Consider the following 57,342-nt stretch of genomic DNA (forward strand, 5'->3'; position numbering starts at 1 on the left):
TTACAAAGGGACTAAAACCACTCTCAGAGAGACACACTTAAAGTTACACAAAAAGCACAGCTGAAACTGTGAATCCCTTCTCTTCCCTGGAGCGGGTGAAGAGACACACTACTTGGGAGGTACTAACAACTACAAAAACCACTTGTCTCTTCGCGATCCCAAGTAGTCAAATACAATAATTATACAACAACTATAACCTCTGAGTTACGATTATGTGTGAGGGGGAAAAACCACTTCAGGAAGGTAAACACTTGTCACCCAGACTTCTGCTGGGGACAACCCCCTGTCATCCCTGGGTGGCTGAGGAGACCAAACCGCTTGGGAGATTCTCTTTAGTTACACAATGGGTGTCTCCTCGACTACACCAAGCAGCAAACAATGTGTGAGGGGGAAAAAACACTTCAGGAAGCTAAACACTTGTCACCCGGACTTCTGCTGAGGACAATCCCCTGTCATCCCTGGAGTGGCTGAGGAGACCAAACCGCTTGGGAGGTTTTCTTTAGTTACACAATGGGTGTCTCCTCAACTACACCAAGCAACAAACAACAAAAAACACAAGTCCCATCTTTTGCTCAGCTGAGATCCTTTCAAAAAAAATTCTCCGATAACTGAAATGGAGTTGATTATCCACTGGGTCTGTGTGCAGATTGCAGGAAGAACCCAATACCACCTCCCTTGCTTTCCAACTCTGTTCAGTCCTTACGGCACTGACAGGCTAGGTGCGGCTGAAATGGCACAGGTCTTCCCTGGTACAAAGTGCACAGAAACCCCAACTCCCCCAGTATCGGGAATTCAATTGCCGACTACGCCAAAAAATGTCACGGTCCGCCCAATTCAAGAGCGAGTCGTGACTGGTTCTTTTATGGATCTTAGAGTGCAAAAGACACAGCAGGGGACAAAACCAATTTACTTGTACAGAAATGCACTTTATTTAGTGCCAACCAAAATGTGATAGTGGGACAGAGAGAGAGAGAGAGAGAGAGAGAGGGGGGTCGGGATTATAGCTACCAAGATGAGCAGACGAATCCTCGTGGAGTCAGCCAGTAGATGTCCGTTGCCGTCTGGGGAGATCTCAGGGGTCTCCTTTGCGAAAGTCACTTTTATAGTCCTTTCCCAAAGCGAGTGGCTTCTGGCCAAAAGGTGGGAAGATTTATGGACTACTGTATGTGGAGCTTGTTACGCGGGGGAACAGGTGGAAACAGGACGCTTCAAGGCACATCAGACCATCTTTGTCGTCATGAACACATGCAGGGCAGCCCATACTGACCAGTCCATTGTTCTTTCATCTGTGGGAGCTTGTTGAGTAAACTCTCCATGACTAGTTGTCATGAGAAACCAGTCCTGGTAGGCATCACCTGCGGAACAGTCCCTTGGCGTTCCTCCCATCCCTGGGCAGTGCAGGCCTCAGGCGAGGGTCGTTGGGCAGAAACAGATGAGAGGCTCGGACGAACTCTCACAGTAACGAAGCAGGGAAGAGCCTATTTTAACTAACTAGATATAATGACCTTGGAAGCTTCTTTCTCACTATAAACTAAAAATTTATATAAACGTTATACAACGAGATTTCATCCTGCATGTAGAAAAGAATGTTTAAAAAAACTCATCACAGTCACTGATTTGCTCAGTGCTCTTTTTCTCCCAAGGAACTTGATGATACAGAGCAACAGTGCAGGCTGGGGGCTGACCTATGGGAGAGCATCTCTGTAGAAAAGACCCTGGGTGCCTCTGTGGATGACAAGCTGACTATGAGCCAGCAGTGCTCTTGGAGTCAAGAGGGCCAGTGTGTCCTGTGGTGCACTGGGAAGAGTGTGGCCAGCAGGTTGAGGAAGGTGATCCTCCCCCTCTATTCAGTCACATCTGAAGGGCTGTGTCCAGTTCTGGGCTCCCCAGCACAAGAAAGACAAGGAGCTACTGGAGAGGGCCCAGCAGAAGGGCCACAAAGGTGATTTGGGTCTGGAACATCTCTTATGAGGAGAGACTGCAGGAGCTGGGTCTGTTTAGTCCAGAGAAGAGAGAGGATGTCATTAGCAGCTCTGGTGTGTGGCAAGAGGTGGGTGTCAGACACTTTTCAGTGAAGCTCAGTGACAGGATGAACAATTACCACAATGTAAAGCACAAAAAGTTTCAGCTCAACTTGAGAAGAATTTCTTTACATTGAGGGTGCCAGAACACTGGCACAGGCTGCCCAGGGAGGTTAAGGAGTCTCCCTCCCCACAGACAATCCAGAACCACCTGGATGTGTTCCTGTGTCACCTGCTCTAGGTGGAGGCACTGCTGATACCAGCATCACTCCCTTATTATCTCAAAAACTCCTCATGTCTTCTCTCCATGGACTTCTCACAGGCATCTCCACACAGCATTGACTCCTTCCCTCTCTTCCTTCTGTATGAACAGCTACCTCCATCCTATTCCTTACACAACTGCCTAAACCTGCCTGTCCCTCTCACCACATCTTACCTTGTCTGTCCTTTGCACAACCACATGATCCTTCCTCTTCACAGCATGGCCAACAGATTCCAACTGCAGCAGACTCCTGTTGGGTGTTGAGTGTTTTTTCTATTACTGTGTCAATTGAAAGGATTTTTCCCATTATCATGCCAATGGAGCTGGCCGGGTTACACCCAGGGTGTCTGATAAGTCCAGACAAAAGGGGTGGGTGGGAACAGCTCCCAGAGGGGCCTCTGAGGCTTCCGGGAGGGCACTTGGGTTTTCAGTGAGCTAGGAAGAGGACGCCCGAGATCTTCAGCCACGCGGCCGAGCACAGGAGAGCCAGACCCTCTGCGATCACCTGCCCTGCATCTGCCCCATTCCAGCCTCCTGCCTCTGCAAACACAGCTGATCCTCCGGACACACACGGTGAGCGAGAAGCCCCCGCTCCAGCCCGTTCCCACCGAGACCGGTGTGGCCGCTGCTGCCCCACCCCCTCCCTCCTGCCTCCGTTCCCGCTTGCCCTTCGGCAGATCCGGGCTGTAGACTAAGCACAGAAACAGCGTGCTTGCATCTAAAAAGACTGACACCGAGTTATCTATTTCGTTCTGTTAGCAATTTTAGCTGTTATTGTTCTCTGCTTGTACAGTTAGATATATTAGTAAAAGAGCTGTTATTCCCACCCCCTTATCTCTGCCTCAGAGTCCTTAATTCAAACAATTATAGTACTTTGGGGGGGAAGTGGAACCAAAGTCTCTATTCCAAAGGAAAACTTCTGCCCTTACTGGCAGACACCTATCCTTTGAAACCAGGACAGATTTTGGCGCCCAACGTGGGGCAGAGGGCACTAAGTTGAAAGTTAAGACAGGAATAACAGCTCTCTTAACTGGCAATATGTTGTCTAGTTTAATCTAGTTTGTGTTCCATGTGGTCACAGCCATCTCCCTCCCATTCGCAAGCCCTTATTTAAATTTGGGCCCCCTCACTAAAGTTACTGTAGCTATTATCCGATTAGTTCGGTGGATTGATTATGTCAGGAATTCATGGGTTTTTAATTTTTTCTGGGAAGCGGTTGCATAGATCCAGAGCTATCGTACTCTAACTGCGTGTTTCTGGGGTTATTTCAGTAATGGTACTTAATGTGAGTTAACGAGTGCAAGGAAAATTTTCTCCCAACCCATCACCAGTTTTTTAAGGCTACCGCACCAGTTCTCAAGGATTTCAGATCTGTTTTAATTGCCACTGTTGTTATACAGTGGCTGGTGTTGCTGATAGGCCTGTTTTACTTAGCATTCAGAAACAAGGGAATATTGGCTTGGACGACAACTGATACCTTCCCCAGGAGCTAGGGATGCTGCCCCAGAACCTGCCTGTGCCCCAGGGACTAGGGATGTTTCCCCAGAACCTGCCTCTGTCCCAGGGACTAGGGATGCTGCCCCAAAGCCTGCCCCTGGGACTAGGGATGCTGCCCCAGAGCCTAACCCTGCCCCACAGCCCACTGCAGAAATAAGCCACCCAAAGTGGGTGGGGGCTCTAGTGAAGGATATAGGTCAAATGTTGAAGGAGCACAGCCAGATGTTTAAGGAGCACAGCCAGATGATGAAAGAGCACAGCCAGATGATAAAGGAGCACTTTTCTCCAGATGGTGAGAAACCCTCCCCCTGCCCTAAAGAGGGAAAGTCAGATGGTGCTGCAGTGGAACCTGTAGATGTTGTATCTGTCCAGGTTCCAGCTGGATCACAGGAGCAGCCACAGCCAGCAGCAGTTGCTCCTGTGGAAACTAGGAAATCTAAGAGTAAAACATAATGGGGATCAACAAGGAGGGTCCTCACAACCAGCAAGAGAGCCAAAAGTTAAGATTGTCACCGAGTCCCTCTCATACGATAGTCTCCGTAACCTGCGTAAAGACATTGCTCGGCGGGGCCGTGAGCCTTTTACAACTTAGTTACTCTGGCTCTGGTACCTTACGAAAACAGGTGTACAACTGGATAGAACTGAGGCCAGGAATTTGAAATCCTTGGCCCAGAATTCAGGTGTAGACCAAATATTCGTAAAGGAGCAAGGCCTCCTTTCCCTCTGGGACCGGCTTTTAATGAGTGTGAGAAAGAAGTTTGTACACAGAAAGAGAATGCAAGAGCACCACCATAAGCTGCGCTGGAAGACCCTTGAGGAAGGGATCCAGCAGCTGAAAGAGACAGCAGTATTAATGGTACTCTTTGGGAGGGATGGACAGCATGACAATGACCCTGACAAGGTCAAGTGCACAAAGCAGATGTTATGGAATCTGGCAACCTTGGGTCCATCTCAATATACCACCTACATAGCAATGATTAATGCCAATAACAGTCCAGAGACAGTGTGTTCTGTTGCCAAAAAACTCAGAAATTTCGAGAGCATGATGAATGGCCCAATGCAGGCTAATGTCTCTGCCGTGGTCAGGGACCTCCAACAGGTCGAAGATAGGATGAGAGATATGAGGGAGGAGATGATAGAAAGAATTAAGGAGGTGAGAAAGATCAGCGTAGCACCAGTACAAGTCACAGGCCCCCAAGTCAAAGCTTCATGTCCCCCAGCTAGGGAAAGAGGGTACACCTCACGAGCTGACCTGTGGTTTTTCCTGCAAGACCATGGGGAAGACATGGGAAAATGGGATGGGAAACCCACTTCTGTCCTGGCAGCACAGGTGCGTCAGCTCAGGGAGGGAAATGCTAACCGAGGGAGCCGCACTAAAATGAAGGTAGCCTCAACCTCCCACAAGCAAGGTGCAGAGTATTACAGCAAAGAGGATGTTCTGTCAAATCCCCTGGAAAGAACCTCCACTATGTATGCCCAGGAAAAAAATAATAACCAGGGCTAGAGGAGCCCTGCCTCTAGCCAAGGAGAGGCATGAGATGACAGAATTTATTGAATAGTGTGGGTGCAATGGCCTGGCACGTCAAAGCCATAGAAACATAAAGTGTTAGTTAATACTGGTTCACAATGCATCCTGATACCATCAGAACATGTGGAAAAGGTACCCGTTTCCATTGTTAGGGTGACAGGGGGATCACAGGAATTCACTTTGCTGGAAGCTGAGATTAGCCTGACAGGGAAGGGGTGGCAGAAACATCCAATTGTAACTGGCCCAGGGGCACCGTGCATTCTAGGCATAGACTTCCTCAGGAACGGCTACTACAAAGACCCAAAGGGGTTCAGGTAGGCTTTTGGAATAGCTACTGTAGAGACAGAGAGCATTAAGCAGTTAAACACCTTGACTGGACTGTCAGAAAACCCCTTTGCAGTAGAACTCCTGAAAGTGACAAAGCAACAGTTGCCAATTGCCACCATAACAGTGCACCGCCGGCAGTACCGGACAAATCGAGATGCTGTGATCCCCATCCACAAAATGATCCGTAATCTAGAAAGCCAAGAGGTAGTCAGCAAAAGCCACTCACCCTTCAACAGTCCTATCTGGCCTGTGCAAAAATCTAATGGAGAATGGAGACTGACTGGAAACTATTGGGCATTAAATGAAGTGACTCCACCTCTGAGCGCTGAAGTGCCAGACATGCTAGAACTCCAGTACGAGCTGGAGTCCAAGGCAGCAAGGTGGTATGCCACCATTGACATTGCAAATGCATTCTTTTCCATTCCTTTGGCAGCAAAGTGCAGGCCTCAGTTTGCTTTCACCTGGAGGGGCGTGCAGTACACCTGAAACCGACTGCCCCAGGGGTGGAAGCACAGCCCCACCATCTACCACGGACTGATCCAGGCTGCACTGAAGAAAGGTGAAGCTCCAGAACATTTGCAGTACATCAATGACATCATTGTGTGGGGAAACACAGCAATGGAAGTATTTAAAAAAGGAAAGAAGATCATCCAAATTTTGCTGGGAGCCAATTTCGCCATTAAAAAAAGCAAAGTCAAAAGACCTGCCTGAAAGATCCAGTTCCTGGGAGTGAAGTGGCAGGATGGACGGCGCCAAATCCCCACCAAGGTCATCAATAAAATCACTGCAATGTCTCCACCAACAAGCAAGAAGGAGACACAAGCTTTTCTAAGTGCTATCAGCTTTTGGAGAATGCACATACAGGAGTACAGCCAGATTGTGAGCCCTCTCTACCTGGTCACTCGCAAGAAAAATGATTTCCATTGGGGCCCTGAACAACAGCAAGCCTTCGCCCAGATCAAACAGGAAATCGCTCATGCAGTGGCCCTTGGCCCAGTCAAAACAGAACCAGAGGTAAAGAATGTGCTCTACTCTGCAGCTGGGAACCATGGTCTGTCCATGGTAAAAGCCACCACCAAATATTTGGAGACCTACGCTGTGCCCCACGCCACTGCTCAGAACACCATCCTGGGCCTGGAAAAGCAAGTCCTCTGAAAGCATAGTACCCCTGAAAAAATTAAGTCAAACAATAAGACTCATTTCAAAAATAGCCTTATAAACACCTGGGCTAAAAAACACGGCATTGAGTGGGTGTACCATATTCCCTAACATGCACCAGCGGCTGGAAAAGTCAAACGGTGTAATAGTCTGCTTAAAACCACCTCAAAGGCACTTGGCGGGGGACTTTCAAGAACTGGAAAATCAATCTACCAAAGGCCACATGGTTAGTAAATACCTGAAGTTCCACTAACCGAGCAGGCCCTGCCCAGTCAGAGCCCTTGGGAGCAGCAGATGGAGATAAGGTTCCAGTGGTACACCTGAGAGGCATGTTAGGGAAAACTGTCTGGGTGAACTCTGCTTCCAGCAAAGACAATCCTGTTCGTGGGGTAGTTTTCGCTCAAAGACCAGGTTGCACTTAGTAGGTAATGCAAAAGGATGGAGAGACCCGATGCATACCCCAAAAAGACCTTGTTCTAGGGTAAATTATCTATAATACTGTGCCTATAATTACATGTATGTATATAATTTTAAAGTTTCAATATGATGTAGCATGTTAGCATAAAAAAAAATTCGGAGTAAATAATGTAAGGGGTTAAGTGTTTTTTTCTATTACTGTGTCAATTAAAAAAATTTTTCCCATTATCATGCCAATGGAGCTGGCCGGGCTACACCCAGGGTGTCTGATAAGTCCAGACAAAAGGAGTGGGTGAGAACGGCTCCCGGAGGGGCCTCTGAGGCTTCCAGGAGGGCACTCGAGTTTCTAGTAAGCTAGGAAGGGGACGCCCGAGATCTTCAGCCACGCGGCCGAGCACAGGAGAGCCAGACCCTCTGTGATCACCTGCCCTGCATCTGCCCCGTTCCAGCCTCCTGCCTCTGCAAACACAGCTGATCCCCCGGACACACACGGTGAGCGAGAAGCCCCCGCTCCAGCCCGTTCCCACCGAGACCGGCGTGGCCGCTGCCGCCCCACCCCCCTCTATCCTGCCTCCGTTCCCGCCTGCCCTTCAGCAGATCCAAGCAGTAAACTAAGCACAGAAACAGCGTGCTTGCATCTAAAAAAACTGACACCGAGTTATCTATTTCGTTCTGTTAGCAATTTTAACTGTTATTGTTCTCTGCTTGTACAGTTAAATATATTAGTAAAAAAAGCTGTTATTCCCACCCCCTTATCTCTGCCTCAGAGTCCTTAATTGAAACAATTATAATACTTTGGGGGGGAAGTGAAACCAAAGTCTCTATTTCAAAGAAAAACTTCTGCCCTTACTGGCAGACACCTGTCCTTTCAAACCAAAACAACTCCAACTCCAGCAAAAACATCTCAATCAGCTAAGCCACTCTTTTTTAACACCCATCCTCATTGGATGGCAAGGCTCTTTCCACTCTTTGGTAATTAGTATGGCTGTTAATTCATCAGGGGAAATTGCCTTCTGCACTATCCTTACAAACCGTCCTCCCACATGACCCTGCTTTGTCAGAAGGGGTTGGACTAGATGACCTTCAGAGGTCCCTTCCAACCCTAGTAGTTCCGTAATTCTATAAGAAATCAAGGACAGTATAGGTTATTCACTTTCAAGGGTATTCAATTTCAGAAGAGAATATTTAGTTTGTGTTGCTGGAAATAGTAAAAATGGCCATTGCCAATAAACAACTGGACAGACACATGTCCATCTCAACCAGCTGGCCATAACTTGGAAAAACCCCACTGAGGGCTCTTGCACAGGGAGTGGAATTGGAAAAATTCCACAACACCTTCCAGTCCTAATAAAAAAGAAAATACTACTACTACTACTACTATTAATAATAATAATACTAAATTTTTTTAAAGGGCAGACAAACTTGTTACTAGTTATAACATATTGTTACATGTACATGTTGCCACTTCTTACTTGTAGTAGGTAACAGCAGTTGGGCTGAGACCAAGGCTGGATAAAAAAGAGTTCCATTTTTGTTGCCCACAAAACTGCTCACTTAAAGCTCCATTATGATATGTCACCACCGTACCTCACTCTTAAGACAAACAAAGGACAGAGTTTATCATGAGGACTGTACAGGTCTGGTGAGAGTGAACCCAAGGTAAAGAGATGCCCCCAGTTAGCAGGATGAAATGTAATCAGACTGAGGAAAAATAGGAGAGGAAGGTACAGAACACAGTGATAAAATCAGAGTTAACTTGGGGCTACACTGAACTTAGTCACTGTATTTCAGTTTAAAATGAGCATTTTGGTGAGAAGAACCTAAGCTGGCTTTGTAGGGTGCAATGCTGTGCTAGGACCTGGGGTTTCATCCAACCCTTACCCAGACATCTTGCATTACACCAAACAACTTTAAACATTTCCTATAACCTGGGTTTTCTGAGGCTGCTCCTTCTCTGCTTCCCAGTCATGTTGTGGTAACAAGTCCACTGCCAAGAGGAAGATGTTCAACAGCTGATGAAGACCAGGTAAGAACAGAAAACACGATCACCAAACCAGCTGTGTGGCAATCTCAGAATTTTTATTCGAGTTTCCTTAGGCAGCTACAGATCCACAATTGCTACACATTAAATACATCATGCTTTGCTCAGTTTGGTCACAAGTTTGGCCCATAGCTTGGAGAGACACAAGCATCTCTGCAGTTGTCAAAGTGCTACAGCCTGGTGTGTGCACAGGACTGAACAGGAGTGCCAACAATACTGCATGTGGGGCCTGAAGAGCTGGAAAGAACACCAGCTCCTGCTGTCAGTGAAGACACATCCCTCTCTGATTTCAAAGACAGCAGGATGTCCAGTGTGGGAGGCAATGAATGGCAAGCATTACACATCAAAACATACACCTGTGAGTGAGACACTGCGTACAGCAATCACAGCAGATGAATCCTTTATGGATAGCCACACACAGCCAGGGAAATAAAGCACCTCTAGCAGCCATGCTTTAAAATATTACTTACTAACAAAATAGGAGAAGGTCATCACCTTTACCTGAAAACAGCTGGTACACAGATGAATATTATACACACCAAACATTGAGATAAAACTTCCATTAAGTTCAAGAGCCTGGATATGTGAGAAGGAAGGGCAGAGAATTTCAATCTTTTTGACTGATATCTGTGTCATGACAATTAACATTGCTCTCCTCTGCCCTCCCCTCCTCTTTGCTACCCAGCTCTCTTCACTGTTCAACCAGGTGACTGGTGCATCTGACACAGCAGAGCCATTTTTACCCCGTCTTCTTCTGAAACAAAAGGCACAAAACATCCCTCAGCACGGGTTTCTCCCAGTATTTCCTTCATTTGTTCCTTCTGTGCTTTCTGTCTTCCGGCTTCCTTAGAAATGTAATTCCTATTTCTGTCACAGCATCGCCCTTCAGCCTGTCCTGGAGGAAGGAAACTTCTGCTGCTAAGTGAACCTAGAAAGAATCAGGTCCGGTCAGCTCAGTAAAGAAATACCCACTTTTCCACCCTCTTCTGGTATAATGAACATCTTTTTTCTCTCTCTTACCACAAGAGGACCCCCTTTCTCAAGATTCATAGGAAACGGATACCTAGATTGTTTCCCAACTAAGCTAACACAAAGGATGTTTATAAACATTGGCATTTGTATAGCACATTACCCTTCTTCCCAGTGCTCTGCTTTCTTCTGAGACCCTAAATTGCATACTTGATTATTTTGTGACCACAGAATTTCTTAGTCATATACTAAGACTTATGATATAGTAATTTGTTAATTAGTCTTGTATCAGATACTGAGATTCTGAGACTGATGTATATACATAACACTGTAGGGTTAAGTTTTTTGTCTCTAGAAATATTTGGATACTGACAGAAACAGAAAACAGTCCAAAAGTAATCTCCCTGAAGAAGTTCTACAGGTCAGAAATGTTCAAATTATTCCTTTTATTTATTTCTCTGCAAAAACCTTAAATTTTAAAACAAAATTTGGATTGACATCTGATACACTTCTGGTGCTTAAGTTTTAACATTTTAACACTCATTTTAACACACATTTTGTTCTCTCTTTCAGATACCATGGTAACCTGAGAATATTATTTATCTTGAAAGAATCAGGGATGACTATTACTGGCTACAGGTGTGTAGGGAAGTGTGATAGGCTCCAGGAGCACTGGAGGGACCCAACATGCCCTTCTGTCCCTCCACTTTAAGAGTTACCTGGCTTCCTGATCCCGCCTGGCTTTTGCATTCAAGTCAGCCACAGAACAGCCTGAACAGCCAGGCAGAAAAGCGTGGGGGTGAATTAATCCATGTGCTTCTCTACCTCAGGATCCTATTTTTATCTGAACAAGTGATTTTGTTTTCCTGTGCTTCTGTGAATTAACAAAGAACTGAGAAAACAGATGTGCACTTCCTTACCATTTCCAAGGCACCTCGAATCACCCCACAGAGGAGGTTACAATAGCAAAGTGATGCTCGTTCTGCTGGCAGCTCCTCCACAAAGTCCACGAGTGGGTTTTTATCCAGGATTAAGGAGAATTCATTCCCTGTGGCACTACTGCAGCTCACACTAGGAGTGACCCCAAGGTACATCTTGAAAGCAACCTGCAAAAGAATGAAACTGCTGCTTAAAAGTGTTGCATGCAAGCCAGAAGTGAAACTATGGAAAGCAGCATCCTGCAGACCAATTTTGCCCCAAGAAAAAAAGGGAGTAAGGCCAGACAAACTAAAAATCAGGGTACATTTATCTCTTCTGCGATCAGCTTGAGCCAGCAATGCAAATCTAGAGCTATGTGATGCTCCAGAAAAACACAAAAGAGAGCTGCTCTTCTTTGATGTTCCTACATTTACAACCTCACACAAAACGGTTTTCCTGTTATACTCGTCTGCTTTCGGTCTGCTTTCAGTCCTGTCATGCTCCCTTGGGACCATTAGCATCTATATTAGGTCATTCACTGCCTCACCAGCAACTTTTATAACCGCAGCTCAAGATCTCCTGCAACTGGCCGAGGGTTGCGGGCGTTTTTTACTCTGATCTCCATCTGCAGCCACTGGCAAAACAACCAAGAGCAGGACTCAAGCCTGCGGACGTGTTTGGCCAGACAGAGCGCTGCTCGCTTTGCCGAGCGCTGCTGTGAACGCGCCCCATCCCCGTGCGAGCGCCGCTCGCATCCAGCGCCGGCACCGCCGCCTTATCTCGGCAGGGCGGGGGCGGCCGCGCTGCTCCTCCTCGGCGCAGCTCTGCCACCGGAGAAACCGGCTCGGTGCGCACCTCCTTCGTGAGTATCAGACATGGATGCTTTCCAAACGATCCTCAAGTTCTTTATGAACCGGAAAACCGCCATAGGTTACAGTTTCATGGCGCTGCTGACAATGGGAGGTGAACGTGTGTTTTCTCTTGTTGCTTTCAGATGCCCCTGCAGCACTGAAAACTTCAGGTACGGTTTGGTGTTCCTCTTCTCACCAGCTCTGGTTTTGCTAGTTATTGGATACTTTTTGAACAGCAAAACCTGGAAACTCTTTACAGGCTGCTGGGTGAATCCCAGGAAAATATTCCCCAGAGGGAACGTCTGCCATTTCTTTTACGTCTTTGGACAAATCACTTTAAACGCTCTGGTAGCCCCAGTGATGTGGCTTTCCGTGGCTTTGCTCAACGGGACTTTTTACGAATGTGCCATGAGTGGCTTGGAAAATCCTGCCTACTTACACGCAGTTTGTCACAGAAAAGCGGAGAAGTGTTTTGAAGAGCTACACAAGGTACCCTGTGACAAAAGCTCCCTGCCCTTTTCAGAGAGTGATGAACTGAAAAGAACACTTCAAGCACAGTCCCAGGTAAGAAAAATTATAAACAAAGAGCCTTATCCAGGTTTTACTGCTGCTGTGATTTATCTGTGGAAGATCCTGATGGCAGATGTGCTGTTAAAACTGTTGGCTTCATGTGAACAATGTTTTGGCAGCCTTGCAAAACACAATCTATATTTGGTCCAGTTTGAGCTGTTCCATATTTCTTAGGGGTCCTCACTGGTGGCAGGGTCTATAAGATCAGAAAACCTAAAGCTTTCTTCATGAATGGAGATTGCTCTAAAAGGGGGAAAAAACCCCCAAACCCCAGCTAGATTGTATAGGAGGCTGAATTAACAGATGTCACCCCATTAAAGGGGTCTGTCCTATTAAAAATTTCATGCCACACTCTCCTATTTTAAATCGTTGTGATAACTGGAAGGAATTTTAGGTCACTAACAGCAGAAAAATACTGTAAAATAAGATTTGTGAAATATCTTTTGATAGCTTACATAATGTGTTTCTATTTGTGTTCCTCATTTTCATGATGCCAAATGTTAGCATGTTTTTGTGCTGCTTGGAGGAAGTGAAAAACAATAAACAAAGCAGATGATGAAAAGCTGAGGTGTTACTACATTTTACAATTTTTGTGCAGTACAGTTTTGCTCTCTGCATTGTAATGCAAATAAATCCAGATGCAAAAAATCAAAATGGTGGAGAGAATAACAAAAAAATGTTACAGAAAAGGGAAAACACTCTGTTGAGCCAGCAAGTTTTTGTCAGGAATTCTATTTAATTTCAAGTCCTCATGCAAACAGGAAAAAGACTGCGCTGCAGACAAAGCAATTTATTTGATAGTTTTAGAAGGCAACAACCGATAGTGCTTAAGACTTCAGGTTGTATGTATAGGATATAGTGAAAGACGAGGGATTCAGTTTTAGCATGAGAATATACAAGCACATTTTCCAAGCTGCAAGAATGTGAAAGATTGCTAAAGAAAGTGATTTTTCTTATACCCATAAAAATCATTAGTCAGTACAAAGTGATTGGGAAAAATAAAGGAAAGCACTATCTGCTCATCCATACCAGTTCCTAAGAGCAGTTGTTTGTCAAGCTGCTCTGTTTCACAGGCTTCCCTGATGAAACTTTCTATATTCCATCAGCTAAATATGGAATTTTACTGGTGGCTATTTTTTTAACATCAGTGCAAGAGTTCACATGAGAAAGGATAAAGTTCTCCTTCTCCAAAATAAAGTAGTATATTTGTCCCACATTGGATCTTTTTCCACTGTTTGAATATATGTATTACCATTTTTTTTTTTTCCCCACACATTGCAGTGGAGTATAGGAGTAAAACTATTGGCTAGGCCAGTGGCACAAGGCAGGAAAAAACTGTGTTCACACCACTGCTTTCCTCTTGCTGAGGAAGTGATTCTGGAAGTAGGTCTTTTTAAAAAATGTTCTTTGCAGAATTTTTTCAAAATCTGAAGCTGCTACAGAACAAAAGAAGTTGAGTGATGCTGGTTAATTAATGCAGTTGTTGTGTTGGAGGTTTTTCCTAATAAAAAGAAGTCAGAAAACAAAACATCTAACAGTGGTCACAGTTTAAATGGGTGGTTGATCCAGGATAAAAGTTACTTGCCCTTTTTCCTTTTGTAGTTCCTCATGATTCAAAACTAGTAATTCTTGTTGGGTAGTTTTATGTAATGCTCTCAGGAGTTAGAAAACACTTTACCCTTTACCAAAGAGACACCAAAAGGAGCACTATTGAGGAGCCTCTGTGCTAATGGACTTACTCTTCAGTCCCCATGTGGATGTCCTATTAAAATCAGTGCCAGCACCCAATGCAAAGTGAGGTCACTTGGTCACACATTCGTGATTTAAGTAGCATTTTCACTTGGGTCTTTTTAACCTGAAACTGATTTCTTTTGCCTTCCCAGATTTTAGGCTGGTGTGTGATAGTTACCACAGCTCTCCTCTCCCTGCTAACCACTTGCTGTGCCAGCTGCCAGTCAAAAGTCAGCCACCTCCAGCAGATGTTCTGGAGAGTGTACGAGGGGACAGAGAAGGAGCAACTGGAGCAGATTTTCCAGCTCTATGCTACCAAGCTGAGCGAGCGAAACCTGAAGTGCTTTTTTGAAAACAAGGAACCAGAACCCATTTCCCTGCCAGCCTTCCAGGCATGGGAAGATGCTTCCCAGCTCCATTCTTTCAGCAGCAGCAAACAGCATTATAGCACGATTCACAGACTAGTTGAAGAAGGCCATAAAGGAATCAGTGAGGAAAGAGAGACAATGATGGACCTTGCAGACAGAAGGAAATACCATAGGATGAAGTTCCTCTTGCTCACTCCTTGGTTGGTTTTGCCACTGCTTATGACTTCTTGTACAGCTACCTTAGCAAGATTCAACAGGAGAGATTTCTTGAAGTGATTGCCAGTGCCTCAGGATATATGTACGAAACATCCTACAGACGTGGATGGGGTTTCCAGTACCTTCACAACCACCAACCTACCAACTGTGTGGCCCTGCTGGCTGGAAGCCTGGTTCTGATGAATCAAGGTATGTGCTAAGCCATAGGAATGTTTTTCCTGAAGTGTGTCAGCTCAAATCAGCTAATTATGCAGCAAAGTTCAGGATTTGATAAAAATGCTTCTTAGTGTACAGCAGTATTGGGTTTGCTATTTTGGTGCTCAGTAAAATTTAATTTACTGAATAGAACAAAAGTCTGTGGGCAGATATACAAAGTATGGCATGTGTGTATAAAAGTTCAGTTTTCTAAGTGATTCTGAAATTCTTGTCTTGTCCCCTGTGTACAGTTTGACCAGTCCTGATTTATGGACAGTGTGTTTCAGAGTAGGTTATCAATGTATGATGATGTGCTTGGTCTCCTTACACAAAGCATTGTGAAAGTCAGCAGTCAGAAACACCCAGTGTTCTGACCTAGGGGCCAGACAACAAAATAACCTGGAATTTCATCCAAGACTTCTCTTTGGTCACCTGGGGGAGCTGCAAAAGTGTGACTTTATCCACCCAAGTGCCACAGCTTAGGACCTTTTGTTCCCAGAAGCCTTTTCTATGGAGATTCATAAGGCTATACTTTTTTCCCTCTGAATTCTGCCCCTGCACCCCACGACCAGCATTTGTGCCAGGTTTCCTCTTCTTTGCTTTGGGGACATAAAACCATCCTTCCCATTTCCAAGGTGATTATCCTGACCAGTAGCTTTTGCCTGCTCTGTCAAGGGGCTGTTCCTGTCCTCTTGGAGAATGCAAGTCACAGAGTGAGAGAGAGAAAGCAAGTAAGCAATCCCCACTTTAAACCCCAGAGGTACTTCAGCTGAGAGATGGCAGTCATGGAGCCAGCTCCTGCTTCTATAAGAATGAATCAGCATTTCATCAGGTGATTATTTTATATGTGCTAGAAGTATTTTGAAAACATGATCCCCAATGGAATTGCTTATAAACACTGCAAGTCAAGGAAAATCCAGTTTCTGGATGCTGATAGTGTTGCCAAGCTGCTCAGCCCTGCCAAGCACGAGCACATCTGCACATCACTAAAGCTTTCAAGTGCTCAAAGAAGTGTGACAGAAAAACTGTGACACCTACTGTGTTTGCAGGGTCATTTTTTGCTAAGTGTCTGTCAAAACAAACACACTGACTGATGTGTATATGTTGAAAAGAATCAAGAGGGTGTGTGGAAGTTATTCTCTACCCTCCTGTCTTGCCTTCCACAAATTAAAGACTCCAGCCATGTTTATTCAGTGGGTTTGCTAAATTTATATAATTCTGTCATTATTAAGCCTTTGTTGGTGCAGAAAGCTGGCAGTTTGCAAGATGATTCTGCTTTTCATTAAGGTATAGACCATAAGTATGCCTTGTGAAAAACAGTAAAAACATCACAAGAAGCTGGGCAATTTTTTTTTTTTTTTTTTTTCACTAAGGTAATGGTGTTTGGGGGGAGGAGGAAAGAAAAAAACAGGACACTAATGAAATTTTGAGCAAATTGAAAATAATGGTAATATTTAAAATGAAAGAAAATCAAAACAGACTGTATATTTCCAAATTAAAATTCTGTTGTTTTGATATAGAGCAACTTTACTTTTTTTTAAATAGCAACTTAAATGTGGTTTTTCTCCTAGTCTAAAACAAAAAAACAATACACCCAATATGAAAAGAAAATAATCCAATATGAAAGAAAATAATCTGAAGGAGACAAAAAAGGGAGGGAGAAAAGGAATGAACATACTATGCATCTGAATCAGAAACATAGCAATTGCAAATAATGTACCCCAGTGTAGACCTTTCTCACAGAAGGTTTAAATTCCAACTAGTTCATTTAAACACAATTCAGCTATTGAAACTTGTAGACACCAAACAGCCAATTTAAAAGAATGCAAATGTTTCCATAGGCATGAAAATTGAAACTAATTGAAGTTAATTCTAGGCACATGCACATGGTGAAGTCTTTGCACTCAGCCACTTAGATGTTCAAAATAGAAACTTATAGAGTAAGGTCTTGATATTGATATAGATACCTGATTTTTATACTGCTAAATTTAGGTGAGATTTGTTCTGGTTTGTCATGCAGCCTGACAGAGTGTTGAGTCTTTTACTTTTTTCATTTCATTGTATTATTATTCTTTTAGTGTACTACAAGTGCAGTGTTATAGCACAGATATATCCTGAGTAAACAGAGCATTAATGCACTACAATGATAAAGGCACTGTGCTAACCCATGGCAAGAAACATTATTGCAGCAGTCAAAAACTAGCTTCCTTTTTATGTCACAAGGGAAAACAGGAGTGGAAACCTTCAGGATTTTATTCTGACAGACCACTGTGCTGCCAACTCCATGAAGAGTAATGATGGAGTGTCTTAACAGCTATGAGTGAAGTGGAAGTAAATAGTACCACTGCCACTGCTGCTCAGGCCTTCCCCATCACAGTTTTCTCTTTGGCCAGGCATTTAAAGTACTGGGTTAAACTCAGGTTGTCTGTTTTGCTTAGACATTGCTATTTTTTTCTCTGTTAACTGAGCAGGATTTGGCAGCCGTGACTACGAGGATGCCTGAATTACTCATCACTGCTGAGAATAAATACAGTGTTGGTGGCAATGAGATGAAACACTCTGAATAACAGAATTGAATGCAACTCCTACTCCCTTAGCCTGGCACATGTGCTTCATTCAGCAGGCACTGCTTCACCACATAGTGGGCTGTAACATGTGCCAGCTGGGCTTTGCTACAGGGTGGAATTAAGCCTGGTTAAATCTATGTCCAGACATTTTGAGCTGGGAGAACACTGTTGCCATGTAGAAGTACAAGGCATTTATCTCTGTTTAGTCCTACCTCTGTTGCTGCTCAGTCCTAAAGAAAGTAAGAGAAGGCACACAGCTTTTCCTCTGCTGCCTTCCATCTGCTGCTTTCTGCAATATGTAAATGTGGTGCTGAGGCTTTCATGCTTGTGCTTAGTGAAAGCAGACTGGCAATGGGAAGGTTTCTCGTGACCTCTTCCCAGGTCTTGATTTGTGTAGAGCAGATCAAAATAGTAAAATCTCTGAAATGCTTTTCTTTAGAAAAACTAAAACTGCTTAGGGCTTGTATATGTGGAGGCTGAGAATTTGTCTACTTGGATGATTAATTTTATTCTGGAATTGAGGAATCTACTTTTGGAATTACCCATGCCAAGCTCTTCCAAAATAACTTTTATTTGGATAACCCTTTAGGTTGTACAACAAACTGAAAATATAGAACAGAGCAGATCTTAAAATAGAGCATGAGTTAATAGAATATCAATTAATATCAGTTAATGCTGCTCAAATGTGAACTTTTTTACTTTTTTAGTCTCTGTGGATCTCCTTACCATGGTGGTGATCCTGCCTGTGAAAAATGCCCGATCAGAATTGTTACATTATTGGAGCCCTCTAGTGGGGCCATTGGTTTGTTTTCATACAGCTTTAATTTGAAATGCAATAAATAGCCTTGGTTTGGCTCTTGCCTTTTTAGCATGTCCTAAATGCATTAAGAAGTTTTCCATTTTAAATTGTAAAGCATAGCCCTGGATTATTAGAAAATGTGTTTGATAGATTTTCCCATGCTCATGTGACCTTGCTTTGCTGTGTTTAAATACAGTATTTGATTTTTCACCCTAGAAGTACAGGGATGCTGCAGCAGTAGGAAGTATATAGACTCCTGAAGGATCCCACTGTGGGAGTAGAGATGGCATTGTCTATGAACTGTTGTGTTGTAATCAGTTTTGCATTGTCTTTTTCTCTCAGGCTACCTTCAGGAAGCTTACTTGTGGACCAAGCAAGTGTTGGCCATCATGGAGAAGTCAGTAGTCCTGCTGCAGGAGGTCACAGATGGCTCCCTCTATGAAGGGGTAGCTTATGGCAGCTACACAACCAGATCACTGTTTCAGTACATGTTTCTTGTCCAAAGGCATTTTGACATCAATCACTTCAGCCACCCCTGGCTCAAGCAGCACTTTGCATTTATGTACAGGACTGTCCTGCCAGGTAGGTCATTGGGTGAATAAAAATAAATCTCTTTATTTTTGAAGCAGCAATAAATTTCATACTCAAAATAGGCCATTTTAAAACAGCAATCTCCTTAGATTATTCTCAAAATAACCATTTCCTTGGATTTTGCATTCAACAGTCATCAAAACAGTAAAATCATTGCTTATCTCTGTTTATTAACGGGGGACACCTTCTACAAGCCCAGGTTGCTCAAAGTCCCATCCAGCCTAGCCTTGAACACTGCCAGGAGTGGAGCATCTACAACTTCACAACCAGTTCAAGTGCCTCACTATCCCCACCTCTTCCTTGTATCTAAACTAGTTTAGATGGTTTTCAGTTTAAAGCTGTTGTCCCTTCTGTTGCTTATTTGTAGTACACTTCATTAGAAATTTACACTGCTCAAATTTCAGGTTAAAAAAGGGATAGATAACTCTCTTGGAACCCCAGATCTATCCATGTATGCAAGGGGAGCTGAATGCAGCTTTGGATAGCAGCACAGGCACATAAGAAATTGTGCTGCCTCCATGTGAGACCACAGGCATCCTTTGGGGAGAGGATCCTAAGAGCAAAATTGACTCACACTGATGCCTTCAAGGTGAAGCTGATTATTTTGTTCTTCAAGGGTGCCTCTGGTTTATTCCTTTGGGGAGTATAGATTCACATATAAACATAAAAGCTGTAAAGGGAAGGTTACCTTTTCCAGACTTGATTGAGGAGAGGAAGTGGATTGTATCTTACATTTTCTGTAGTACTTTGGCTGTTTGTAGCCCAAAGCCAAAGAAGAAAGGTGAATATTCAAGTTAGCTGCAGCAGAAGGAAACCACTCTTGTGTAACCTATTTACAGCTCATTCACAAGCAGGCCTGTAAACACCTGAAAAGGCTTCTGTTTGCACCACTTGCCTTCACCATCACACTCTTCAAAAGCATCTTTGTGTTTATTGGTTCTTTCTTACGTTCCTTTTCCCCAAGGGTTCCAGAGAACCGTGGCCATCGCGGATTCCAACTATAACTGGTTCTACGGGCCGGAGAGTCAGCTGGTGTTTCTGGACAAATTTGTCATGCGCAACGGCAGCGGGAACTGGCTGGCAGAGCAGATCAGAAGGAACCGAGTGGTGGAGGGCCCGGGCACACCATCCAAAGGGCAGAGGTGGTGCACTCTCCACACTGAATTCCTCTGGTATGAAAGGGAATGAGTGGGCTCTAAAGGAACCTGGCAGCTGTTTACTGTTGGTGATAATTCATTATCTTTACATGTGCACTGTAGAGGCCAAGCTCAGGCTGTCTGTGTGCCACCCAGGCACAAAAGAACTTCACTTAGCACAGATGCACAGGACGGGCTGCCACAGGGAACACCCTGGTCTTGTCCTACATCTGGTTTTATGGTTTCTTTCCACTGTCTATGACTTTCATAGAATACAAGCCATTCCAAAGGAACTCAAAATTTGCCTGTATGTAGTCTTTCTTTAATTTGGTCTATTCTAATGTGGTTTAATCCTTTTCTGTTCTTTTATAATGAATTAGGTGAATATTTAAAGCATAGTTTTCTTTCAAAAGTACTGTGAATTAGTATAAGCCTTCTTTTAAAAGCTAAATAATCCAAGCAGTGATGCTACTGTTAATTGGATTTGCACACTAATTTGCAAATTATGCTTGGAAAAAGTGCCATGCTAGATGGCTAAATAGATATTTTCCCATGCAATTTACAGCTATGCTAACTTCTATGTCAATCTCCTAAAAGTAAGAAATTAAACAACTCAAGAAGCTTTAGATCCACATATGAATTCTGTTTATGGAGATAAGTGTATTTTCAAGGAGTCAGTGTAGCTCTCTTTCTCTCTCGCAAGAAAAATCTTATTGAACATCTGTTGGTTTGCACTTATTATGTGGCTCTTATTAGGCTCCAAACAGCTTTCATCTTGTTACTTGCAAAATACAGAATCTCTCCTCTACAGCCTCATCCCATCACTGTTTTCTCCTGTGTCTTCATGGAGATTCTGAGGCTGTCTAGGGCCTCCCAAAAGCTCCTGGTTAGTTACAAGAATAAATCTGATTCCAGAACGGTCTAACACAAATGTTAGTGGGTTTCTTATGGTTTTGTTTATTTTGGTTGCTTAAAAACAATGCCAGAAGGTTAAGATTTGTTTTGGATTTTTGTTGTTTTAACTCCCATAGATAAAATTATAATAAATTTAACCTTTTCTGGAATTAAGGCTTCTTTTTAAACAAAATGTCTTGTATCTCACAATTTATTCAAGAAAGAAACCTGAAATTTTTCTTTCAGCCGAGTTTGGAGAAACTAACATACATTAACTGATACAAGTAATAAACATTTATCCTCTAGAATGTCTTTTCACTAATTTTTAATTTATTGCCTATAATGTTTGAAGACTACAGACTTTTGTAATCATCTTTTTGGGGAAACAGATACTCTGCTTCTCTTTGTTAAGTAATCACTAAATAGGCACAAATGCTGATGTCTAGGCAGAGTCTGCAGCCTGGTCTTATCTGCCTTTTTTAAAGATCTATGTTATAGTCAGTAGTTTTATGACTATATAGGACAAAACATGGCTAGTTTGAAAGCAGTGGTTTTTTGAACTGCAGCTAGACTGCTTCATTTAAATGCAGAGCAGATGTTTTCATCTATTGTTCTGTAAAAAACGCACAACAAATTTGTATAGGGATTAGTATGATGAATAATAATTACAGCTTTATGATTAGGAAGCGTAACTATGGGCTTTACATTTTTGGCTGGCTCCTTGATGTGAATAGTGAATTGCTTTTTGAGTTTTGTACAAGTGCTGATAGTGGAATCATTCAGGTGATTTTTAACCCCATTTTTCTCATCTTTTTTACAGGTATGACGCAAGTTTGCGCTCTGTACCTCCACCGGACTATGGGGTTCCAAAGCTGCATTATTTTGAAGACTGGGGAGTGGTAACTTATGGAAGTGCTTTGCCAGCTGAAATCAACAGGCCTTTCCTTTCCTTCAAGTCAGGAAAGCTGGGAGGACGTGCAATATATGATATTGTTCATAAAAACAAGTACAAAGAGTGGATCAAGGGGTGGAGGAACTTTAACGCTGGCCACGAACACCCAGACCAGAACTCCTTTACTTTCGCTCCCAATGGCGTACCTTTCATAACAGAAGCTCTGTATGGGCCAAAATATACTTTTTTAAATAATGTGTTGATGTTTTCCCCTGCTGTGTCTAAGAGCTGCTTCTCCCCATGGGAAGGGCAGATTACAGAAGACTGTTCCTCAAAGTGGCTTAAATATAAACATGACTTGGCTGGCGACTGTCAGGGACGAGTGGTTGCCGCCATGGAGAGAAGCGGGGTGGTTTTCATCCGGGGAGAAGGAGTGGGTGCATATAATCCTAAACTGAAGCTGAGAAGATTGCAGCGAAACCTTATACTTCTCCATCCCCAGCTCCTCTTGCTAGTGGACCAAATCCATCTAGAAGATGACAGCCCTCTGGAGGCAGCGACCAGTTTCTTCCACAATGTGGACGTGCCTTTTGAAGAAACAGTTGTTGATGATGTCCACGGGGCCTTCATTAGGCATCGTGATGGGATTTATAAGATGTACTGGATGGACGACACTGGCCACAGCGAGAAAGCCACCATTGCCTCGAGGATGTACCCCCGGGGCTACCCCTACAACGGAACAAACTACGTGAATGTAACGACCCTGCTGCGGCGCCCCGTCACCAGGGCCATCTACCTTTTCATTGGGCCCTCTGTGGATGTGCAGAGCTTCACCGTGCGCGGGGATTCCCCGCAGCTGGATGTTTTTGTGACCACTGGTGAGCACGCCTACGCCGTGTACCTGTGGCCCGTCGAGGACGGCTCCCGCTCTGCCTTTGCACAGGTTATCGCAGACCGCCAGAAAATCGTCTTTGACCGAGCCTCTGCCATTAGGAGCTCCGCAGTGCCAGAAGTGAAGGACTACACAGGGATCGTGGAGAGGAACCTGCAACACATTAAGCCCGTTTTCCAGCAGCTTGAGAAGCAGATCCTGTCTCGTGTACGCAACACGGCCAGCTTTAGGAAGACTGCCGAGCGTCTGCTGAGGTTTTCAGATAAGAGACAGACAGAGGAGGCCATTGACAGGATATTTGCAATCTCACAGAGGCAGCAGCAGCAGCAGCAGCAGCAGCGCAGCAGAACAAAGAAAAACAGAAAGGTATCCAAAGGCTACAAATTTGTTGATGCCGTTCCTGACATTTTTGCACAAATTGAGGTAAATGAAAGAAAAGTGCGACAAAAGGCACAGACTCAAGCACAAAAAGAGTTGCCTGTAGATGAAGATGAGGAAATGAAAGATCTTCTGGATTTTGCAGATATCACTTATGTGAAGCACAAAACTGGGGTGTCAGTCAAAGGGCAATCGGGGCTGGCACAAATGGTGACGAGTACTCGAAGTGCCCCGTCAATATCAGCCTCTTATACTCGCCTCTTTCTACTTCTCAACATTGCTATTTTTTTTGTCATGTTAGCAATGCAGCTCACGTATTTTCAGAAGGCCAAGAGACTGCATGGCCAAAGATGTCTCTATGCAATACTTTTAGTAGACAGCTGTATATTATTGTGGCTGTATTCTTCCTGTTCTCAGTCACAATGTTAGCAGAAGACCTCTACTAGTTGACCAGGTTGTGGTCATATATGTCTATGCAAAAGCATTAACCCTAATAGGGCCAAAGTTTATATCTTCCTTTTGTTTTTATTTTCCTGAAACATTCCAAAAACAGCTGGGGAAAGATTGTTTTCAGACCAGAAGAGATTAAAGAATAGGGCAAGCAATGAATATTTCAGAAAAATCAGTACTTAGGAAGTACTCCTCCTTTGTGTTTTGAGTTGGGCCTCACATCTGAAGGAATGTGATGCTTTATTCATCAGAGTTCAGTAATTTAAAGTTGTAATTAATTATTTGGTGAGAAGAGCCCTCTTGATAGGTTTATTTCTAAGGTCTTTTTTTATACATAATTTGATTTGCATGTAGTGAGTTTTCTTTTGAGGCTGCTACGGATATCTGTGGACATTCTCCTAAGATGAGGACATTCAAACATATGTATACGAGGAAGATCTTAGCAGTAGACTTCATTTCTCTCTGCCAAACCAAAGAATGGCTCAATATGGGACACCCCTGTATCATTGTAGACCCTTATATTGTGTCATCTCCTCTATGCTTTACACTTGGCACATGGGAAATGACAATCATGTCAGTGCTTTCCAAGTGAGAAGCACATCACTAGTAGGTAGTAGTAGAAGGCAAATATGGGCTTAACACAAAGTAGGACAGAACACAATTCTCAGGAAAACAAAATAATTGTATTTTAGCCAAGTGTAGGCTGAAGAATGCTGAATTCCGTAGGGTCTGTTCTCCATTTTTCAAGGCAGGGTTTCAAGAAACTTTTCTATAGTTTGAAGCACATCTTAGTAGGGAAATATTGTCCTAGATCTCTGCCCTTCCATTTGCAATTTTAAAAATACAAAGAACCAAAGCAATCCTGTGGTAACCTCAGCAACTGCTAGTATGGAAAAGTATATATTAAGGAAGTATTTCATGCCTTTTTTTCTTTCCACATGGCTAGAAAGAGGAAAATTAAAGTTTTGTGAACAGCCTGTTCTCTATAAAGCACCAGCAAGGGTTCTGTAAGCTCTTGGTGGCCCCAGGTCAATTATTTGGGGATTAGTGGTAAATGGAATCATGTGCTTTATGACAAAAATAAATTTGACATCTCCACGTATACTCCCCTCTGTTCATTAATCTAATTTCAAAAATTGATAGCTATTTAAGAGAATTGAATATCTGTGGAATTGGGGCATATCTGTATGTCTTTAAAGAAAAACAATTCTTCATTACATTTGCTAAATAAAAGCATTATAATTATCTCTATGGAAAAGTTGTTTTTCTTTGATTTAAATATTTTCCCTGATAATTACAGTTAATATCTTCGTCATCCCTTGGTTCAAACCACTCGCTTCCTCTTCTTTATGTCATTTAGATGTATGTTGTCTGCATACTCCTGTTAAGCCATCTGCAAGTCTGTGTGTTGAAATGTGAAGAGCTTGCTTTGTCTAAACATCCTCAGTGAGTAGGTCAGAATATTTTCACTAGGTTCCAGCCTACTGAGTCAGTTCAGAGCACTGTATTCACATAAACAAGACCTACTGCAGTCTTCAATGCAGAGATTAGCAATTTAGGTATGATTTTGCACATTAGCTCTCATTGACACCACAGTTCCCTGCACTGTTCCAGCAGTGCCAAGGGAAAGAGGTGGTTGCAAGAGCTGCCTGTGCTTACAACCAGGTCAAAGCAGCTTTTAAGGCAGACTGGGATTCAAATGAATGGTTTGTGTGCAATGGTGCTGTAAAGGGAAATGAAATGCAGCAGCCTGCCCCTCCTCAATGAGAGACCAGACCCATTGCAGCATAAAGTGTGCATCCAGGGCTTTTGCAGCCTGTGCTTGGTTTGCATCTGTTAAGGATTTGTGTGTACAGGAGTGTCATTACTTGCTGCTCTGCACTCCACTTGCACAGATGTGACATTCATTCAGATTGAGCAATGAAAGAAGCAATTTAGTCCTTAATTGTGTTGTCTTCTAGATATTAAAAGAATCCTTAGTTATTATTTTCCAGGCCAGAGCCTTTAAAAGTCCCTCTTCAGTGGTTCTGTTTACACTTTTTTCCCCCATTCTTTTATCTCTCATTCCTTACCAAGGGCTGTAACTCTTTTTGATTTTTATTTTGAAACAGATTTTTCTATGCCATAAGTAATGTGGCATGAGTAGTTGAGTGTTGGCTAGAAGTGCCTGTGTCACAGCAAAGAAACAGTTTGAGGCCTCAGGTGGCAGGACCCTGAAAAACCCAAGCTGCCTTTGCTTCCCTAGGAAATGCAGTGAGGGAGAACAGGTAAATGGGATCAGCTTGACAGCCCTACTGGCTTGTGGCAGGGCTGCAGAAAGATGGTGTTCCTTCACACTTGCTTATGCAGGACAGGCTTTCCTCACCTTTGCATCTTTTGTCTGAACTGCAGGAAAAAAGCAGCCTCAGTGTCCGTGGTAGAAGCACTTAGCATTGGGTTCATCTAGAGTGGGTAAACTGAACAACTTTTGAAATGTCACTGTGTGGCACTCAGCAGCAAAGTTGTTTGCCAGGTGTTTCTGGCACATGCCTCTGCTCCCATTCTTATTCTGCTTCCTTTCATTTCTGAAAATGCTCATTTTCTGCATCTCTGGCCACAGGAAAAAGTGGCTATCCAAGAACTGGGTTTATGTGGATGGGGTCCTGTGTTCATCTGAGACCCTGCTGACTTCACTCTATTTCTCCTCAATAGCTGCTGTTCAATCATGCATGCTTCATTTCAGGATTGCAGTCTAATTTAGTCTAAAGTTAATTCACTGCATTCTGAACAAAGTGAATGGACATTTAGCTCACAGGTAGTGGTGTATATATTTGAGGGTGGAAGTGGAATCTGGTTCTTAGATTTTTTCAATTATTTTTTTCAAGTCCAGCCAAAAAAATATCTGTGTTATATACATCATTGTGGCTTATGAAAGCAAAGGGAAAGGAGCACATTACTTCACTTCTTAAAAATTGTAAGATGAAAGCTTATTCTGAAGAATTTTGTGTCTGAAATACATCACATTCTTCTGTTAGTCTATGTATTTTCCACTGATGAAAAGCATTTTCTTAGTGTTTGAAAGCATATAGAATTTGAAAAATAGCTGTATTTCTGCACCGGGACATTACATTCACATTTATTTGGTCTGCAAAAGACTCAGTTGGGACCATAAATACTTTTGCCTAACTTTAATCCCTTTGCTCTGGCTAGTTTGTTCAAATCAGTAGGGTAACTTCAGGCTGGTAAGTCAGACTGTGCTGATGAAGCCAAGATGTCATTTTAGTGCTTTCTTGGCTGCTGAGTCCAGGAGCTCTCTGCAGCAGAAGGTCTATGCAATCTAGTGCTGGATATGTCTGTACTGTCATCAGGATAGAAATGGTGTTCCTTGAAACAAATAATGTCAAAGCATTTCTAATAAGAGCCCTGGACCCTCTCAAGTAAGGAACAAAATTATTCTCTGCTTCAGGCAGGCAGGAGACTGGACCCAGCTAGGTAATATGAGAGTGCATTCTTTAAGCAAAATGCCTGTGTAGCATTTTCTCAGATGCTACCTTTCCTGACAGGTTCTTCAGGCTGACAAAGCGTTCATAATATTTATGGTGATTTTCCAGAAATTTAGCATGCAGAGAAAAATTGCTAGCTGAAATGCATTATTGTATAAGACATTTAGCATGATGTTGTGACCTTTTCCCCCTTTGACTAGTGATTTTACTGGTTTCTTAACTGACCCTGGGACAATCAAGAGGAAAACTGTCCAACTCCAACACCCAGGGCTCTGGAACCATGAACAAAAATCCACAACAACTGTATATGAGTTTATGACTGTTGTTAAAATATTGACATACATTTTTTCACCAAATATTCCAAACTCAGTCTAGCTTCATACCTACCTCCAGTTGGAAGGCCTTTTTGAAGGAGGTGGAACACTTTTAAAATCACAAGTATAAAACCCCTGGCTTCTCACTTTTTCTTCATTAAAACTATAATATGGGAAGCAAGGAATGCCAGAAAAGCTGGGCCCACTGTATATGCCCACAGGAAATGCTAGTGAAGAAAACTTGAGGTGGATTGAGGCATGGGAACTTCCCTACACTGCCCAGCTGCTGGGAGGGTAAGCTAGATTAAATAACCCTGTGGGAAAAGGGAATAGGTGATCAGCATATGCATTTCTTTTTAACAGGACTATCCTTGGGATGAGGAGCTAAACTCTCTGGGACATGCTAAGGAAGGCCACATTTCTCCATGTCCTGTTAAAGATGGTACAGCAGTTACAGTGGACCTTTACTGTTAATTGTAGTCTAGAACTCCCATGCCTGTCCCTTTTTATATGGCATAACTCTTATTTTGATCAAGTAAAGTAATTTTGTTCTTTCACTTATTATGTTTGTCATGGAGTTTCCTCTGATGGACCCAACTGTGGGTTGGTAGCAATGGGAAAATGGGCAGAGGACCAGAGTCCCTGGGAGGGCACTTGAAGGACTCTGCCTTTATGGAAGCTGGAGGAATAGAAGATGCCCAATAGTGCTATAAATACAGTTGCAAATGCCAGGCAAATAAAATGACAATGATGATGGAGTATTTGAACATTACAGAATAAATGAGGGCAGACCGAGAGACTTGGAAAGTTACTGCTAACATAAAATATAGGCAACTGGGAGTATTTTCTCCTTATGTCCCATGTATCATTCTTTCCTTCTGAATCATATTTTCCCATTAAAAAAATGGAAAGTGCACAGACAGTTCTTTTGAGTGTAATAGAGTTCAGCCTTTACTACGAGCCAGACATAGTTAGCAGAGAGCCTGACCCAGCTTGTGCAGTTGTGGTGAGCCTGAAGCAGCTTGGATATTCTGTAGCTAAGGATTAGATTGATTAGAAAAAATATACCAGCAAGGGAGGTTGAGGACCAGAAGCCAGAAACTTTTCAATTCTTTGACATCTTTGAAAAGGATAGGGCCTCAGTTCTAGGGCTGCACTACTGTTAGAAAAAATTCTATAAGCAACAAAATTTTGGCAGCAAAGGAACCTGAGATGGGAAACTGGAGATGGTGGTATACTACATGAACTAAAGGACTAGTTAACTTGTTCAAGTTTAAAAAGAGAAAGAAGGACTAATTGAATGAAAAAGTACAGAGCATGTTTTGTAGCACATGATCAGCGACATTGGGACACACACATACGCTCACAGAGTGGAACAGATCAAATCTTAGGACAAGGGGGAATGCCCTTAAGATGAAAGAAGGCAGATTAGATTAGATATCAGGACAAAATTCTTTACTGTGGGGAAGTGAGGCTCTGGAACAGGTCACCCAGAGAGGCTCTACCCCATCCCTGGAAATATTTGAGACCAGACTGGATGAGGCCCTGAGTGCTCTGGCCTAGTGGAATTTTCCCAGCACATGGCAGGAGGGTTGGAACTAGGCATTCTTTCAAGTCTCTTCCGACCAAGATCATCTGATTCTATGACTCTATGAACTCTCAGCTATTCAGCAACTCCAAGGCAGCAAGATGTAATGGTATAACCTGAAGAAAGCAGGGACACATGGAGCACAAAACATCTATAATAGGAGTATATAAATATTTTGGGTTTAATGTACTTAAATTTACAAAGAAATGTTATGGTATTTCATTTTCCATAGTAAATTAAAACGGCAGATTTGCTTTCTTAGAACTGGCTGGATAACTACCTAGGATGATTTACCTGATTAATCTTAACTAGAATCTGCCTCACCAAGGCTACTTAATTTCATCATAAAGCATGATAATTTCTACCTTTTTAATTCTATGCTTCTATCATGTTTTCTTATCAGTTAAGCAAATATTTGTCACTTAATCCACAGCAAGCATTAAAGAGTCACACAGATTTATCTATGGCTCATGTAGACTGTAGACTGAACCGTAAAACTCTCATGTAGCTGGTTGCTGTGGGACATTTGGACTGGGTCATAGGACTTCTCTACACAGAAATGAGATGTGTAGTGGACCCACAGTACTAAAAGAGCAGCAGTAAATAATGGCAAGTGAGAATTAGTGCCTTGGCTTACGTGGCTCTGTCCCAGAGCTCACCCATCAGTGCCTCCTTCAGAGCCATGCATGGTTTCCCAGACCTGTTTCCATCCTGCCTGCTAAAATTCATTTTCAGCCAAAAGCTGTTAATAAATGTAATGCCTTAAAATAGCAGTAACATGTACACAAATGCTTCTAAGCTGTGCAGGCCCAGGCCCAGGCTACTTCTCAGGCTGCTGTTCTACTAAGTATTAGTACTGCTCATGATTTATGTGGTGCCACTGAGCTCTGTGACGCTTCCTAAACTTGTAAGAAGGCCAGCTCAACCACAGAGCCAGAATAACTTCCTCAGTTTCACAAAGTGAGGCAATGGGCCTCGGGGGGAGATCAGTCCACCTGGAGAGTAGCTGCAGATCTGCTTGTGGACAGGACCTCCAACACGCTAAGCATTAATTTCATCCAGAATGAGACAATAGGCATTCATTACAAGAATTTTCCTAGAATAAAAGGGCTTATTATCCATCTGACTTTCTGAAGTGGAGAAGTGCAGCTTTGCATCTCTTTCAGCTGAAGGAACAAGTCCAGTTCTTATAAGCAGGAGACCAGTACAGAGGTGCTCTTTTCCATTGCAATCATGAATGTACAAGATATTACAGTATTAATATGGAGCTGAGCTTTATAAGACTAATGGATGGAATTTAGGACAGGATGGGCCTTGGATGTAACAGCTGGAAGGAGCATGACTTGTAGGAAAACAAAACCAGACTTTGGCTATTCTGAACAAGTAGAAAATGTTCCAGAAAAAAATAAATTAAAAATAACCTACTGTAAGGACTTACTAGCATAACTAAAACAAGATCTGCACAATATGTACTGGTAAAGCCCTTCAGTGCACTTACACACACTGCATTTATGACCAGTATTATGCATTTTATTGAGCCACAGAAGTAGTTCAGACTATAGCTTTTTCCACCAAAAAAATGTTTGAGAATCATTCGTCTGGAAATGAAAGAATAGAAGTTAAAATGTCAAGGAGAAAATAAACTATTAAACAAGTTCACTTGTTTTCAGCTGACCTCCTTATTTTAATAAATAATATTTCAAAGCAGAAAGATGTTTCAATTTAAAAAATAATACTTTGTTCTAAAAATGCCCATCTTTTGTTCCCATTTCCCTTGGAAGACATGAAATTTAATGCAAATCAATGTAAAAACAACCATTAAATTGGAATTCTGGGTCCTTTAACAGAAAGCTGCTTTTCTGAATACTTTCCATGTAATGCTTTGCAGCTGTTGTGGCCAGACAAGTGTTAATTTAGAGGGCAAGAAAGAGCTGCCCTGGGAGAAGAGAGCTCTGAGTGAACAGGGGCTCTGTAACTCCCTGGCCCCAGGCTCCTCACACCCAGGAGCCCCCTTGGGCTGTCCCCAGCTCCCAAAGCTGCCACCAGCTGGGCTCACCCTGGCCACTCCTGCACCCTGCTTGGCTGCCAGCACAGCTGCTCCCCCTCTTCCCAACCAGGGTGGTCTCTCTTCCCTCACCCACCACTGTGAATATTTACTGGAAATATGCTTTCTTGGAGGAGGGTTAATCCTTTTTCATGCAGAGGTCCCCTCCCTTTTCCCAAGAAGCTTGTTCCTGAAATCATATTTTATTACAGGTAAATAAAACATTACTAAAATTAGGTTCAGAAAGAGAAGCAGCAGGGTTTCTTGGCTTTCCCCTGTGTGGTCGTAATCTGTTCCAGAGGCCTGCCTCTGGTCCTTTGCCTCTTGGTAAACCAGTGTTTCGTGGAGGCAGCTCATGGCCCTGTCTTTGTCAGGATGTGTCCTTGCAGCAATTTCATGTTGCATCTCTTTTTTCTGCTGTGCTGACAGAGAATCATGGAACCACCAAAAAATTTTGGGCTGGAAGGATCCTTAAATATCATCCAGTTCCAGCCCCCGTGCCATGGGCAGCGGCAATTTCCATGAGACAAGGCTGCTTAAAACTTCATCCAACCTGTCCTGAAATGCTTCCACAAATGGAGCATCTGCTAAGGCTTTTTCGGGTATGATGAATTCTGGTTTCATGGTTTGCTAACCTCTGTCTCTAGCTGCCTCTAAGTAAAAATCAAGGTAACAATACTTGCCAATAAAGCAAAGTTATTCTCAATATTTAAAAATGAACCGCTGCTTCAAAGAACTGGAGAGATACTTTCTCAGGCTGCCTGACCAGCAAGCAAAATGACATGTCTCATTCAGTACAGAAGAAATGGTGTTCAAAGTGATACCAAATATTCCTTTATATATACACTGATAGACTTGGATCTTGCTGAGGTTATCTCTCAAGGGCTGAAAAGCTTTTTATTATAATGCATATCTGGCTAAAATATCAGTTCATGAATGATAAAAAACAATTCTAGAAATTTTTCCAAGGAAATAGAAAACAAATGTCAGTATTCCTTTGTAGTAAACTGTGATGCAGTTGCACCTTCAATGCACTGGAAATCTGGTATACTTCCTATTTCCTCTCATGTGAAAAATGATACCTGTATCCTAGACAACACCTCAGGTGGCAACATGATGAAGAAAGTATGCAAAGTAAGGTTCCCCCAGCCTGGGAAAGAGAGGGTTAAGGTGAAGGTATACAGGACCACGAGTTGATGGAGACACCAAGGATCCAATCTTTTATCTCTTTCCCTTCCAGATCTTGAGCAATCAAATGGGATAGTGTCAGGTTCAAATGAAGGTTAAGTGCACTTGCTATACAATATTTTGGATGTCAGTAAGTCTGCATAGATTAAAACAAAAGATATTAGATACAAAGGAAATCCTTGAAATAACCCAGGCTGTGAGAGCATTGCAAAATTTCCTTTCCCTATCCTTGTGCTCCCAACTCAGCTATTGGCTGTAGCTGAGATGTGGCGAGACTAACCTCCAGTCTGATTAATTCTTCCTGGTTTTATATCTTTGTTTGGTTGCTATATCATTGTACTATACTGCTGCTTAAAAATGAGGGTTCCTCCAGGCCAAGCCACACATTTCATTTAGCAGCACATTTTCCTCTGCAGCAATAGCTTGGCACTGAGCACAGCACCTCTGCTGTGAGCCCAGCAGCCACCTGAACCAGCACTGTCTGCTCTGGAGCCTCTGTGCCATCCTCTCACCAGCTCAAAGAGCTGAAATGGGAGCTGTACATTTTCAAATCCTTGACCTCCAAATCATCCTTTTTTTTTATATTTTGGAGCTTATCAGGCCTTGGCCAGCAAGACTCAAAGCCTCAGTGATTTTAAGATTAAACAAAGAACAAGGCCCATCTACCCTTTTCCTTGGCAAAGACAAACAAATCCTTGACGTAATGTACCTTAAAGTAAAAAAAGTAAGAGTTAAGTAAGTTCCAACATAACTACTTTAAGAAATACCTTGAAAAATTGACATGACTATAGGTGAATTTTCTTCCATAAGAGAACAAGCCACGTTGTACAGCTAAAAATAAGACAGGATAAAAATCTGTATATGGTTCTGGGTGGTTTTCTCACATTTTATCCGCACTTTAAATCTGGTACCTCTAAGAAGAGATGATGTGGTTTAAGCCATTGCTAGTTACAATGCATATGTGGACAAACACAAACTACTTTTCTAGAAAAAAATATCTTTGTTGTTTTGCTGGTGATAACTGGAGTGGTTTTCTGGTGTGGTCTCTGCTTGACTGTGAAGTAATTGTTAGTTTCCTGCATGAGGGGCCATTTCCGCTCCTCGCTGATCACCACAATCAGAAACTGAAAGCTCTGTAAGCCTCTCTATGCTTCTCTCTGGGAGCTGCAGAACACTTATCTCTCTTCCTTTTCTGACAGAAATTTTGCTCTTCTCAAAGTAAGAAAAGGCAGAAAAATGAATGTGCTTCAAAAGGCAGCAAAGTTCTACATCCAGCACCGGAACCTTCTGGGTTACAGCATCGTGTCCCTGGTGACTGTTGGCGTCGAGCAAATCTTCTCATCTGTGGTGTTCCAGTGTCCCTGCAATTCTGCTTCTGAGAACCTGCTCTATGGTCTTTCCTTCCTCTTAGCACCTGCCTTCATCCTCTTGCTGCTCGGCCTCATGGCGAATGCCAACATGTGGCTTCTGTTGACAGGCAAGTGCTCTCAGGAGAAGCATTGTCAATGTAGTTGTGGGAGAGCCTGTGCCTGTGTGTGCCAGCTGTTGCAGGTGACAGCCAAAGTCTGGGTGGCCCCGTTGATCTGGATAGCAGTGGCCCTGCTTGGAGCTGACATCTACGAGTGCATGGCCAGTGGGAGCAGCCTGGCAGTGTACTACTTCTGTACAGAGAATATAACTGACTGCAAACCTAAGCTGCCCAAAATGCCCTGTGATAAGGAATTATCAAGAGAGATAGCAAATGGACGGTTCACCCTTCAGACACAGTCCCAGGTAAGGCCTCACTGCTCTTCTCCCCACACTATGGGCTTCAGCCCTGGCTGCTCAATGTGTAGTGGTGCCTGATGGTCACTGTAAACAGTCCTTCTCTCTTACGTTATATAATACCATGGACCAAAAGCAAGCAGCTAGCAAAAAAAAAAAAAAAGTAGTAACAGAAAAACAAAATGTGTATTTTTATGATACTTTCTCATTTCACATGTTTGCATAGTAATGGTTTGGCACTGTCATTTACAAAACCTCATGGGCAGGGAACCAGCCTAGAGAATGGGACTCGCACAGCAAGTTTTCATCTCAATTAACTTTTACATTGTGTGAGTTCTCCAATTTTATGTCTCTGAATACCTCAAACTTCTGCAGATAGGCATTAGTTGAGGGGAAAGCTGAGAGCACTAACAAAGGGAAGCTGATGTCTCTTCTTGCAACAGAGTGGTTGCAAGGAGACATCAGGAAATAGAAACAAATAAGAACAGCTTGATTATAAATCTCAATGTTTGAGCATCTTAAAAATTTTGCATTTGTATTCTAGAAAACTTTAGTTCCTTGCCCTGAAGGCAAACTGCATGATCAAAAGAGTAACACCTGTAGACTGTTTTTTTTGTTTAGTTCTCTGGCAGCACTCCATCTTTGTTTTGATATTTGTGTGGACTTTGTCTTAACTCCAGTACAAAAATCAAGTTTTCAACTTTTTCTCAGGAAGACATTAAGAGTTGGTTAAGGGAGTTAAGTTTATAATAGTTTATAATTACTTTGATTTTGTAAGCTCCTGCTTAGTACAATTACCTATTAAAAGAAAGAAGTGTTTTTGTTTGTTAATACTTAGCATGCTGCTTCTCCAAGAAAAAGGCTGGAAAGGAGAAAATTCTAGACCACTGATTTTAGATAGGGTAAGAAAGGAGCAAAACCAAGGAAGACTGTTACTGAAATTGCAGTGGAATCTAAAAGAAACATCCAGTCAAAAATAAGAAAAGTGTGAGTGCATATTTATTACTGACCTATGTTTTGAATATCCAACCTACTTTCAACAAAATTGAGAACCAAAAAGAACACAAACTCCTTTTTGTTATTCAGTACATTTTCATTTGAAGAAAAAGTTATCTTGAGGTAAAAGAGCATGTTGTAGGATCTCTGGCTGGAGCTTCAAGCTCATTACCCCTGGGTAGAAGAGGAACCAGCACCTACTAGGATATTTGGTTTTGATGGGACCACTGAGACTTGCCTAAGGATGTTAGAATCAGGTATAAAACAAGAATGAATTCCCATATTCAATAGCCAAATCTGTGTCCTGCCTACAAAACATACAAGACACAACCTTTCCTCTGTGTCATGCAAAAACCAGCTGGTTTAGCAGGTTCAGACATCAGGGAGAGCAGCAGTATTCCATAGCCAGCAGGAGCTCTGATTAGCAGCAAGAAGCAGAGAGAGACCCTCTGTACCATTGTCACGGTGTGACTTGGGTTTTGCCAATTTTAATATATTTAATTTAGTTTTACAGATAGGATTTAGGAGTAAAGACAATGCAGGCTTAAAACTTAAAAAGGTACAAGAAATTTATTAATAACACAAAAAGAATTCAGAATAAGATTCCTAGATTATTCCCTCCTCCCTTCATTCCACATTCCTCAACAACATCATACTGAAAACACTTCAGTCAGTTATCCACCCAAATAATCAGTTCACTAAAGAGAGAAAAGTTGCTTTTTTAGTTATGACTTAGGTGGTATCTTCACCTTCACAATCTATATCCGCCTGGGAAAACATTGCAGATTATGACTCTCCTCTCATTCCCACAGTCCTTCCAGAGCCGTGTTATGGGTTACGATGCACACATGGGGTACCACTTTTAAAGGCAGGCTGCTGAAAGAGAAAATTCTCTTCATCATCTTCTTTATCAAATGTCTCTGTTCATATTCCAGTCCCAAAACAATCCCCTTAGCTCACAAAAAAGGTTTTCAGCTACTTAACAGTGGCATCTTTTTAATCTCTTCCCATCAGGAACTTTATCTTCATTCTGCTGACCTCTGTAGTCTCCATGCATTATTTCTTCTCATTCAGAGGAGCTCAGGAGATCAAGAATCTTATGCAGGCATTAAGAAGTTAAAATTGTATCCAGGTCGTGAAGAAGCCATATGGGCAGCTGGAGGCCTCTTCTGCCGCGGGGCCAATGCCGGAGCCATGCGGAGCCGGGGGTCACCCGGAGCCATTCGGTCGGGGGGCCGGGACCCCTCACCCCAACCAAGCCGGGGCCGGGGTGCCGGGCTGGGTTCCCCCGCAGAGCCCGGAGCCGGCCGGGCCCGTGCCCCGGCCAGAGGCCAGTACACCTTCCGGGAGCCGGAAACCGAAAGAGAGCACTTAACTGGATCCACTGTGATTTGTGAAAGCGATATAACTTTTCACTGGTTTCCCAAGCTGTCCATCACCAAATCAGCTCTCTGGTGTCAGCAGCTCACAGAGGAAGCCCCCTGAGGGGGGACAGCCCCTCCTGTTCCCCGGCCTGGTGGAGCTTTCCCTGAGGGGAATCCACCTGTTCCTCCTCGCACATGAAACCAACACAACCATAAATGTGATCAACAGCTGCAGAAATTGATGGTCAGTGTCTTGCCTTAGAAGTTAAGAAAGCTGGATATAGCCCAGGAATTAACTTCTGTCCATCTTCTCTTTTTTTGGTGTTTATCCTCAATCTGACAAGATCAGATAAGTGGTTCAGATGCTCTGTATGTCTGACTGAATTCCAAGCATGGGATCCCCTGTTTTGGTAGCAAGCAAACAGTTATATGCACTCCAGGGTGTCTTTGCTGACAGTTTTCATGTTTTTTCAATGTTATGTTCTATACTGCCATATATGCCAAAATATCATTAACCTATATATCCTTTTTTTTCCTCAAGATGTTTGGATGGCTCCTGGTAGCTGTCATCGTGATTCTGGCACTGATTTCAACATGTTACAGCTACTGCCGGTCCACAGTCAGCTATCTTGAGCTCAAGTTCTGGAAAACTTACTCAAAAACAGAACATGAACTCTTTGTGACCAAAGCCAAAGAGCATGCAAAGAATCTAGCAGAAAGGAATACTGAATGCTTTTTTGAAGACACTGACCCAGCACCATTTCATACTCCCAGCAGAGAAGACTGGAGGAAGATTTCATTCTTGTATACCTTTAATTCACAAGAGCAGTATTACAGCATGTTACACAAGTATGCAAACACCAACAGAGGGAAAAGCACTAAATTCAAGGAAGGTCAGGATTCCACTTGTTCACCACTTGTGGAGGAAGCCCAGGCAGAGCTCTAATGAAACAAATCCTTTCCAATGCTGGCAGTCTTTTAACTCTACTGATATAAGAAGAGTCTTATTCTCTGCTCTTACAGAAATCTATGCAAACTGAAAGCTGATAGCTGTAACCCTCAGTAGAATTGTTTTTAAATACATTTTAATCCTTTTGCTTAAGTACATTTAAATGGTGTTTTCTTATGTTGTTGTTCATTGAGAAGAGTCACAAGTAAAATAATCAGCATCCACAAAGATGTCAGCACATATTATGTCAAGCTATTACTGAAACCTTAAAAGCACTTGCCAGGTGGAGTGACAATACCAAATCGTATCAATGAGACAAAAAAAGGAATGGAAGATTTGATCAGAAATTCAGCGTAGTTTATTAGCTTTGTCTTTACAATGAAACTTTCAGTGAAGCTTAGAACAAGCTGTAGATTAAAAAATTCAGCTTGAGGGGCTAGGCTCATGCATAACATGGCAATGTAGGTGAAGCTTATATATTAACAAACATTAAAAGCACATTCATATATTTAGGAATACTCTGCAATCCATATCAGCAGGTAGTAATATTCTTATCACAGTAGTAATATTTTTATCATACTATAAGAAGTAAAGATACAAGTTTTGCATGAAGAATAATAAAGTTCATTTTTCTTCTGAAAAGCTGTTGTTTAAGAGAGTATTTCAGATATGTAAGTCAGATTGTTTGGTCTGGGCTGTCCATTTACTTCTCCAAGAAATTCTCTCTTTCTAGACAATAAACTCAGAAATTAATTAGACAGACAGGAATCAAAAGAAGTTATTTGTTAAATTCATTTTGCAAGTAAGGAAGCAGGGAAGAGCCTATTTTAACTAACTGGGTATAATGACCTTGGAAGCTTCTTTCTCACTATAAACTAAAAAAAAAACACATAAAGCAAAACAAGATGTAACCTCGCATGTAGAAAAGAATATTTTAAAATACTCATCACAGTCACTGATTTGCTCAGTGCTCTTTTTCTCCCAAGGAACTTGATGATACAGAGCAACAGTGCAGGCTGGGCACTGACCTGTTGGAGAGCATCTCTGCAGAAAAGACCCTGGGTGCCTCTGTGGATGACAAGCTGACTATGAGCCAGCAGTGCTCTTGGAGTCAAGAGGGCCAGTGTGTCCTGTGGTGCACTGGGAAGAGTGTGGCCAGCAGGTTGAGGAAGGTGATCCTCCCCCTCTATTCAGTCACATCTGAAGGGCTGTGTCCAGTTCTGGGCTCCCCAGCACAAGAAAGACAAGGAGCTACTGGAGAGGGCCCAGCAGAAGGGTCACAAAGGTGATTTGGGTCAGGAACATCTCTTATGAGGAGTGTCTGCAGGAGCTGGGTCTGTTTAGTCCAGAGAAGAGAGAGGATGTCATTAGCAGCTCTCAAAGATGGGTGGCAAGAGGTGGGTGTCAAGACGCTTTTCAGTGGAGCTCAGCGACAGGATGAGCAATCACCACAATGTAAAGCACAAAAAGTTTCAGCTCAACTTGAGAAGAACTTCTTTACAGTGAGGGTGCCAGAACACTGGCACAGGCTGCCCAGGGAGGTTAAGGAGTCTCCCTCCCCATAGACAATCCAGAACCACCTGGATGTGTTCCTGTGTCACCTGCTCTAGGTGGAGGCACTGCTCATACCAGCATCACTCCCTTATTATCTCAAAAACTCCTCATGTCTTCTCTCTATGGGCTTCTCACAGGCATCTCCACACAGCATTGACTCCTTCCCTCTCTTCCTTCTGTATGAACAGCTACCTCCATCCTATTCCTTACACAACTGCCTAAACCTGCCTGTCCCTCTCACCACATCTTACTTTGTCTGTCCTTTGCACAACCACATGATCCTTCCTCTTCACAGCATGGCCAACAGATTCCAACTGTAGCAGACTCCAACTCCAGTAAAAACACTCTTTTTTAACACCCATCCTCATTGGATGGCAAGGCTCTTTCCAGTCTTTGGTAATTAGTATGGCTGTTAATTCATCAGGGGAAATTGCCTTCTGCACTATCCTTACAAACCATCCTCCCACATGACCCTGCTTTGTCAGAAGGGGTTGGACTAGATGACCTTCAGAGGTCCCTTCCAACCCTAGTAGTTCTGTAATTCTGGAAGAAATCAAGGACAGTATAGGTTATTCAAGGTTATTCAATTTCAGAAGAGAATGTTTGGTTTGTGTTGCTGGAAATAGTAAAAATGGCCATTGCCAATAAACAACTGGACAGACACATGTCCATCTCAACCAGCTGGCCATAACTTGGAAAAACCCCACTGAGGGCTCTTGCACAGGCAGTGAAATAGGACAAATTCCACAACACCTTCCAGCCCTAATAAAAAAGAAAATGCTACTACTACTATTAATAATAATAATAATAGTAATGATAATAATAATAATAATAAGTTTTTAAATGGCAGACAAACTTGTTACTAGTTATAACATATTGTTACATGTACATGTTGCCACTTCTTACTTGTAGTAGGTAACAGCAGTTGGGCTGAGACCAAGGCTGGATAAAAAAGAGTTCCATTTTTGTTGCCCACAAAACTGCTCACTTAAAGCTCCATTATGATATGTCACCACCGTACCTCACTCTTAAGACAAACAAAGGACAGAGTTTATCATGAGGACTGTACAGGTCTGGTGAGAGTGAACCCAAGGTAAAGAGATGCCCCCAGTTAGCATGATGAAATGTAAACAGACTGAGGAAACATAGAAGAAGGTACAGAGCACAGTGATAAAATCAGAATTAACTTGGGGCTACACTGAACTTAGTCACTGTATTTCAGTTTGAAATGAGCATTTTGGTGAGAAGAACCTAAGCTGGCTTTGTAGAGTGCAATGCTGTGCTAGGACCTGGGGTTTCATCCAACCCTTACCCAGACATCTTGCATTACACCAAACAACTTTAAACATTTCCTATAACCTGGGTTTCTCTGAGGCTGCTCCTTCTCTGCTTCCCAGTCATGTTGTGGTAACAAGTCCACTGCCAAGAGGAAGATGTTCAACAGCTGGTGAAGGCCAGGTAAGAGCAGAAAACACGATCACCAAACCAGCTGTGTGGCAATCTCAGAATTTTTATTCGAGTTTCCTTAGGCAGCTACAGATCCACAATTGCTACACATTAAATACATCATGCTTTGCTCAGTTTGGTCACAAGTTTGGCCCATAGCTTGGAGAGACACAAGCATCTCTGCAGTTGTCAAAGTGCTACAGCCTGGTGTGTGCACAGGACTGAACAGGAGTGCCAGCAATACTGCATGTGGGGCCTGAAGAGCTGGAAAGAACACCAGCTCCTGCTGTCAGTGAAGACACATCCCTCTCTGATTTCAAAGACAGCAGGATGTCCAGTGTGGGAGGCAATGAATGGCAAAGCATTACACATCAAAACATACACCTGTGAGTGAGACACTGCGTACAGCAATCACAGCAGATGAATCCTTTATGGATAGCCACACACAGCCAGGGAAATAAAGCACCTCTAGCAGCCATGCTTTAAAACATTACTTACTAACAAAATAGGAGAAGGTCATCACCTTTACCTGAAAACAGCTGGTACACAGATGAATATTATACACACCAAACATTGAGATAAAACTTCCATTAAGTTCAAGAGCCTGGATATGTGAGAAGGAAGGGCAGAGAATTTCAATCTTTTTGACTGATATCTGTGTCATGACAATTAACATTGCTCTCCTCTGCCCTCCCCTCCTCTTTGCTACCCAGCTCTCTTCACTGTTCAACCAGGTGACTGGTGCATCTGACACAGCAGAGCCATTTTTACCCCGTCTTCTTCTGAAACAAAAGGCACAAAACATCCCTCAGCACGGGTTTCTCCCAGTATTTCCTTCATTTGTTCCTTCTGTGCTTTCTGTCTTCCGGCTTCCTTAGAAATGTAATTCCTATTTCTGTCACAGCATCGCCCTTCAGCCTGTCCTGGAGGAAGGAAACTTCTGCTGCTAAGTGAACCTAGAAAGAATCAGATCCGGTCAGCTCAGTAAAGAAATACCCACTTTTCCACCCTCTTCTGGTATAATGAACATCTTTTTTCTCTCTCTTACCACAAGAGGACCCCCTTTCTCAAGATTCATAGGAAACGGATACCTAGATTGTTTCCCAACTAAGCTAACACAAAGGATGTTTATAAACATTGGCATTTGTATAGCACATTACCCTTCTTCCCAGTGCTCTGCTTTCTTTTGAGACCCTAAATTGCATACTTGATTATTTTGTGACCACAGAATTTCTTAGTCATATACTAAGACTTATGATATAGTAATTTGTTAATTAGTCTTGTATCAGATACTGAGATTCTGAGACTGATGTATATACATAACACTGTAGGGTTAAGTTTTTTGTCTCTAGAAATATTTGGATACTGACAGAAACAGAAAACAGTCCAAAAGTAATCTCCCTGAAGAAGTTCTACAGGTCAGAAATGTTCAAATTATTCCTTTTATTTTTTCTCTGCAAAAACCTTAAATTTTAAAACAAAATTTGGATTGACATCTGATACACTTCTGGTGCTTAAGTTTTAACATTTTAACATTCATCCACATTTTGTTCTCTCTTTCAGGTACCATGGTAACCTGAGAATATTATTTATCTTGAAAGAATCAGGGATGACTATTACTGGCTACAGGTGTGTAGGGAAGTGTGATAGGCTCCAGGAGCACTGGAGGGACCCAACATGCCCTTCTGTCCCTCCACTTTAAGAGTTACCTGGCTTCCTGATCCCACCTGGCTTTTGCATTCAAGTCAGCCACAGAACAGCCTGAACAGCCAGGCAGAAAAGCATGGGGGTGAGTTAATCCATGTGCTTCTCTATCTCACGATCCTATTTTTATCTGAACAAGTGATTTTTTTTTCCTGTACTTCTGTGAATTAGCAAAGAATGGAGAAAACAGATGTGCACTTCCTTACCATTTCCAAGGCACCTCGAATCACCCCACAGAGGAGGTTACAATAGCAAAGTGATGCTCGTTCTGCTGGCAGCTCCTCCACAAAGTCCACGAGTGGGTTTTTATCCAGGATTAAGGAGAATTCATTCCCTGTGGCACTACTGCAGCTCACACTAGGAGTGACCCCAAGGTACATCTTGAAAGCAACCTGCAAAAGAATGAAACTGCTGCTTAAAAGTGTTGCATGCAAGCCAGAAGTGAAACTATGGAAAGCAGCATCCTGCAGACCAATTTTGCCCCAAGAAAAAAAAGGGAGTAAGGCCAGACAAACTAAAAATCAGGGTACATTTATCTCTTCTGCGATCAGCTTGAGCCAGCAATGCAAATCTAGAGCTATGTGATGCTCCAGGAAAACACAAAGGAGAGCTGCTCTTCTTTGATGTTCCTACATTTACAACCTCACACAAAACGGTTTTCCTGTTATACTCGTCTGCTTTCGGTCTGCTTTCAGTCCTGTCATGCTCCCTTGGGACCATTAGCATCTATATTAGGTCATTCACTGCCTCACCAGCAGCTTTTATAACCGCAGCTCAAGATCTCCTGCAACTGGCCGAGGGTTGCGGGCGTTTTTTACTCTGATCTCCATCTGCAGCCACTGGCAAAACAACCAAGAGCAGGACTCAAGCCTGCGGACGTGTTTGGCCAGACAGAGCGCTGCTCGCTTTGCCGAGCGCTGCTGTGAACGCGCCCCATCCCCGTGCGAGCGCCGCTCGCATCCAGCGCCGGCACCGCCGCCTTATCTCGGCAGGGCGGGGGCGGCCGCGCTGCTCCTCCTCGGCGCAGCTCTGCCACCGGAGAAACCGGCTCGGTGCGCACCTCCTTCGTGAGTATCAGACATGGATGCTTTCCAAACGATCCTCAAGTTCTTTATGAACCGGAAAACCGCCATAGGTTACAGTTTCATGGCGCTGCTGACAATGGGAGGTGAACGTGTGTTTTCTCTTGTTGCTTTCAGATGCCCCTGCAGCACTGAAAACTTCAGGTACGGTTTGGTGTTCCTCTTCTCGCCAGCTCTGGTTTTGCTAGTTATTGGATACTTTTTGAACAGCAAAACCTGGAAACTCTTTACAGGCTGCTGGGTGAATCCCAGGAAAATATTCCCCAGAGGGAACGTCTGCCATTTCTTTTACGTCTTTGGACAAATCACTTTAAACGCTCTGGTAGCCCCAGTGATGTGGCTTTCCGTGGCTTTGCTCAACGGGACTTTTTACGAATGTGCCATGAGTGGCTTGGAAAATCCTGCCTACTTACACGCAGTTTGTCACAGAAAAGCGGAGAAGTGCTTTGAAGAGCTACACAAGGTACCCTGTGACAAAAGCTCCCTGCCCTTTTCAGAGAGTGATGAACTGAAAAGAACACTTCAAGCACAGTCCCAGGTAAGAAAAATTATAAACAAAGAGCCTTATCCAGGTTTTACTGCTGCTGTGATTTATCTGTGGAAGATCCTGATGGCAGATGTGCTGTTAAAACTGTTGGCTTCATGTGAACAATGTTTTGGCAGCCTTGCAAAACACAATCCATCTTTGGTCCAGTTTGAGCTGTTCCATATTTCTTAGGGGTCCTCACTGGTGGCAGGGTCTATAAGATCAGAAAACCAAAAGCTTTCTTCATGAATGGAGATTGCTCTGAAGAGGGAGGAAAAAAAAACCTCCATACCCCAGCTGGATTGTTTAGGAGGCTGAATTAACAGATGTCACCCCATTAAAGGGGTCTGTCCTATTAAAAAATTAATGCCACACTCTCCTATTTTAAATCGTTGTGATAACTGCAAGGAAACTTTAGGTCACTAACAGCAGAAAAATACTGGAAAATAAGATTTGTGATATACCTTTTGACCGGTTACATAATGTGTTTCTATTTGTGTTCCTCATTTTCATGATGCCAAATGTTAGCATGTTTTTGTGCTGCTTGGAGGAAATGAAAAACAATAAACAAAGCAGATGATGAAAAGCTGAGGTGTTACTACATTTTACAATTTTTGTGCAGTACAGCTTTGCTCTCTGCATTGTAATGCAAATAAATTCAGATGCAAAAAATCAAAATGGTGGAGAGAATAACAAAAAAAATGTTACAGAAAAGGGAAAACACTCTGTCGAGCCAGCAAGTTTTTGTCAGGAATTCTATCCATCTGGAACAATTTCCTTTCCAAGAGCTGGTTTTATTTTCAAGTCCTCATGCAAACAGGAAAAAGACTGCGCTGCAGACAAAGCAATTTATTTGATAGTTTTAGAAGGCAACAACCAATAGTGCTTAAGACTTCAGGTTGTATGTATAGGAAATAGTGAAAGACGAGGGATTCAGTTTTAGCATCAGAATATACAAGCGCATTTTCCAAGCTGCAAGAATGTGAAAGATTGCTAAAGAAAGTGATTTTTCTTATATCCATAAAAATCATTAGTCAGTACAAAGTGATTGGGAAAAATAAAGGAAAGCACTATCTGCTCATCCATACCAGTTCCTAAGAGCAGTTGTTTGTCAAGCTGCTCTGTTTCACAGGCTTCCCTGATGAAACTTTCTATATTCCATCAGCTAAATATGGAATTTTACTGGTGGCTATTTTTTTAACATCAGTGCAAGAGTTCACATGAGAAAGGATAAAGTTCTCCTTCTCCAAAATAAAGTAGTATATTGGTCCCACATTGGATCTTTTTCCACTGTTTGAATATATGTATTACCATTTCTTTTTTTTTTTTCCCCACACATTGCAGTGGAGTATAGGAGTAAAACTATTGGCTAGGCCAGTGGCACAAGGCAGGAAAAAATTGTGTTCACACCACTGCTTTCCTCTTGCTGAGGAAGTGATTCTGGAAGTAGGTCTTTTTAAAAAATGTTCTTGACAGAATTTTTTCAAAATCTGAAGCTGCTACAGAACAAAAGAAGTTGAGTGATGCTAGTTAATTAATGTAGTTGTTGTGTTGGAGGTTTTTCCTAATAAAAAGAAGTCAGAAAACAAAACATCTAACAGTGATCACAGTTTAAAAGGGTGGTTGATCCAGGATAAAAGTTACTTGCCCTTTTTCCTTTTGTAGTTCGTCATGATTCAAAACTAGTAATTCTTGTTGGGTAGTTTTATGTAATGCTCTCAGGAGTAAGAAAACACTTTACCCTTTACCAAAGAGACACCAAAAGGAGCACTATTGAGGAGCCTCTGTGCTAATGGACTTACTCTTCAGTCCCCATGTGGATGTCCTATTAAAATCAGTGCCAGCACCCAATGCAAAGTGTGGTCAGCTGGTCAGACATTCGTGATTTAAGTAGCATTTTCACTTGGGTCTTTTTAACCTGAAACTGATTTCTTTTGCCTTCCCAGATTTTAGGCTGGTGTGTGATAGTTACCACAGCTCTCCTCTCCCTGCTAACCACTTGCTGTGCCAGCTGCCAGTCAAAAGTCAGCCACCTCCAGCAGATGTTCTGGAGAGTGTACGAGGGGACAGAGAAGGAGCAACTGGAGCAGATTTTCCAGCTCTATGCTACCAAGCTGAGCGAGCGAAACCTGAAGTGCTTTTTTGAAAACAAGGAACCAGAACCCATTTCCCTGCCAGACTTCCAGGCATGGGAAGATGCTTCCCAGCTCCATTCTTTCAGCAGCAGCAAACAGCATTATAGCACGATTCACAGACTAGTTGAAGAAGGCCATAAAGGAATCAGTGAGGAAAGAGAGACAATGCTGGACCTTGCGGACAGAAGGGAAATACCATAGACCAAGTATATTTTCAGCTTTTTTAATATCTTGTTAATATGGCATACTTCTAGCTGATTTTGACTCTGTATTTTTTCACAATGGTCTCTTTCTTCTTCATCATGCTTTCTCACAGTTAGATACTTGCTCTATAAGGATGGAATGAAATTATTTCCCTACACAAGTGAAAACGGCACCCAGGGTTCATGTCACTGGCTCGCCATCAAGAGCTGACAGCACAAAGAAATTAATAATGGCTTCTGCAAAATTATTTTAATAATATGCTATGTAAAATGTGCTATAGTGTGCTTGTCCTATGTAAATCAAGAGACTACCAACAAGTAAAGTCATTTAAAATGTGTAATAACAAGATATGTGTGGCTTTCTGACAGCCCACAGAAAGTACAGGTTTTCTGTCCAGGTCCTTTCCAGGCTAATTGCAGATTCAGCCTTGTTTTGAGGCACCAGTGATCCCTCAAGGCTTCTCTGCCTTTGGATGTTTTGCCTCTGTAGAATATCTCCCTATTATCTGTTCCCAATCTAGACATTCTCTTTGTTTGGATGTAAAGTTCTCCTTTTGAGTGAGTTTCAGGCACTGGCTTGCAGCCCATAGTGCTATGTAATATTGTTGTTTCTGGGCCTGCAGCCAGGGTGCAACAGAGGGTCTGGAAGGAAACTCCGATTTTATAGACAATAAAAAATTTTTGCAGAAGACTGACTTTCATTTTTTTGAATATTACAGGAAAACTTAGTGTCCAGAGCTAGAAGAGCCAGCAGGTAAGGCAACTGCACAGTCAGTGCCTTTGAAAATGCATTTCACCCCAGAGCCTTGTGCTTTATCTCGCCCACTTGGAAGTCATCACATGGCTCTCAAGGTGTTCAGAGTATTACCAAATGCTGTATAAAAGGACAACAAAGTTACTTTCCCTGGGGTGGCTGGGCCAGCTTTTGTGCAGCATTTTATTGCCAGTCCCTCTGAGTCTGCAAAGAATCATAGTTTTGCTGTGCTCTTCTCAAGAAACCAGGGCATTCTTCCCAGCTGTCTCATACTCATTGGGCTTCTTCAGCAAGTAAAATCATCTAAATACAGACCATTACTCTTCATGAAATAAAACACAAGAACTAATTCAATTCTCTGCTTAGAATTTTCTCCTTATGTTTTCAAGAACTTGTGACTTTTGAGACAATGTTTTAAAGTTCTTTCATCCCAGATGACCCATTTAGCAGCATTACAACATGTTAGATATTTAAATGAGCCTACTGCAGTTGAAAGCACACGTGAAGCACTGTCAAAATGGAAGTCACAACAGCAGATGTCTGACACTGTGCCTGGCACATACACCAACCATTTTCTACCCAAGGATCTTCTCCTGGTATAGCATCTACCGACTTCCAGGCTACATGACCCTTCCCATTTGTTTTATCTTTCCTTGTGAGAATTGTCCCAACATCTCCTGTCCAGCCCCATTTCACCTCCTCCCTGCAATCAAGGAGAGACAACACACCCTCTAACAGGACAGCCCCACTGCCTGGGCCAAACTTTCCTTTCCAAAACTGTCTCTCCACTTCCTTCCTCAGAAAATCAAAGCAAGTAGGGATGCAATGGGGATGACAGCAAGTAGGCTAATGAACTGATCAAAGAAGTGGAAGAAAAAAGATCTATGAAGTGGAAGAAAAAAGAATCTCTGTTTAAACATGTACACAGGCTTGCCATCAAAATGATGCCCATATAAAGCAAAATCTCACTTTCAAAAATGTTACTTGCAACTCTATGACATTATATATTGCTTAAGGAGAAAATGAGATCTATGCAGTCAGAATTATAAATGTATCACTGCCCTTTTTCAAAGACTCAACCAGCATTCCATCTCCCTCAAGCAGCAAGAATAAAAATCATTAACATTTTGATGGTGCTTAAACATGGTCTAGAATTACTGAAACATTTAGGAAGCCATTAACTTATCAGTTCCTCTACATACTTCTGGTGACTTTTCACTACCAAACCTTTCATGCATAAGTCATGATGCCAAGTAAGTAAGTACAGACTGTTAAAAAAAAAATTAAAACCACTATTTCAGACAGCATAATCGCAAGACTAAAGAAGGACCAGAATTAGTCTGCTTAAAAAGGGAAAGGCAGCCAAAACATTTCTGCTAGCATACTTTTCATTCTTAGTATTTTTCCATTCAGTATTTGGAAACAGGAGGATATATTAAAGGTCTTGTCATCTGCTGCTCATTCCAAACTTCTCTTCTGAACTTTTCATTGCACTCCACAATGCAGCACTTCAATGTTCTGTTTACAGTCTACCACAGTAAACTCTGTTACTTAGCACAGCAACCTACTTATGCATTTCCCTCTCCCTGCTGAGGTCTGAAAACCAACATTTACCAGCTTCATAAATTCTGCCAGTTTCTGTCAGACCTTCAAACTGGCCATATGTCAATATACAGGGACCTTGTGTGTGGCAGCACCTTCCATGACAAGGGGAAGGACTTCTGCACCCACTGCTTTTCAGGAACAGATCTATCCTTAGGCACAGCACTGTTTAATCCAGCAGTGGAGCCTGTGAGCCAGCACCAGCTTGCTGTGGACCAGTGAGTCTGGTCGGGCTGCTTCCACCTCTGGCACACACAAACATCTCCTGGTGCTACACAAGGCAGGTTAAACATTAGACCTAAAACCAGAAGCTGCTTTTTGCAACTCATTTGATTAGATCAATTATATCAAGGTCCTTTGGGGAGAAAATTAATTAGAAATTTGATTTTGCAGGATTATAGAGAAAAAATATCAACCTCATTTCAAAAGTAATCCTCAGCTATACTCAGATCCAAATTCCGAATCCTGTCCTGGACATTACTTCTTCAGCTGGGCTTTGTTCTTAATATCATTCCTCAGTTGGTTTCCATTTCTTACCCCAAATTGCCAGAAAACCTACATGTTCATCTCTTTTTAAATTCAATCCCAACTGTAACCATGCCAAGTCACAGAACCAACACGAGGAATCAGTGAACACCATGGAAACTCAGTGTAGAAGGGCTCACCTTGGTTCCTCATCAAAATTTGTTGGCCCTTCTCCAGACCAGTGTAAGGTAGTAGTAAAGAGTTTGCAATCTGAACCAGTGGTGGAAGTTTTAAGCTCCCAGTCACTGGTTTAGGTGCACCTTTCCTCCAGTATTTATTTCTGATTCTGGGAAGCTGGCTTTGTAGTCCTCATTTTATGGTTTTTTTTTTTTCTTTTGCTTCATCTCTTTCCATTTCCACAGGGAACACCCACAGCCTGATCTTACAAACTTCTTTGTTTCCCAAAGAACTGCAGCATAATAGCTATGTTAACAGGAGGTTTGGCTTTAGCTAGTTGAATTGCTTGACTGTTTTAATTACTTTAACTTTGAACTGGTTTTACTCATCCTCAAACAGATTTATACCTCTGAAGACTTAATGCAGTTAAGTATTTAAGAACTTTCTCCTAGCTGGGAACATTCCTGCTGAAGAGTTAAGGAGATCATGTAAACACCTTCATGATTCTGAACTGAAAACTTCAATAGAGTATTTACAGTCACTTACTGGGCCACTTAAGACATGTTTTGTTGGTATGTGACTCAGACAAATATGCTTGAAGATTATTTAAAAACTGTTTTGCCAAAGAAATGTGAAAATGCTGTCCATATCACATTTTGCCTCAGAAAAGTTATACTCCTACTACAGAACTCCTTTTAGATTGCTAAAAATAGTCTTTCAAAGGGACAGTGTGTGCTTTAATGTTTGTTCTAATATTTCCAAGTAATTTTTTACTTCTCTTAATAAGTCTCTTTGGAAGTTCAAGCTGGAGAGAAATAGTGCCTTTTTCCATTGTTAATTTCTCACTATACTTTGCTGTTGAACACCCTGTACTTAAGAATGATGGTTCTACTGTAATAATGCATTTATAAAGAAGGGAACTATGAGGAATAAGACCCAGAAAACCAGGTATCTGACATATATGTGAAAATAAAATACTGATATACTGCCTGAAGAAGAATGTAAACATTAGCAAAAATATGACTTTGCAGCCTGGTATCATTTTTTTTAAATGAGGCAGTGTATTTTAAAACAGTGATTGAAATGCTGCTTGTCTCATCAGTTTAATTCAGCTGTCTTCACCATTTCCAATGGATCCTTTACCCCAGTTCAGCTGCTCACTGTGAGGAACTTTGTTATATATCATTCTTATTTAAATTTCTCTTTGAAATTCACAGGAATTCTAACTTGCCCATGGGGGCAAAAGTACCTCTTTAGAAACATCTAGTACATTTAGTACATCTTTCTTGTCTGACAGAAGTGTGAACAGCTACTCAATAAAAGGGAAATTTCCATCAAAGTAGATGAAAGTATGTGCGCTGATTTTATCTTTTAGATTTTATGATTAGATTTGTGGATAGTCAGGAAAATATTCCTCTCATTTTCCTTTCTTCTTTACTAACACTAAGATTTTTCTTCTTGTGGAAAATCCTGCAGCATATTCTTAATATCACCATTTTACAGAAAAAAGATATCTAGGATAATTATGGTGATGATGAGAAGAGTCAAATGGCAGAAGTAAAAATATCAAAGTTCAACATCTGTATGAGATGGTTAAGACTTATACTCCTAGGAAGAGAAAAAAGGAAGGGAATATACAATTCTAAGCTAGGACTACTGAACCTGATAATGCTTCAGAAAATGCAAATCTTATTTACCTGTGCAATCACGTCTGCAGTTTCAGAGTAACTACGGCACTTTTTCACAGCTGAACGAGCCAAAAAGTCATCAATGAGCCTTATGCCAATGCTGTATCCCCTAAGGAGGAAACAAGGAAAGGCAACATTTTAAATGGGGAGTTTCTTTTCACCTGCCATCTCCCTAATGCGTCTCTTGCACTTCCTCAGCAAAATAGCTGCATGATCCTAACTCAGTGACTTTAAGAGCAGCACGTTTTGCTGGTCTACATTCTTCTTTCTACCACATTTTGCATCACAGTGTGACTGCTGTTCATGTAGTCATTTAAGGAATCATACTTCCTCAAGCCTGGTACTCCTGGCAAGGATGACAGGGACTGCCTACACTGTTTGTCTGTATGTTGTTTGTACACATAGACACCAAATCCTGGGCAACCTCAGTGCAGCATTAAGGTGCCAGGGGAACCCATAGGAAATGCCTCACATCTGATCTCTTTCACTTTCTCCTCTTCCCTCTTCACCTAATTTTTCACTCTTCCTTCGCAATTACCTGTTTGTCATTTTTTTCTAACATATTATCTCCCTTCATCTAAATAGCTGACAAAAAAAATTCCAGGAGTTGTTAGTTAACACATGCTACTGATAGATAAGGCTTACCACAACAAACGCAGAGTTTTGGTACACCACCACCTCCATTTTGTGTTTAAAATACTACAATGTTTCTTTTAAAAGCAAATAAAAAGGGATTTTTATAAAACAAATACTCATTCCTAACTGACGCATTAATTAAAGGTCAATAACTTAGTATGTAAAACTGTTGTGACTCCAAACATTTTCTGAAAAATGGAAAAAGATTGACACAAATGTTATATAAGAATGGGTTCTCAACTCAGAAATGTTTTTAGGAAATTTTTCATTCCCAGTTATGTGGATGTTGGCAGTGTCTGCTTGTTTGTGGGAGGCCCTATACTCTCAGTGAAGGAGTCCAAACTGGGTAGAGTTTCTTACTCATTTGTGTACAACATCTTTGGCTAGAAGACAAACAGTGAGCTGATGACAAGACCAGAAAGTGAGTTAGGCAGCGTGAAGATTAAAATTTCAGTATGTCATGTGTCTAGAAACAATTAAATATTTATCTATTCCCTACGTATCAATATCAATAACATTGGTAAATTTGTCATCAGCATTTAGCAAGGCATGTATTAGTGACATATGAGACTACTTAGACACATTTCAACTTCTATGCCTCAGATTTGCAAAGTCAAATTAATAACAGACTGGTAAGCTGCTACTTGGCAACTGCACAGTGAAAAACACCCCTCTCACTACAGACTATACATGTACACAGAGAGAGAGATAAGTATACTGTCTCCACCTGTAACACCTATCTGCTCTCTGCTGAGATGGTTTCTTTGTGAAGCTGGGCTGTTTTATAATCAGAGAAGTAAAGAACATACTACTTTAATGAAACCTGTCATTATATTATCAAGTATTCCTCAAAACAAAAAGATTTTACAGGAACAATTGTAATAATGAAAACATAAGGAGCAAAATCTGTCTCTGCATCTTCCAAAACTGCTCTCTAGTAATTTCATTGAAGAAACCTGTGCATTTCTAAAGTATATGATTATCCCCAGAGCTGAATGAGAGATGAATATAAAAAAGTATCTGAGGGATGTCATCCCTTTTAAGTTTCTGAATAAATTACTTTGCTTTTTCTCAAACAATGATTTTTTTAAAATTTACTCTCATGGATATTTATTGGACTGCAGCTAGTTTGCAAACTTTCAGGCTAGTAGTAAAGTGGCCAGAGTATTCTGTCCATTGTGATTTTTGTAAATCCATTTTGCATGTCCACTTTGCCCAGAAATATAACCCTTACTATTCTGCCAATGACCTTTACTTTATGTTCTTGTTAACCAGCTAAAAAGTTGCTTCTTGCTGATTTTCCATTATATTGTTATTTTTATGGTGGTAATGCCTAGGAATCTCAGGCAAGATGACAGGGCTTGTAAACACTGGATCTTCATTTTCCAAGAAGGCAATCCATGTAAAAATCCATCTTCAGTGACCTTTTGTGCTGTCTCACTCATTGCTGTATGGTTTTTTAAATGTGAGAGGCTCATTTGCCCCTAACTTAGTAAGGAATATAGAATATGAAATGAAGAAGATTGTATTACTAATTAGAATAACTAAAGGATTAGCAAGAAACAAGGGTAAGCTATGAAAACAATCCTGACACTTTTCCTCAGAGAATTAAAAAGCTAATTGTTGATCTTAATTCACAAATTAGTGTTTTTTCTGTTGACAGAATATTGACCCTTTTTCCTGTGTTCTCTGTAACCATAGACAGAATGCTGGAACTTGTGAGAGAACAAACAAAAAGCTGAAAGGTAATATATATGTAAGCTAATAGCATTATGGATAAAACCAAACATTTAAAGCAGTACTTACATTTTATCTAAACAGGCATTGACATCTTCATCTTTTTCATAGTCCTTGCACAGCTGGGCTACCAAAGCCCCATATGTGAGTACAAAAAGTTCTCTGCTCTGTTAGAAAATATGAAAATTGAAAATGAAGTGAACTAAAATCCAACTTTTCCATGTTTTTGAGCTGCTGCAAGCAAAGTGCAAGCAAAAATGACATTTAAATTAATAAAGAAACTTTTGTCCATAGATGAATAATCACTGAAATTCACATTTCAAGCATTACAGTATCTATATTGATCCTTACTTGAGTTTGTAATGGATTTTGTTTGTCAGAAGTAGCATTTCTTGGTGTACTCAGATACAAAGGTATATCTGTGCACTGATCCTGTCACAAGCACTATTGTGGAGTCTTCAGCTATGCAACAATCTGGAGAAGAGATTCCTTCTCCCCCCGCCCTATCAGATCACATCCATGCACTGCAGAACTCTCTGTATTTAGCAGGCAGATGGCCTTTAAGTGAGAGATCAGGTGACTCTTACTAGACTTCTTGGACAGGAATTAGTTAAAGCAAGTGCTACAGCCCTGTGGCATGTGTCAGACCAGAGCTGCTTTGTGAAAAAATTATAGTAAATACCAATAAAAACAATAGAACAAATCACACTAGCATAGTAAGAATAGCTTGGTGGAAAGATTTCTTCCTGCTTTCTTTGCATCAGAAGTTTGGAGTTTAATCAGTGTTGCTGTTTTAACAAGTAATTGTTAAAAATCTTAAGCAGAACCATTTTCCAAACTCATTTTAGTGATAACTCCTGTTTAAAATAATATTGTGCTCTTGGCCAGATTCTCAGTAACAAGTTTTCAATGGAGTAAATGGATGTCATACAAGTCCTGTATTGTTTTGTTATTATTGTTCAGCAAAAAGTCTCTGTTGCAACAAGAAAATTACCTCAGAGAAACTTAAGCATAATATATCAGTGTAATCAAATTTATCAGCCACACTTGCAATCCATTGGAATACTTTTTGACCACTAACTTAGGTACATTAACTATAATTATATTACACTATTCCATTTATTTTTCAGTTGAGACCTCTGTCCTCTTTTCAGAAATTGATACAGCATTGTCTTAAAGCCTTCTGGAATTTTTCCACTGCCCAGTTCCTGTCAAAAATCAGCATTCACCATACAGAAAGCCCTAAGGCTCTGAACTTCTGAAGAAAGTTTTCTGTGGAATCAAACCATTCAAGCATAGAACAGAGATCTCCTTTTCTCTGTGTTTCATTGAATGACTATCTAACCACAGAGGTACGTAAACTTATCCAGCATTTGTATCTTAGACCATAAACACTTGAAGCAGTTCGACTTCTGCTTCTGAACAGATTGCAGTTTCAGAAACTTTGTGCCCCTCTTTCCCAAGCCTGTACAGAATCCCAGCATTAGGAATAGCAGCCATAAATGCTGTCTGCAGCTCTGCTCTTGGACCAGCAGTCTTATCCCCATCCTTTTGGTACTTTCAGATTGTTCAAAAACACGAGTATACAATGCATCAATAAAATAATGGGTTATTCTTACTCCATGCACAATTTAAATAACACATTACAAAAATGTCTTACTATTTTGTGGTTCTCCTGCTTTCTTCCTGGTGACCGAGACATGTTGCTTGTGTAACTCCTGATGTACTTGATTGTCAGTTTATATCTTTTCTTCCTCAAGAAGCATACTTTTCTCTCAATCCTCTTTCTCTTCTCTTTTTTTCTCTCTGCTCTTCTGTCTTTTGCATGAGATGTGTTTGCTGCAGTCTCTAGTGCTGCTGATGCCCCTCCTATTCTCTGCGCACACCGAGCTCTTTGGGAGGAATTTGACTGGCAACAGATCTGCCACTGCCCACAACATAAATAATCACTCTGTCCATAGGAATGGTTTGTAATCAAATACATGGCTAACATGGGAAGTCAAACAGGACAGGTTCTTACATTTTTAGGGACAATAAATTTATTCTGTTGTTTGTATCAGACTTTGGTGTTTGGACAGCTGACAAAAACTTCCACTCTGAAGAATTAAAACACAATTGCAAGCTACTTCTGTACAAGAGAAGAAAAATTGATTGTTTTCAATCTAAAGAAGCTATAGTCTTCTGCCAACTTTATCTAGTGAATTAATGTCTGCCTAAGCTGGGGAAGTGTGGCTTTTAAGGCACTGCTACCACCATGTTTGTGTAAAGCTGCTGCCAGGACAGATTGAGAGAACTCAAGAGGAATGAATTCTGTAGCTGTACAGCTGCCAGCTTGTGCAAATAGCACTTTCACTAACAATGTTCCTAGGGATTATTCTATCATTCTTAACCTGTTATAGTTCCTATGTCTTAATATTCTTGCAATGAACATCCAGGCTTAGTTAATCTGTTTTCCCCTGTGGTAAAGTTGGCCTACGTGGTAGTTTTGATTTGCAATGAACTCTGACTATGGTCACTGGTGAATTTAGAAATTAATCAGGTAGTTGTCATTCCTTATGGGATTTACCTGCACATACATTCCTACCAAGTCCTCTCAGGAAAGGAAGTAAAAATATATGGCCTCCTCTAAATGCCAGGCTGTTATTAATTTATTTAAACTAATAGATTCAGTGCTAGAGTAAAATTACAGATATTTACTACTACAGATACACAGAAAGCACTCAGATGTGATTCATTTGGGATAAGGAAGATTAGTTTACTTTAAAAATGGTAATTTGAAGTTATGACACAATTCAACAATGAAAAATAAGACATAAAAGGATTTTCAACTTTTTCTGTGTTCTGTGTAAAAATTGAATGTAAAAATCCTAACTGCTTTCATTTTACACAGAATGAACTTGTACTGACAATTTTACAATGTAATAGCCTCTTCCATATTTTTTTCAGGTGCTCTTCTGATCCTGTAAACCTTATTCCATTTTATAGGTGCTATAGTTATATAGGTACTTCTCATATCTAAATTTAAACAAATTTTAAAAGACTTTATGATTCTCTAGATCATTACTTGCATTTCTAAATTGAGTCTGAGATGGGTTTGTTACTCTGATTGTCTCCAACTGGCAACAAGCATGAAATATGCCTCACATTGAAAGAGTAATCCCATATTCCACAAGAAAATGTACTGAATCACACCAAAAAAAAAAAAAAAAAAAAAGAAAGGAAACAACAACTTAGCATAATTTAACTTCAGTGAACCCACCACAAAGCACTCAAGACTACTCATAAATGAGCAGAATTTTATTTATCCGGTTCAGGAGATATGGATTAATTACTTCAGGCTGCATTATTAATGCCATAATCATGAGGAAACCCTGTGCACCAGACAGTGCAATGCATGGCAAGGACACATCAACATCCTTTGAAAAATACATGTCCATGTGTAAAGTAAAATCACACATATATTGCTATGCATTGAGTGGAATGTACTACATTTCATAAAATTTGCACATTATTGAGAAAACAAAGCTTAAATGGTGTGTCCATATAAACTGGGGATTCAATGGCTTCAGTGAGGGAAACAAGTCCTTAGTGGAGTGTCTTGCAACCCTGTGAAAAGGGTAGAGGTAGGCACATATCTGGCACCTGTTTTAATCCTAAACATATACTTCTCAGTAATCTAAGGCAATTGCAATAGTGAGAAAGTTAGAATCACCCTCCACCTCCCTTTCTGTTTTGCAGGAGAGAAATTTAGCCTTCAGCCCCAAGGTCAGTCCTCACAGTGCTTGAGCATTAGACTACACAAGTTCTCTTAATTACCATCAAATTAGAAAAAAAAAAAAAAATCACGAAATAAATCCTGAAGCACAAAAGCACAAATAAAAGCGTGCACCAGCACCCTGTCTCTTGCAATGGACTGGCTATTATGGGAAGGTTGATACCTGTAGAGGTAAAAACCTAAAAAATAAAATAAAATTTTAAAAAAGTGAAAAAATTATTTGAGCCTTTAATGCATTCTAAGAAGAATGCATTAACCACAAAAGGCGAGTGTCCAAATTAATAAAATATAGCATTAGTATTTGCTCCCCATTTTCCAGATGGATAGACCTTGTATTAAATTTTCTCTAACAGAAAATATAATTCTTTCAAATTACAAGAAGGTAGATGTTGAGGGTTTGAAGCTATGTGAAAAAAAAGAACTTGAACACAGGTTTCTCATGTCACACATGAGTGCTTTTACTAAAAGTCCAGTGTGGCTGCTGCTCTGACCATGATCCCA

General features: G+C 41.6%; 3 protein-coding genes and 2 pseudogenes across 5 annotated transcripts; 4 read left to right on the forward strand and 1 right to left on the reverse strand.

The window, feature by feature from the left end:
- The first annotated feature begins 11,835 nt into the window (after positions 1-11,835).
- Positions 11,836-14,934, forward strand: LOC306798718 (calcium homeostasis modulator protein 5 pseudogene; annotated as a pseudogene). The gene is made up of 3 exons (XR_013777911.1): positions 11,836-12,000; positions 12,133-12,553; positions 14,443-14,934. The product of XR_013777911.1 is annotated as a calcium homeostasis modulator protein 5 pseudogene (transcript).
- Positions 14,935-14,954: 20 nt separating this feature from the next.
- DSE (dermatan sulfate epimerase) lies at positions 14,955-23,997 on the forward strand (the record flags this gene model as incomplete). The annotated part of the gene is made up of 4 exons (XM_079333436.1): positions 14,955-15,063; positions 18,778-19,017; positions 19,991-20,198; positions 21,877-23,997. 4 exons carry the CDS (start codon positions 14,955-14,957, stop codon positions 23,645-23,647), a joined length of 2,328 nt encoding a protein of 775 aa, XP_079189562.1. The 3' UTR covers positions 23,648-23,997.
- A 9,429-nt stretch (positions 23,998-33,426) lies between these two features.
- Positions 33,427-37,871, forward strand: LOC306798719 (calcium homeostasis modulator protein 6 pseudogene; annotated as a pseudogene). Its single transcript has 3 exons — positions 33,427-34,115; positions 36,177-36,430; positions 36,866-37,871. The product of its transcript is annotated as a calcium homeostasis modulator protein 6 pseudogene (transcript).
- A 2,307-nt stretch (positions 37,872-40,178) lies between these two features.
- On the reverse strand, positions 40,179-55,158 carry TRAPPC3L (trafficking protein particle complex subunit 3L). Its single transcript, XM_079298818.1, has 5 exons — positions 54,727-55,158; positions 53,136-53,233; positions 50,703-50,802; positions 42,268-42,453; positions 40,179-41,313 (listed from the first exon to the last, which is right to left on the reverse strand). The coding sequence occupies exons 1-5, from the start codon at positions 55,057-55,059 to the stop codon at positions 41,194-41,196; spliced, it is 837 nt and encodes a 278-aa protein (XP_079154944.1). The 5' UTR covers positions 55,060-55,158; the 3' UTR covers positions 40,179-41,193.
- Positions 42,955-47,110, forward strand: CALHM5 (calcium homeostasis modulator family member 5). Its single transcript, XM_079298817.1, has 2 exons — positions 42,955-43,681; positions 45,616-47,110. Exons 1-2 carry the CDS (start codon positions 43,142-43,144, stop codon positions 46,003-46,005), a joined length of 930 nt encoding a protein of 309 aa, XP_079154943.1. The 5' UTR covers positions 42,955-43,141; the 3' UTR covers positions 46,006-47,110.
- Positions 55,159-57,342: the final 2,184 nt, after the last annotated feature.

This window comes from Erithacus rubecula (genome assembly GCF_903797595.1).
Source record: "Erithacus rubecula genome assembly, chromosome: 2".
Taxonomy (NCBI): domain Eukaryota; kingdom Metazoa; phylum Chordata; class Aves; order Passeriformes; family Muscicapidae; genus Erithacus; species Erithacus rubecula.

Excerpts from the sequence above, each read along its gene's own strand:
- CALHM5 (XM_079298817.1), top strand. The coding sequence starts at position 43,142 with ATGGATGCTTTCCAAACGATCCTCAAGTTCTTTATGAACCGGAAAACC. Across the intron at positions 43,682-45,615 it reads CACTTCAAGCACAGTCCCAG|ATTTTAGGCTGGTGTGTGAT; the intron begins GTAAGAAAAATT and ends TTGCCTTCCCAG.
- TRAPPC3L (XM_079298818.1), bottom strand. The coding sequence starts at position 55,059 with ATGTTAGCCATGTATTTGATTACAAACCATTCCTATGGACAGAGTGAT. Across the intron at positions 42,454-50,702 it reads CTGCAGACGTGATTGCACAG|GTTGCTTTCAAGATGTACCT; the intron begins GTAAATAAGATT and ends ATTCTTTTGCAG. Across the intron at positions 41,314-42,267 it reads TTCGAGGTGCCTTGGAAATG|GTTCACTTAGCAGCAGAAGT; the intron begins GTAAGGAAGTGC and ends GATTCTTTCTAG.